Source organism: Lissotriton helveticus, chromosome 1_1, assembly GCF_964261635.1.
Source record: "Lissotriton helveticus chromosome 1_1, aLisHel1.1, whole genome shotgun sequence".
NCBI lineage: Eukaryota > Metazoa > Chordata > Amphibia > Caudata > Salamandridae > Lissotriton > Lissotriton helveticus.
Window position 1 is genome coordinate 123,489,920 of NC_136057.1, and position 72,089 is coordinate 123,562,008.

Consider the following 72,089-nt stretch of genomic DNA (forward strand, 5'->3'; position numbering starts at 1 on the left):
CCTCATCAACACACCGTTGAGAGAGTGCAGCAACCCCTTGTATCACTGTCATACAAGTAGCCCTGGATGCTTGTGGGCGCTCACATATTTGGGAGTCGTGCTGAAGTCTCACTCAAACTCGCCTAATTCTTCCAAACTATAGGGAAGAACTAGAACTTCGCACTTTGCTTAGACGTCTGCCGTGTGCCGAGTAGTACCTGACCATTCTGCACAGAGAAGACTCTCTTACAGCCAGTGATCCTAAAGATTCCTGTACAGAGAGGAGACGCCAAGAAGAGTGACTGACAGTCCCGCCAACATCTGCTAAGACAGACACACTGCAAAAAGACACACTGTAGATGTGCTTCATACACACACACATACACACACAGCCTGCACAGAGAACTCTACCCTGTTCACATGCACACACACATCCAACCTTCAGAGGTACATTAAGAACACAGACATGTATGTTCCACTGCTTGAAAGGACACCTACCTGGCAGACCCAAGGTCAATGCACACACACACAATCCCTGCAACAGACACACAACCTCTGCAGCAGATAATGCTATAAGCCAACCTATGCTGCTGGAAACTGTTGCAATGACTGAGGTTGTACCTAGACTGAGATATGGAAACAGGGACAAAGGGGCACGGGGCAGCAGAGAAAGGTTGATGCTCAACTGCCTGGGGGACATGCTTCTGACACAGGGGTAGAGGTGGGCAAGTCAACAAACTGACAGCGAGAGCCGAGCAAAGAGTGTGCGCAGATTTCTCATAGAGCGCTAAGATGCAGTGCAATGAGAACAGACTCCTCACAGTCCAGTACGATTCAGGGCAGTGGTACAGATTCTTCACAGTGCAGTATGATGCAGTGCAGTGAGCACAGACTCCTCATAGTGCAGTAAGATGCACTGCTGCATGTATAGATTCTTCACAGTGCAGTAAGATGCAGTGCAGTGCACAGATTTCTCATAGTGCAGTAAATGCAGTGTAGTGTGCACAGTTTGCTCACAGTGCAGTAAGAAGCAGTGCATCGTGCACAGATCCTCTCTTTAACACAAATGATGACTACAAACACCTCCAGGGCCAGACGGAAAGTCCCCCACAGGTCCACTGTTAGAAGAGCCCGGCTCCTGGCAGAGATTTACTCCAAGACTATTCAGTCTATTTCAACAAACATAGCCAAAAGTACAGACAAACTCCTACCTGAGCAAAAACGTGTGCAGACATTTACAGGCTCTCTCTTCCTCTTAAGGCTGGGGTGGGGCAGGTACAGATTTGGGGTCTGGGAGAGGCGGTGGGGGGGCTGTGAGGGTCTGAAGATGAAAATAACTGCACAGAGAGCCAGGGCGCCCTTCCTCCTCTGCAGCAGGCTGGGCACAGATTGAGAAGCAGGAAGTAATATCAGGATCCATTGCTGGTGCTGTCTCTGCCACTGCTGACCTGGAACAGGAAACCCTTCTCCCTTTCATACAATGTGCTCAGTGGATTCATCTCAGCAGGGGAGGCCCTTTGCTGGGCTCTTCAAGAACCATCACAGCCTGTCTCCAGGAGTGAATACACACAAACAAACATTTTGTGGCAGGGTCTGGGTTTTTAGATGTCACCCTTGGTTGGTGCTGTAAAAAAGTATTTACAGCTTCACTTCACATGAGCATCTTCAAAACAATGATGCAGAAGACTAAAGAGTATTTACAGAAAGTTGCCAACTTGGAGTGACAGTTTATATTTCATTCAATATATAAGAATGTATGTTAGTGATGAAATTAAACTGGGCAGCTTATTTATTTTTTCATTTTTTTTTTGAAACGCTTTATTTATCGGGCTTTTCAAATGCACATTATGGTACATAGCAAAGTAAATAGCGAAAAATACCATACAGTTTTATTCACCAGATCATATAGTTTGGCATAAGTCATATGTCAAAGCGAAAATATAAAGAACAGATTTTTTCTAATCTTCCTGTGTTTTTGGGCTATTCCTTATATTTAATACAGTTTTATATACTCAAACAACTCTGAATTTAGGCCCACATTAGGCATGGCTGCCAAGGTTTCAGATTACTATGTGTGACATTTTCATATTTTCAGGGTTATTATGAGTGACATTTCAACGAGTAGAAGTGACACTAGCTCCGTCACCACTGACCAGAGTCACCCGACCGTCACCTGCTTGGCCCAAGATACTTCTATCAATCAATAAGGGAAGTTTAAAGCACATGAGTGTCTCAAGGCGCTGGGGGAGATGGGGAGCAGCTCCGGTCAGTCAAAGAGGCAGGTCCTGAGGGTCTTCCTGAAGATGTGCAGGGTGGGGGCACGTCTGATGTTGATCGGCAGCACGTTCTAGATTTTGATTGTGATGTAGGAGAAGGTTCTTCACCCCGTTCTTGCTCTGCGGATGCACGGGGGTTCAGTGAGGGCGAGGTCGGCGGATTGGAGGTTCCTTTTGGGTACGTGGAAGGAGATTCTGTTGTTTAGATATCGGGGTCCAGTTTTGTGGAGGCATTTGTAGGTGTGGGTGAGTATCTTGAAAGTTACTCTTTTCTTGATGGGGAGCCAGTGGAGGTTACGCACGTGCTGGGTGATGTGTTCGTGTCGAGGGATGCCGAGGACGAGTCTGGCTGCGGTGTTCTGTATGGTTTGGAGTTTGAGGAGCGGAGACTTGTTGATTCCGGCGTAGAAGGCGTTTCCTTTGTCCAGTTTGCTGGGTATGAGTACATGGGTGACGATCTTCCTTGATTCGGCGAGGATCCATGTGAAGGTCTTTCAGAGGATGCAGAGGTTATTGAAGCAGGTGGATGCGACGGCGTTGGCCTTTCAGTTCTCGGAGAGGGAGGAGTCGACTATGATGCAGAGGTTTTGGGCGTGGTCTGTGGGGGTAGAGGAGCTGCATGGGACAACGCCAGGTGTTGTTCCATGCAGAGGGGGAGGGGACGAGGACCTCTGTCTTCTCTGAGTTGAGCTTCAGGCAGCTGCTGCTCGTCTAGGATGCAACATCCTTTATTCTTTCCTGGAAGTTGAGTCTGGTGGTGAGTGGGTCCTTGGTGAGGGAGAAGATGAGCTGGGTGTAGTCTGATGAAGGCAGCAAGCGGGGCCAAGTAGATGTTGAAGAGTGTGGGCCTGAGCGACGATTCTTTGGGTACTCCGCAGTTGATTTCCATGGGTTCGGAGAAGAAGGGTGGAAGTCTGATTCTTTGGGTTCTTCCGGTGAGGAAGGATCGGAGCCTGTCGACAGCGGTTCCCTGTATGCCGGCTTCGCGAAGTCTGGTCGTGAGTGTGCGGGGGAGACGGTGTCGAAGGCTGCAGAGAGGTTGAGTACGATCAGGGCTGCGGTGTGTCCTTGGTCGAGGAGGGTGCAGATGTCTTCTGTGGCAGCAAGTAGAGCAGTCTCAGTGCTGTGGTTGCTGCAGAGGGATCTAGGATGGAGTTTTCTTCGATGAATTTCATTAGTTGGAGATTAACGGTCTTCTCTGTGACTTTTGCAGCGAAGGGAAGGAGGTAGATGTGTTGTAGTTCATGAGGTCTGATGGATCTGAGTAGGGGTCTAACGTCGATGCGGTTCCAGTCCTCTGGAAAGATGCCAGTGGTGTTGATTGTGCATCGTAGTTCCATAGCGATGGTGGTGGCGGTTCTGTAGAAAATGTGGTTTGGCAGGGGTCCGTGGGGGCTCCCAAGTGGATGATTTCTTGATCGATGCGATGTCTTCGGTGGTGACTGGGGTCCAGGAGGAAATTCTGGGCTGGCTGGCATTTTTGGAGGGGGGAGTGATTTCGGAGTAGAGTGTCTGGTCGCTGAAGTTGTCGTAGAGGCCCTTGATTTTCTGATGGAAGTAGGAGCCAAGCTTGTTGCAGAGGTCCTGGGAGGGGGTGATATCCGTGGTTTTGTTGGGGGGTTTGGTGAATTCCTGGATGATGGTGAAGAGTTCCTTGGAGCTGCCAGAGTTGGCGAGGATCTTGTTCTGGATGAAGGTCCATTTCGTGGATCTGATGTGTTGGTGGTATTCTGTCATAGTGTTCTTGTAGGTGATGCGGTCCGAGGATTTGCTGTTTCTTCAGTTGTTCTTGAGACATCTGCAGGTGTGTCTGGATTCCTGGAGGTCGCGGAGAACCAGGTGGCTTTTCTGGGGCTCTGTTTGTCGGGGGTACGTAGGGGTGCGAGCTCATCTGCGCAGTTGGTGATCCATCTGTGGAGTTCTTTGGCTGCGAGGTTGTCGTTGGTCGAGGTGGCGTAGGCATTGCTGTTGAGGGTGGAATTCAGCTGCTCCTCAGTAATTTTGCTCCAGTTTCTTCGTAGAGGGTGGGGTGCAGGTTTGGGTGCTGTGGGTTTGTCGACGTGGAAGTGTGTGAAGTGGTGGTCCATACATGGGGGTTGCATGGTGTGGCTGTAGTGGATGTTATTACCTCTTACGAAGATGGGGTCAAGGGTGTGTCCTGCCTTGTGGGTGGTGGTGGTGACAAGTTGTTTCAGTCCGAGGTTGGTGAGGTTGTCCAGGAGGGTGACGGAGTTGGGGTCGCTGAAGTTGTCGAGGTGGAATTTCAGGTCTCCGATGAGTATGTAGTCTGTGGTGGCGATGGCGTGGGTTGTGATGAGGTTGGAGATGGTGGTGGTGAACGCAGTTCGAGGTCCAGGAGGTCTATAGCCAAGGGTGCTTCTTAGGGTCCTCTGGGGCTGGTCTGGAACTTGAAATGGAGGGGTTCGGTGGTGGGCGGGCTGTTGCTAGAACTCAAGGTTGTGAATCGGAGGGAGCTCTTGTGTACCATGGCAAGTCCTCTTCCTGGGCGGTTGGGGCGGTCCTTCTTCTTGATCTTGTATCTGTCAGGGATGGCGGAGGCGATGTTGGGGCGGTCCAGGTTTCTGTAAAGAAGGTGATGTCTGGTGAGAGGGTGTCGATGAATTCCCAGATCTCTATGGCGTGGCTGTGCATGGAGCGCATGTTGAGGAGGATGCACCTCAGGAATTCGGTGGTATTGGCATCCGACGTGGGTGCGGTGGCTGTAGTGGTGTGGATGGAGGTGAAGGTCTGGCAGCAGTAACAGCAGGAGAACTGGCCATGGGACATTGGCATGGGACATGGCATTGACAGCTGGCAGTTGTTCCTTCCGGGGTTGAGTGCAAGGAGGGCAGCTCTGTTGTAGCGTTGTTTGGCGGAAAATCAAGGGTCCCTGGCGCTGGATACGGATGGGTCACGGAAGGGTGCATGTGGGCTTGCCTTTGGCACCCAGCGCCCGCCATTAAATAGGGAAGGGGAGGGAAGCGCAGCTGGGAGGTGAGAGCAGGAAACCGGCAGGGGCCACAGGGGCAGCAGCGGCAGGAAAAAACATGCACGCAGGACACAACAGGACAACAGGAAAGACAGATAAAGAAAAAGAAAAACAGGCAAAGAGGCACAAATTTAAAAAGCATAAGACACCAGGGCACAGTAATAACAGACACAGACAAGGACAAGACAAAACCGGACACAAGCAGAGATGCGGACAGAGGCCTCGAACACCTACTGGCAGAGGTGACGTGGGGTCAGCGGCACAACATCGGAGCTGCTGGGGGAGAGAGCAGGTCCCTGGTCAGGAGGTCAGGGGTTTTGCTCACACTCCCTCACAGTGGTCGCCATTAAATAGGGAAGGGGTATGGAGGCGCAGCTGGGAGGCGAGAGCAGGAACCTGGCAGGAGGGAGGGGCCAGGGGCAGCAGCGGCAGGAAAAAACATGCACAGAGGACACAACAGGAAAGACAGATAAAGAAAAATAAAAAACAGGCAGAGAGGCACAAATCAAAAAAGCACAATACCAAGATACCAAGGCACAGTAATAACAGAATCCTCGGGACTCCGTGTGGACGTTCGGCAGGTTTCCGGCGGCCCGCCATTAGTTGACAAAACGCTCACTAAAAGGCCCCCCCACGGTATCCATGGGGTTCAACTACAATTAGTTTTAAATGTATCTTACTCAGAAGGATGTAAGCACGCTGAACCGTAAGTACACGGTCTGGCATTTAGCTGAGTAATGGATGGGTGTACCTTAGCGTGTGCAGACCTCTCGACTCAACTCACTTGGTCCTGATGAATACCTAACAATTAATGAAAAGGTTGAAACATGTTGACCATACTTTCACTATAACTGTGGTACTTTCTGGTCAAATCACACCAGTAGAAGTAACCCACCTGTTTTTAATTGTGGCACATGACTCTAGAATAAAGACTACAGGGAGTACATGTAGTACACTTTTTAATTCACTTTCACAACTCACAAATTCACCAGCTCTGCTGCAGTTGCAGGTGTCGAAGCACACCTGAGTGGCACTCAGTCACTCGGGTGGACCCCGATGATGAAGCATGTCACCAACTAGGTTGGTGAGTGAGGGGTTTATAAAGAAAGATTCCTTTCTTTACCTGCATTTCTTTCTCTCCACATTTGATCACTAGGACATTGTGTCCTGGGGATACTCCTTTTTTTGTTTTGTAACAGTAATAACAGACACAGACAAGGATCGCACAAAAACAGACACAAGCAAAGAGGCATACAGAGGCCTCGGACACCTACTGGCAGAGGTGCTGTGGGGTCAGCTCTCCCTGTGCCTGTATGTCATTGACAGATGTACATCCTGGATACATATGTTTCTTTCAACCATTTAAAGCCAATTTCCATATTATATTTTTTTACAGACTTGAATTGCAACAGTTTAACCTATTTTTAAATATATCTACTTACACAGCTAACTAGACTTATAAAGCAACATCTTACCCTAACACCCGTACTACCAACCTGCCATGAGAAAACAATGCTGTGCCAGTGCTGGCCACATCAGAGCGCTTTTTTCCTAACTGTACCTATTTGGTTTCGTTTTTGTGAAAACGGTTGATGTTTGCACACTTCCAGGACAACAGTGTTGCATAATAAAAGTGTTTATAAAAAACGTATATATGGTTTCTTTGGCTGCTATACGCAAACTTACGTTTATTTGACAAACTAAATATATTTTCAAAAGCTCACAAAGTATTGCAATGTGTTCTTTTCATTTCATTATCTTAATTGACCTTACTGCTGCAAGGAACCTAAAATATAAGTAAGGGCACTCGTGAGAGGCCCCTGCGGTAAGCAGGCCTGAGACACCTTTATGAAACTGAACAGAACTCAACTAGTTGTGCAGACAGTCCGTGACTGTAGAGTTTGGAGCTGTGTCACTTTCACAATTGCTTTAGTAGTTCCCACCTGTGAAGTTACTTTGTGCAGCTGCCTGCATACAGGGAAGTACAGAGCAGCCTCTCAGTTAAACTAACAGTAACAGGCTGAATGAAGACGTGCGTTTGGCATCCTGTGCTGCAGGAGACAGTATGGGCTACATAGCACGTTGAAGATGTGGTCCCTCCTCCTCCCCCGCAAACAACAGGTCTCATGGGATTTGTAGTCCCTTTACCATGCAGCTGCAGCGGTGTGGCATCCAGCGCCGCATATTATAGTCCAGCGCTATATAGCTTGTAGAAGATGTGGCCCCTCCTCCTCCCTCAGCAGACAAACAGTTGTCGTGGGACTAATAGTCCCTGTAGCAGGCAGTCTGTTGATGGTGTGCATGGCTCTTTGTTGAAAATTAATGCTTGGCACAGTGGGATGCTCTCCAGATCAGACGGAACAGGGTTTTTCGGGTGGTCAGTCATAGCTTTGATCCTGTGCTTTCCTGTATCCTCTGATTTCCTACTCTTGCATGGACACTTTGCTTCAGGGGGCGTTCCCACAAAGGGTCCAAGGGTTCATTTGGTATCAGTCCACTCTCTCAAACTCAGATGTCTTTTTCAGCACCTTTATTACTACAGCTGCCTCCAGGCCTCCTCCCTGTCACGCTGGTTCTCTCTCATTCTACAATGTAGGATACAGAGTTGGTATACATAATACCCTACCAAGTGTCTTTTCAGACAGTGAAAGCCTCAACCTTATCAAAGACAGCATTACTCCTCCACTACTGTGACTTATAGTCATAATGCTGTGTCTGTTTTTCAGAAATAAAGACTAGATAATAATTCTGTTTGTCCGAAGACTGACGACGTTATCCTGACAAGAAATGCGTACATTAAATAAAGGTATACTTATCTACACTAATCGTAGGCTGAGACATAATGAAATAATTAATGATACACAATATAAGTTTGAGACTCTTACATTGATTCAGCACAAGTATCGTCAATTAAATTAATGTATAAGATATTTAGGGTTGGTGCAAAATATAATTTTGTTTAAGGCAATTGCTTTATGGAGAAATATTAAATATGAATGGCTATATATTTAACAGAGACAAATCCTGTGACATAACCTTTAGTGTCATATTTTACTAAGAAAATATTTAAATTAAATGTGCACAGGTATAAAAGAATATCAGTGATAATTGACGTTTTGTTTATAAAATGTTATGTTTGTGTATGTATTATGGTCTTGAAGATATTGTCTTATGTGAAGCAAGGTGAAACATATACCTGTTTGTCTATCTGTCTTTTCTCAGATTGAAGATATTGTTTATGTTTATGATAACCCAATAATCATGTAAACAATATTGTTGTGTTGCATAAACTCATAAACTAGGGCTCTGGCCCAGCTCAATAGGCTTTGGCTTTCCCACCCACGGGTGCGTGGACTAAGTTCAGTGCTCCATCGCATTACCAGAATTCCAAATTAATGTACCCCCCCCCCCCACATACACACACACACACACACACACATCCCCACAGGGCATACGTGCCAGTGTGGTGTCCATGCTTTCTGGGTTACTAACAGTTCTGCAAAGGGGTAAAGAATGCAGCAGTAATTCAAACCCAACTTTGTTCTTTAGCATAGTACTCACATGTACTGTGCTTGGAAAAGGCACTATATATGTTTTAAAGTGTTTATTTCAACCGTCTAATCCTGCTGGTTAGTACTTGGTTAATAGCTACACATAATATATTTAGAACAGCACTCATGTATGTTACTAAAATCAAGAATAATATGAACATTTGTAAGAAGAGTGGAATGTTCATTGGAGCTTAGCAACTGGAAGACTACTTCTATGTGCTACACTATAAGAGTTTGGAGTAGCTAACTTGCCTCTAGAGTTTATTGGGACTCGGCACACTGCATACCTGTTCACATTGGAGAAGCTGGGACTATCAGACTGAAGTCGAGAAAGAGTGTTCCCTTGGAAGGAATACACACATCAGCTGGACTTAGCACTGCTCCTCTCTGATTGTCTCTCAGCATTGGAACGGATGCTGCAGCCGTCTGGCAGGAGCTCTTGCGATAAACTGGGGTGAAGACCTCCCTTATTCAGTGGTCAATTCATGAGGTATATTTAGTGTTAACCCCTGACTTTTGCTCTACAGTTGGGGACTTCCCATTATTCCGAGACATAACTGATATGAACCAGCATGATGAAAATATGTCAAACAAGACTAAATGTATATTTTTCAAACTTACTGTCAGACCTTCAAAGGCAGATATCATGGAGCTGGTAGCAGACGTGTGTCACCTTGTGTGGTAGCAAAGTTATTGTTTGGATAAATTGACACTTTCACGAGTTCTCCGAAAGATAATGACATGCTGCATATAGGCCAAATTAGTAAGTCACAATGGGGTAACCCAGTATCCCTCAGCACCTGGGCAATATTATGAAGTATACAAACAAAGGTTCTGTCTGGTATGTCTTATTGCTTCAAACTATTCTGAATATTCAGCGATTCATTCATGTTCAAACGAGTAAATCAAAACAAACTAAATTGCAAATCCAAACCATCTGGGGTATATCAAAGTATTTTTATAAATTGATTGCATTTATAAATACCCAAATTAAAAAAAAAAAATCTTTTTTTACAATCTTTTTTTCCACGGCTGGAAACATTCCATGTCGGCGCATCATGTGTGAAGAAGGTGATATTTAGTGCTCAGTGATATTCGTGCAAGTGTGAAATACACAATGGTGACTTTGGAAACAGTGGAGGAAAGGGAAGGAAAAATTGGCCAGTAATACAATATTTTACAGTATGTCCTGCGGTCCACATCAGTCGGTTTTGGCACAGAGTACTTTTTAACTGGTCCAAAGGATTACACTGTCGACGTTTCAACCCTAGTGTTGTATCTTATTAATGTTGCGTGTTCCCTTTATATGCTAATGTCTCATAGCCTGCTTACTGGATTCTGGAATGTAGAATCCAGGTGGCAGGCAGATCTTACTTGGTTACAGAAGGAGTTGGTTCTGGATACCTGTGGGGTTGATTTTACTAATAAACCTACTCTTCTTTATACAACGTGTACCTCCAGTCATTTCAGTGGCCATGAGGATGGGATGGAGCGCTAAAGAATCCACATTGAACCAAGCTGGAGCTGAATGAATTTACGGAGAATTATTGAAGGAACATTTTCCAACTTACTGAAAATTTTCAACCCCACAGGCTGACATCTACATATACAAGGTACCTTTGAATATTTAAATGAACTCTTCTATTTTTGATCTTCACTAAACTTCAAACTAACGACCTTCATTTGAATGTCAATCGCCTGCAACCTCTGAGGGATTTTGGCATTGCGCTTTGAACGAGGAGTGACTTTTAAATGAGGAACGTTTTTTTTTCCTTTCGTTTTCCTCTGCTTTTCGCTAGTGATCAAGCTGTAATGTCCGTGTAAATCCATGTTAACAGAGGTTCAGAAACGAAACATTTGCAGAGACGCTGTGTTTACTTACAGTTTGGACGCGTGTTGTTATTCAAGAGCGCTGCGCGCTCATCTCGACATTCTGCTTCACCCGTCGCCTCCTTCCTCATCGCGCGTCATTCTACATCACGTGAAACGCGTCACAACGCATTCCTGACGCACGGCGGCCATCTTTATCACCACAGCAACCATAAACAAACAGCCTGCCACGGAGACATCGTTTTCAGATACTCTGAAAATACTAAAAACGGTACCTTATTTTTAACACTTTAATACACAGAATTAATTTACAAATAAGAGCTAACAACAAAGAATATTGCAGTTATTTTTACAACGAGTGAACTTGATGACAAAAGAAAAATTCTCATGAAGTTTGAGACTTTGCATTGACATTTAACAATCTGAACTATTCGCATCAATCAACAAGCTACCATTATTTTTCTTATTTTATTTTGCACAATTCTACAATGGATGTCAACTCTTCTGTCACTGCTCCTCCCAAATGTCTTCAAAATCCTGGTTCACCTTCCATGAATTGGGAGGATTGGTCGGAATCGTTTGAAACTTATTTAGAAGCTATTGGGGGAGATGTATTTTTACCATCTAGAAAATTAGCCTTACTTAAACACAATTTAGGTGTAGAAGGAAGAAAAGTTCTAAAAACCTTACCTGCAAGTAATCGTGTAGTATCCACTGTTGTTGACACCATAGATGAAAGTAGTGAAACCAGTGAAACTAGCTCCAACGATGCATCCATAGATGTTTATTCTGAGGCTCTAAAAGCATTGGAAGAAAACTACGGGAAAAAAAACAGCATTGTAGTAGAAAGACATACATTTTTCTCCAGGGCTCAATTACAAGGAGAAAATGTCCAACAATATGTAGCTTGTTTAAGGTCTTTAGCTATAACTTGCAAATTCAAAGATTTACACGAAGAAATATTTCGAGACCAATTTAATAATAGAATTAGAAACATAAAAATTCAAGAGCGTTTACTTGAACTTAAAAATCCTTTGTTACAGAAAACCTTAGATACCGCAAGAAAAATGGAAAACACATCTCATTATGTCAAGGAATTAAGTTCCTCACAACAGAAAGACATTGATGGATCCAGTAGTGTTAGTGTTATAAGCAACAGCAAAATAAAAAATGATTTTAGAACTGACCACAAAGATACAAAAATTAATTTCTCAAAAAATAGAGGAAATTTTAACAAGCGGATTTGTTTCAGATGTGGCAGTCAGAAACATACTGCTGACTTCAACAAATGTCCTGCTGTTAAAGTTACTTGTAGCAAATGCAAAAAAATGGGTCATTTTGCAAAATGGTGCTGCACTGGCGATAATAGTAATTGGAAACGTTCAGTCAATTTTATCGAACCGCAAGATGAGAGTGAAGATGATGATAATGTAAATAGTGAAATTGAAGTAATGGTTATACAAGATGATTCTGTTTGTGAAATTTCAGATGACTATCAACCTCCCAAGTGTATTGTGAGGATAAATGATGATGACATGGCTCTGTGGGCAGATTCATGTTCGCCATATACCATTATAGATAAATATATGTGGGAAAATGGCAGTAAACCAGCTCTAATTTACTCAATTGCATCTCCTAAAGGATATTGTGGTATAAAACTACCTATAATGGGGTATTATGATGCTCAGTTGACATTCAAGGGGAGATCCTGTTTAAGTCCTGTATATGTAGTTGAGCAAGGACGTGCCTTATTGGGGTGGAAGGATGCAAAGAAAATGGGTTTGATATTAGACCCCAACCATCCCGATCAGGTGCTATTATCCCAAGATTATGTTGATCAAGTTTTGTTAACTGAGGATAAGCAAATTTCGAAATGGGAATCTGTATTTCCAAAACTGTTCAGCAAAAATCTAGGGTGTTTAGTTAAATTTGAACACAAGATCATCCTTAAGTCTGACAACAAACCCGTTGTTCATAAAGTGAGGAATGTGCCATTTGCTTTGCGAGGCCCATTGAAAGAGGAATTAAATAGACTGTGTGAGGCCAAAGTAATTGAGCCTATCGAAGCATCTGATTGGCTTAGTCCTATAGTTTTAGCTCGAAAATCCAATGGAAAAATTAGGATGTGTGTGGACCTGAGAGATTTGAACAACAATATTTGGGTTGACCGTTATCCTCTTCCGCACATTAATGAAATGATATCTAGTATAAAGGACGCCATGTATTTTTCCTCTATCGATTTGTCAAATGCATATCATCAAATTAAGTTACACGAGGATTCCAAACATTTAACATCGTTCATTACTCCTGAAGGTGCCTTCCAATATCTAAGAATGCCGTTTGGTTTGGCTTCTGCATCTTCAGTGTTCCAGAGGGTTATGTGCAACATCTTGAAAAATGAGAAACATGTAAGAATTTTTCAAGATGACGTGTTAATTTGGGGTAATGATTTGTGTTCTCATGATAGGAATTTACATAGTGTTCTTAGTAAACTGCAAGATGCTGGGCTAACTGTGTGTGGTGAAAAATGTAAATTTGGGGTAAAACAAATCGACTATTTGGGTCACACTATATCTAATGTGGGAGTTAAGCCGAAATTGAAGTTGTTGGATGCCATAGAAAAAGCTCCGCATCCAATCAATAAAGATCAACTACGGTCCTTTTTGGGACTTGCGGAATATTATTCCAAGTTTGTCCCTAATTTTGCTGACAAGGTACATGAATTGAGGTTGCTGATGAAAAAGGGAGTGTCATTTAATTGGTCTACGTTATGTCAACTAGCTTTTGATAACATCAAAAAAGATATTACCAAGGCTGTTGCTTTGAAGCCATATGATCCTTGTCATACTTCAATTATTGTGGTTGATTCAAGTGCATATGGTTTGGGCGCTGTTCTTATGCAAAGAGATAATAAAGGCACTGAGAGAATTATTGCTTTCGCTTCTCGCACCCTTAAAGGAGCTGAACCATCTTACTCAGTAATTGAAAAAGAAGCTCTAGCATGTTGGTGGGGGGTAGATCACTTTAAGACATTTATTTGGGGTACGGCGTTTGAGTTGTGGACTGATCATAGACCCCTAATTGATATTTTTACAACCAAAGGTGCTTCAAAAGCCACACCTAGAATTGCGAAATGGTCTTACAGACTACAAGAATACAATTTCAAGATAAAATATGTACCAGGTCACAAGAACATCAATGCTGACTGTCTTTCACGTCTTCCATTGAATAGTGATGCTGTCAGTGCAGATGATGACAAGGATGAATGGTTAATTGCCAACATTGAGGATTCATGCAACAATGCTGTGAAAGAGCAGGAGTGGATAGAAGCTGTAGCTATGGATGATGTTTTACAGCAGATAATCAAAAAGTTACAGGAAGGTGTAGACCCATCCACGTTAAACAAGACAGATTTAGCTGATTACAAGATGGTATGGGGAGAGTTATCAATAGTTAATGGTATTCTTAGGAGAGGTGACAGATTAGTTGTGCCTTCTTCCCTTAAGGAAAAGATGTTAAATTTAATGCATGAAGGACATAGTGGCATGACCAGCATGAAAAGGAGGGCTAGGAATGATTTTTGGTGGATAGGCATGGACAAAGATATAGAAAGATGTGTTAGAAATTGTGTGGCAGGCATGTGTAGTGATAAATCTCACAAATCACAAGAAACTACTATTTCTGCAACATCTTTTCCTGACAAGCCATGGGACAAGGTTGCCATGGACATCTGTGGTCCTTTTCATGTGAAAGGAATTGAAGGCAAATATGCCATAGTTTTAGTAGATTTCCATTCCAAATGGCCTGAAGTAGCTTTTGTAAAAGACATCAAGGCTTCCAACATTATTAATTTTTGTGAAGAAATTTTTCGGAGAGAAGGGTATCCTAGCATGATTCTGTCTGATAATGGTCCGCAATTTGTAGCAAGAGAATTTGCTGATTATCTCAAAATGGTCGGCATCAAACATAACACTACTTCAGTCTATAACCCAAGAGAAAATGGTTTAGTAGAAAGATTTAACCGTGTTTTGAAAGAATGTATACAGCTTGCTAACAACAATGGTGACAATTGCAAAGATACTGTCAAAAACATGTTATGGTCTTACAGAAATACTCCACACACTGCTACTGGAATATCTCCTTTTGTCCTTTTAAAAGGACATGAGGCAGGTTCCAAGGTCAAACCCAGGTGGATGTTAAAAGAAGTTGACGACTTAGTCAAGAATGACACAAAAATATCAGATAAAGTGCAAAGATACCAAGAAAAGTATGTTTGTGACCATAATATCAAGGTAAAGACATCATTGAAAACTTTTAAATGTGGTGATTGGGTACGTACACAAAATATGGAGAACAGGAAACCTGGTTCCTCCAAATGGTCAAAACCTAAACAAATTATATATACGATTGGAAATTTAGTCAAACTTGATGATGGGAAAAAATGGAATATAAGGAGTATAACAAAATGCAATGATCTGGAGTGCAAACTCCTTTCCGGTCAAAAATGTATCAATGTAGCATCTGAATCTGCAAAATCTTCGAAATCTAATTCAGGTGTGAAGGGGAGATGTGTTCGTCTTAAATCTAAACCAAATTGGATGAAGGATTATGAATGTACATAAACTATAAGTGTACTTATATTCTGATGCAGTTTAGATTTTATGCCCTTCTTTGATGTATATTTCATCAAATGTATACTTAAATTTATATCATTTTATTTCAATTCCATCTGTCTTTCTTTGCTTTCTCAAACTTAGTTTTTACTTATTTAGGATTATCTTTTTTTTGTTCATCTTTTGTTTTTAATCATTTAGGAAGGGAGATATGTTGTATCTTATTAATGTTGCTTGTTCCCTTTATATGCTAATGTCTCATAGCCTGCTTACTGGATTCTGGAATGTAGAATCCAGGTGGCAGGCAGATCTTACTTGGTTACAGAAGGAGTTGGTTCTGGATACCTGTGGGGTTGATTTTACTAATAAACCTACTCTTCTTTATACAACTTGTACCTCCAGTCATTTCACCTAGGATAGCTCCTTTGGCGGGTCAATGCGGGTCTCATCAGGACTGGGAGGAGGGAGGGGGGTGCGGGCAAGCAGTCTGTTGAACTAATTAAAAGTATATCAGGTAAGGATTTGCGTGAGTAAAGACTTGTCAGAGCATTTAAGATGCTACTCAGGTAGTGATGACTCACCTCCGGGGGGGCCCTCGTGGGCGCACCCAGGCTGGGCTTGTGGAGAGTCACCAGTTAATCTGTGGCTGGTAAGGGTTCTGGCTCCCTTGGAAGTTGATTCTGGGGAAAAACGAGCCCAGCACTTATCGACCCATTCCTCACTAGGAGTGATTCCAGGTTTGGCTTTGGACTCACCTGATTTCACAAAAAGGCTCACTCAATCTCGTTACTTCAATTCGGGGAGGTTCCCTTATTTCAAACCCTGCGGTAGGCAAAGGATCAGGCAATGGCAATCGTACGCAGTATAAAGAAGGGGGAAGGAGGACACCCATTAGTGTGATCCGTCCTTTCAAACATTTCAAAAGAGCAGGAGTTGGCAAGACTAAACTAGTGCAATCCGCTCACCGTTTTGATGTTTGTAAGTGAATACAGGGGGCACCCGAGCGCCGTGATTTCTTACCGCTCCGTCCATGCTCACTGTGATTCAAATCGCCGCTGCTGTCTTGGGCTCGTATAAATTGGTTAAACGAGCGCGAGGACGCTCCGTCAGAAAAGACGTGCGGCCCGGTTGCTAGGCAACCACCTTCACGCAACGATTGAAACCAGCCTATCAGTATGCGTGCCGGCAATGTTTCTTGCCTAAATCCGATGTCCCCGACATATGGAGTCGAGTGTGATTAATGAGAATAAACTCGCCTGTGCTTGCATTGAAGGCACAAACGGCCAGTCTGATAAATGACTACGGAAAGCCAAAGCAGTGTATTGCATTACATGGGGGCAGTGCATATCGTGACATCAGCATTCGCGTGAGTACATTACCATACATCCCAAATGTAAATTCCTCATAATATACATATTCAAAAGAACCCGCCAGTATTTCGTAAAAAGTGTACATAATACATGAGTCACAGACGGCAAGTACAGTATCCCACTCAAACCACTGTATTATACAAGAAGGTAAATTCTAAAAAAAGGGCCGTAATTTCACTTTGCTCTGCCTGGTTAAAAATTCTAAATGGTAATGTGTATATGACATACATACTTTTAGTCTTAACATGGCGTGACATAAATATTCTGATAATTACAAACATACTATTAGCCTTCACAAGGCGAGATTAACGTATGCAGACGGTTCCAGGTATACTATAGTTTCTGGTACAATTCTCACACTAGTATTGGTAATGGGTATCTGAAGGAAGTAAAGTCCACATTTGTAAAGCGCACAATCACCCGTAAGGGTCTCTAGGCGCTGGGGGCCGTCGGGAAGATTAAGCGAGCTATTGCCCAGAGTCACATGGTGCTGGGCTAACCTGCCGCCGGAGCCGGGTATCGAACAGTGGTCTCCAGCTTCCAGCGTCAGTCGCCCTGGCCGCGGCGCCACAGGACAGCCTATTAGACCTAGCGTGGCCTGGACGAAGTCTATAATAAACTACTATGACTAGTATCTCCTAGCTTCATGTCAGATATATCGATTTAATATTGCTAGATATACTTTACATTCTGTAGTTAGTGCTTGGTGTCACCCATGTGTTGTCTTGCAATTGTCTATGTCTAATGGCTAGGTAACATTATGTAGCGCAAGACGTTGCCAGACAAATGGGACAGCTATAGTTACAACCAAGTATCACAACCACTTTGGACAGCACCCCTCTTCTTCCTAGGTCCCTGATACCACGGATGTCAGCAAAACACATGCATACTGATAGGCTGGCATCAATCGTTGCGTTAAGGTGGTTGCCTAGCAACCGGGGCGCGCGTCTTTTCTGATGGAGCGTCCTCGCTCTCGTTTAACCAGTTTATACGAGCCCAAGACAGCAGCGGTGATTGGAATCACAGTGAGCACGGACCGAGCGGAAGAGAGATCACGGCGATCGGGTGCCCCCAGTATTCACTTTCAAATGTCAAAAAGGTGAGCGGATTGAACAGGTTTAGTTTTGCCAACTCCTGCACTTTGAAAAGTTTGAAAGGACGGATCACACTAATGGGTGTCCTCCTTCCCCCTTCTTTAGACTGTGTACGATTGGCATTGCCTGATCCTTTGCCTACCGCATGGGATGAAATATGGGAACCTCCCTGAATTGGAGTAACGAGATTGAGTGAGCCTTTTTGTGAAATCAGGTGAGTCCAAAGCCTCACCCTTTCAAAAGCCTGGAATCACACTTAGTGAGGAATGGGTCAATAAGTGCTCCGCTCGTTTTTCCCCAGAATCAAGAGCCAGACCCCTTACCAGCCACAGATTAACTGGTGACTCTCCACAAGCCCAGCCTGGGTGCACCCACGAGGGCCCCCCAGAGGTGAGTCATTACTACCTGAGTAGCATCTTAAACGCTCTGGCAAGTCTTTACTCACGCAAATCCTTACCTGATATAATTTTAATTTGTTCAACAGGCTGTTTGCCCCCCTCCCAGTCCTGAGAAAGACCCGCATTGACCCGCCAAATGGGCTATCCTAGGGTTGAAACGTCGACAGTGTAATCCTTTGGACCAGTTGAAAAGTACTCTGTGCCAAAACCGACTGATGTGGTCCGCAGAACTTACTGTAAAATATTGTATTACTGGCCAATTTTCCCTTCCCTTTCCTCCACCGTTTCCAAAGTCACCATTGTGTATTTCACACTTGCACGAATATCACTGAGCACTAAACATCACCTTCTTCACACATGATGCGCCGACATGGAATGTTTACAGCCGTGTAAAAAATGATTTCAAAAAAAGATTATGAATTTTTTTTAATAATTTGGGTATTTATAAATGCAATCAATTTATAAAAATACTTTGATATACCCTAGATGGTTTGGATTTGCAATTTTGTTTGTTTTGATTAACTCGTTTGAACATGAATGAATCGCTGAATATTCAGAATAGTTTGAAGCAATAAGACATACCCGACAGAACCATTGTTTGCATAGAGCATATAGGCCAAAGACAGACCGGCTAACGTGATGGGAGTTTACAACAGTTCTGTGTCTAGTTATCTATTTGGAAAAATAATATTGTCTGTGATAACCATATAATCTTGTAAACAATGTTTGGGTAATATACGAATTTGGAGTTTTGTAATTGAAAATTCTTCTAATGAAATATATGTGCTTTCAGAACGCTATCTATTACATTTTCTCTGAAAATTGGACCTTACATTGTGAAACATGTAAATAAAAGGTACTCCCCAAAAATACTTTAGAACCTCTTTTAAGGCTCTAACAGTAGACGTAATTCTCTTTGAAACAAGACGGTAGGGTTATCCTGGCTGGATTTGTTGAAGTACATGCAGGTCACTGCCTCTCCCAATCTGTTTCTTTCATTTCCCGAAATAGCCAGTTTTAAGATTTATATGTTAATGACACAATACATTAGAGCAGCGGTTCTTCAACTTTTCACTTCTGAGGCACCCTACTGAATCATTACTGAAATCCAGTCATTATTGGAAGCCGGGGACCCTCGGCCTAAGCAATTTATTTGACTTGGACCTTAAAATAATACTAAAAAATATAAGCGTAAGAATACATGAAACAAATTCTCAAATATTGAAATCTTTTGTTTAATTCACATTCAAATATGTATAAAGGGTTCACAATTTTCAGTTTTTGTTCTTCATTCGAACATAAATTATTACTTTTGATTTACTAATTGAAATAAAATTACATTTTGTAAAACGTTTGCAGACCCCTGTGAAGGCCTTGCACACCCACAGAGGTCCTCGGACCACAGGTTAAGAACCACTGCATCAAAGAGCTAATTGGGGAGGGACAATACATATAAAAGAGCGTTAAACCACTATCCACAAAATTATAGATAGTCAACTAAGTGTATTTAATGAAATTAGGACTTTCTATCATTGAGACTGGTCAAATTTATATTTTCTTGCAAGACTGGAGACTACTATTGTGCCATTTAAAAGCTGCTTAATAGCAGAAGAAGCATGAACAATTGGTTTGCAATGGAAAGTTTTGAAAGTGGAAACTGAAACCAATTAGCAGCAACTGGTTCTATCAATTCCAGATTGTTTCATGGATCACGTTAACCCATCCGGAAAGAGTAGCAGAGGAGACAGGAGAATGACATTTCGTAAAGTGAATAAGGATTTGAGAATACGCAATTTGAGACCAGATGTTCAAGCTTCCTATTCTTTCAGACAGCTAGCTACACAGAGATTTGGTTGCTCTGGAAAGGCAAGATAATCCACTGGTGTTAAAAATGTTTTGTACAGCTGGAAATTGAGAATAGAATTCCAAGAGAACACTGCCTTTTTAAATAGTCGAATTAATGGATGCTCCCATCAATGAAGTATGGTGTCCACAATGGTCGATCTAAGCGTGTTCACCATTCTGTAAGACTTAGATAAAGATGCTAGGTAGCTTAAGATATTTGCCACAATAGAGACAGAGCCACAGCATTTACCCGAGTGTGTCAATTTGACTAATTGTGACTGGGCTTTTTTTGGTTGTTTTTTTCACAGAGTTTTATATAGCGTGAACTTCACCCATATTAACTGTTTGTATTAAATGGATTATACAATTAAATTGGAGAATTTTGGAGGTTGGTAAGAAGAAGCTATCACTATACCCATCTGTTTGAACAGAGGTCAGAACCTCAGGAAACCTCACAACAATGACAGACATATCTGGGGCCGTTGGTGCACATACATCAGACCATCCGCCGTACTTATGGTAGGCATTCTGACCTACTTGTTTCTCTTCAGGAACACTATGAAAAGACTGGCTGTCTCAAACAGAAAAAATCTAGGAAAAATAACCTAGACTCCCTTGTAGAAAGATCTCAGTGTATCAAGTACATTATTTATTGTTTTTGAAAAAAGCAAACTCTCACTTTAGGAGTAAAACAAAAAAGTCTGTTGGGCAACTGTGTGAAAAATGGCAGCAACTCAGCAAACTTTGGTGGTTTTAGAGGACCTCCTGTTGCTCCTGTGAAGACACAGGGATAGCCAGGTTGGTGAAGATCGCTAAATATGGTGGATGGTAGTCCAACGGGGTAGTGGAAGTTGTTATGCCTGCTCCTCTGGCAGACCGTGGACCCCTGTCAAACTATAAATGAGCGGGACAGTCTTCAAATGTAACTCAAAATACAAAAATCACTAAAGAAAGACAGGCTGGATTCAGGTCACTTTATCAAAAATGCAACAAAGCGTTATACCAGCCATACCAAAGGTTCACTCACCAGTCCGGTTTAGAGTTAGATGGATTTTCAGCCTTTCATCGGAAATCCCATTGGGTCTGTCGATGGAAAACTTCTTCCGAAGAAGAACGGGCTCTTGAAGAAAACCCATCAGACATTATTAGATAAAGCAGCGCAAAATAAGAACCTTAAAAAAAAAAACAATATTGTATTTGACAAATTCATGTTTAAATCCCTTGTGTGGCAGACTGCTTTAAAGTACTCGACATTCTGCAGTATTTTTATGGATTATTAACAAGACTAGTGCCAGGATACAGACATATTTTTAGGTTTCCTAAACAAATCGGGTATGAATTGAGTAGAAACGACTGAATTATGTTCCCAAAACAAGAGTGAAGCCCAGATCTCAGTATTACAGGTAGCACTTCTCGCTTCATTAACACAAAAGAGAGGTAGTACCATCTCAAGCAAAAAAAATCCTTTCACCCTGAGAGAAGGCATACTGGTGAGAATAGTCCCCTATGTTTGCACCTGTGCCAGACTCCCTGCTGAAAGCAGTCATGCTATTAAGATTTGACCCCTCTATTGCCAAATAAACTAGGTTCCTTGCTGACATCACAAATGATCTTTGCAGTTTAAGGAATAAATCACATTTAGGTTCCTTGCTGACATCACAAATGATCTTTGTAGTTTAGGGAATAAATAAAAATTAAGATCTCCTATACAATCACCAGTCGAATACCATACATTCAAATAAATGTGTTGTTTTATTACATATCTAAAAACATACATTTCGTATTAACATGTAAAATCTAGTCAATATTGTGTACATTTCATAGCCTCATGATTGTTCTTGCTGTACCATAAGTTTGTTCATGTTAATGTTAAAAGAAATTGAGTTTGATCCTGGTACACACGTCTGTAGTGTGGTTTTTAAAGGCTCTTGGATGTTCATACATATGTGGTGTTTTGATGTTTGGTTATGTATCATTAATACAGATTTCTAAAGTATTGAGTTTCAAATTTCTTATCCCACTAATGGCCGTACAAACCACTTGTTCAGTTTAGAACTTGTTGCTGTTAACGTGAAGGTAAAGTGAGTTTGGCCCTGGGGCAAACCCCTGTAGTGTGTTATGTATAAGGATGGGTGTGCTGAAGAGCAATCTTGTTCCTGACTGGCTGTGTGGTGGTGGTGGTGTGGTGATGTGATGATGATGATGATGGTTGGCAGCAGAAAGAACATCCTAGACTCAACAATTTGTTAAAATGAACTCGGTGGAAAGCATTTGTTTCTACTATCTTTGGCTACTGAAGATGTATACTTTCTTCTGATGTGCATATTACATCGATGAACACCTTTCTCTAGGCAAGGCTGAGCTATAAGAACACTGTTTATTTGACAGCTACAGCAACACAAAAGCACCTTACAGATGATTCAGAATGCTACGATCTATCTTATTTGTGGTCGGAGGACATCCCAACTGCATCGCAAAGTTTCACTGCTTGCTCACGAGGCAGCACATACTTTTTATGTCCATTTATTCGTTGACAGTTTATAAAACAAGAGTTTCTTTTTACTTGTAAAAACAATCCTGAATATCATCTGTGTCAAAAATCTGAATCGTTTGTGTTCCTTTGCTTCTAAATCCAGATTTTTTTCCAGAGACAAAGTTCAAGAAATGTAAAGCAGAAAGTCGATAGTTCTGGACTCTAAGAGCTGAATTCTTTACCGCTCAAGATTCAATCTTTACCTAATCGTCAAACTTTAAGAAACGTATTCAGAACTAAACTTTTCTTCAGCTCTCTCTGCGATCAATACTTTCGTCAACATGCACAGATTCTGTCTTTTCACCAGTTAGGAGTTGGTTGGTTGATTCTCTGTAAATAAGAAAGGTCTAAAATATATTCATATAAAATTAATGTGTCCGTGAATCATTTACCTTCAGTGGTGAGCCGGAAAATTTCTCAAGGGTCCAGCTTGATATTGGATACCTCTGGGGAAGGGCCACTATGGTGGGTGCACTAACAGATGCATGTGATGAGTGAAAGGAGCATCATGTCTCCCAAGTCAGTGCTTCAGAGGTAAATGCTGTGCGCTGCAAGCATTAACTCTCAGAGTTACAGGTCACAATTTCCTACTTTGTCTTCTTGTGCCTTTGGAAGTTGTTCTCTAGCAGCTGTCATTGAACCAGTTATTGCACAAAATGAACAAACACCAAAATCAGCTAGAAATATTCTCCAGTCTGTGCTTGGTAAACTTATTCAATTGTGTTGTGTTGATAGGTTTTATCACTAATCCCTGTAGTTAGCTGAAAATCCTTCCCACAACACTTCCAAATCCACTACAAAAGTATGGTTTCTCCCCTGTTTGTGTTTGTTAGTGCACTTGAATGGCTTTTCCCCTAAGTGGGTTCGCTGGAGATTTCTTAATGTTGAAGGGGCACTAAAAATACTTACACATTCACTACAGTGTTAGGGGTTTATCACCTGTGTGTGTTCGTTGATGTCTTTGTATTTCTGATAATTGACTAAAGCACTTAACACACTCCCTGCATTTGCAAGTTTTTTCCACTGTGTGTGATCGCTAATTATTCCTTAACTTTGAGGAATGACTAAAACTATTTCCACATTCATTGCAATCAGATGTTTTTCCCCTGTGTGTGTTCGCTGATGTCTCTGCAGAATTGATAACAGACCAATGCTCTTCATACGTTCACGGCACTGTAATGGCTTTTCCCCTGTGTGTGTTCGCTGATGACTCCTGAGATTTGAGGAATCACTAAAACTACTTCCACAATCATTGCAATAGAGTGTTTTTTCCCCAGTGTGTGTTCGTTTATGTTTGTGTAGGTCCAATAACCGACTGAAGCTCTTCACACATTCACTGCAATGCTATGGTTTTTCTCCTGTGTGTGTTCGTTGATGTCTTCGAAGATTTGATAACATACTGAATCTCTTCACACATTTATTGCAATGGTATGGTTTTTCCCCAGTGTGTGTTCGCTGATGTGTTTGGAGTTGTGATAACAGACTGAAGCTCTTCACACATTCACCGCACTGGAATGGCTTTTCCCCTGTGTGTGTTCGCTGATGAATCCTGAGATTTGATGAATTACTAAAACTACTTCCACATTCACTGCAATGGTATGGTTTTTCCCCAGTATGTGTTCGCTGATGAATCCTGAGATTTGATGAATCACTAAAACTACTTCCACATTCACTGCAATGGTATGGTTTTTCCCCAGTATGTGTTCGCTGATGAATCCTGAGATTTGATGAATCACTAAAACTACTTCCACATTCATTGCAATGGTATGGTTTTTCCCCTGTGTGTGTTCGCTGATGAATCCTAAGACTTGATGAATCACTAAAACTACTTCCACATTCACTGCAATGGTATGGTTTTTCCCCAGTATGTGTTCGCTGATGTCTTTGTAGGGTTGAAAACCGACAGAAGCTCTTCACACATTCAGTGCAATGGTATGGTTTTTCTCCTGTGTGTGTTCGCTGATGACTTTGAAGAATTGATAACCGACTGAAGCTCTTCACACATTCAGTGCAATGGTACGGTTTTTCCCCAGTATGTGTTCGCTGATGTCTTTGTAGGTGTGATAACCGACTGAAGCTCTTCACACATTCACTGCAATGGTATGGTTTTTCACATGTGTGTGTTTGCTGATGTCTTTTAAGATGTGATAACTGACTGAATGCCTTCACACATTCATTGCAATGGTATGGTCTTTCCCCTGTGTGTGTTCGCTGGTGAACTTGGAGTTGTGATAACTGACTGAAGCTCTTCACACATTCAGTGCAATGGTACGGGTTTTCCCCCATGTGTGTTTGCTGATGGTCTAGGAGTGCTAACTGACTAAAATTCTTCACACATTCATTTCAATTGCACGTTGCTTTTCCTGTGTGTGTTTGCTGATGGCTCTTTAGTAGTGATGACAAACTAAAGCTCTTGCTGCTTGTGTATGATTTTTCTTTCTTGGTTAGTGTCTCTGTGTCGGATTAATATTTATCTGCATCCCATGACTGCGTTTCCTGAGGAGCTAACATGGTTGATAAAGCACTGGTGTTATTCTCACATTCCCTGTATGTGTATGGTATTTTGGATGGTTGAGTTCAGATTTCACAATGAAATACAAGACTCACCAACTACATATATTATAATTGTGGCAAGCAAAGCTACTTTGTAGGTGGTTATGTCTTTAGATTGCGGAATGGTTTTGCAAGCTTATGAGTGAAAATCAGTCTTCCTTCTGGTTGAAGCAAATTGAGACAGTCTGTTGTAGATCAGAGACCCTCTCTTTCCTTTACCCTTCAGTTGTCTGGCTCCACTCCCTTGTGCTTTTCTGTTGTTCCTGTGGTTTGGCCAGAAAGAGTTTACAATACACCTAGCGTGCTGAATGGTGGTGTGCCATCATTACAGGAAGTAGAGCAATGCTGTATCTACCTCATACCGAACACATGATCAAAGCTGGTGGTGGAGACCTGTTTATACAGGAAATGATTTGTCAGTGTTGTTGCATTTTCTAGAGGTCGTTTCTTAGTCCTGTTGCGTGGAGGTGTTCAGCTCAGACTCTTACATCCACTGAATTGCTCTGGACTGCCTCTTCCAGGATCTTTCAGTTTATGTTCAGGTTCCTCAGTCTGCAGATCTTTTCCTAAATATTGGACCTCATTTTTTCCAACCACTATTTTCAGATTTGCACGATTACTGTCAATATTCACAATCATTTGTGCGTTCAAGGCTGGTTTCCTATTGGATGTAAAGAGATTTAAAATCACTAAATGGAAATGTAAGAGAATGTGAATACACAATATTTAACTAGTTGTAAAAGACATCTGGTCATTACCATTTATGAAAGATAGAGATATTTCACCATACACAGATATTTAACTAAATGTTCTATAGTACATGTCACATTGTACTTAATTCAGAAAAGGAGGTGATTTTCCGGTGTTCACACAGTAACTTAGTACAGAAAGAGCACACATGGAGTGGAGTGCCCACTTGCTAGAGGTACAGCTTTACAAAGACGCACATGGCCAAGATTTCATTTAAACAAGAAGAGATTGTGTAAGAAGAGATGGATCAGGATGTGTTGCTGTCACTTCAGTTTCTGGAATTGTATAACGGGAGTAACCCTTTGAAGACCACATAACAAAGAAAACTCTTCATGAGTGTATCATAATGGTAACGCTCCAGGAAGTATATAATAAAGGTAACGCTCCAGGAAGTATATAATAAAGGTAACGCTCCAGGAAGTATATAATAAAGGTAATGCTCCAGGAAGTATATAATAAAGGTAACGCTTCAGGAAGTATATAATAAAAGGTAACGCTCCAGGAAGTATATAATAAAGGTAACGCTCCAGGAAGAATATAACAAATGTAGCTCCATTCACACTCTTCTTGACAATACTTTCCTGTTCACTCTGGAGCAGCTGAAGTTCCAACTCCTGTCTTTACTTTTCTGTTTGTTGAGTTATCTTTGCCACATTCCTAGGGATGGTTCAAGCATTTGTTGGAAGATTGCAGCATTTATTATAGATATTCCATCACAACCAGTAATATACCTGTGATATCTCAGCTGCAAATACATGTCTACTTTTGTCTTTTTCTACCTTATCAGGGTATCTGACTCAATGTCTTCCGTTTGGTGCCAGCATGCTTCTCGGTCAGGGGATGGAGCATTAGCAGAGTGGGACAAGATGTCCATTGCTTTCAGGTGAGTACAGCATTTACACCATTGGGAATTTCTTAAAATCACATTTACCTTACTCCCTGTTCATCACCTTCCATACTCCCTTATGTCTGCGTACTCGTTCAGCAGGGTTCATTGACAGCTAAAGCAAAGGAGTGACTCGATGCACACAGCAGACATCAGGTAATGATCTGATAGACAAACGCCATAGTTGGCAGTAGAAGAATCAAAAGCGTCTTTAGTGAAGCTCGCCCGGGACATAAAAAGGAAGTGCACAGGTAGCTACTTATGAGGTATAAACAGAGGAGGCAAACATGTAGGTTCATGCTCCATTTTGGGTCTGTTTCAGGTTTTTACTGGCCTGGGAATTGGTGTGCAATGTATCTTAATCCTGCGGCTGATAAGGGCACTTGCTGCAAGGGTGTTACCTCTTTGACCCTTTACAAGAGGGGGGGGGGGGTAACAGAGCCTTAGAAATCACAACACCTGGCTCTGCTGTGACGTGGGATGTGGGCCAGGTTCAGATTGGTGGAGCGTAGTCTTCTGGAGAGCATGTAAAATCGCATCCAGGCAGCTAGGCTGGGTACTCCTTGGATCTCTATTTTTTTTTTTTGTTAAGTCTTTAAACAGTTGTCGTGCATCCATTTGGGCAACGTTGATACGCAGTTTTTAGATTTGACAAAAAAGCCAGTCAACTCTGCCGAAAGGGAAATATTTAGCTGAGTGTCATCAGCATGCGACACTAGTGAGATATTCCAAAATGTTGCACTACCTTTGCCAGAGGCCTGCTGTGAATATTAAAAAGGGTAGGACTGAGCTCCAAACCCCGAGGGACACCAGGAGCCAGTCCTCTTTGTGATGAGGCGAAAGGGGGGTATAACTTTAAAAGACCACTCCTTTAAAAAGAAGGAAAACCAGGCTAGACCTTTGCCCTGTACCCCCAGGTCAGTGAGGCAAGTTAATATCATTGCATGTGAGACAGTGTCGAAGGCCGAACTTAAATCTAGGAGTATCAGAGCCTGCGATTTGCCAGCCTCTGCAGTACTGCAAAGGGATTCAGTAACTGTTAATAGAGCAATTTCTGTGTTGTATGATCTAAATCCATTTTGGGAATAATCTAATATTTTATATTGAAATTTTAAAATATAATCAGGTTTAAATGGGTCATCCGGAGATCCAGATTTCACTTGACGCATAAAGGTGGAAATAGAATCTGTGTCAAGTAGAGCCAATTGGTCCAAGGTAGCCCATTGTGTGTGTTAGGTTCCTGTGTCAAGAGAGACAGGTTTGACTGTTTTCTCACCCCTGTTAAAGTAAAGATAAAGATCACTAACCAAGCTTGGTGCAGTGGCTGTTAGACGCTTCCGCTAATCCAGGAGTGGAGGTGGGTTTAATCAGGTTGTTCACAATAGAGAAGATTTCCTTTGAAAGCTTGCTGCTGTTTTTGATTTGTCTGCAAATAATTCGACACAGGCAGTTTTAATCAGTTTCTTGTAGCATTTAATCGCTCTCAAGTATTGCATTCATACTGCAGCATCATAGGATGTGTGCCAAGCACAATCAAGTTCTTTGAATTGCTTTTTTTATGAGCAATGCTTCATTGAACAAAGCAGCTGGGGGGCTGCTTCCTACTTTTATAGAGCGTGGCAGAAATAAAATGATCCAAGGCAGAATTGAGCCATGCTTTGGTGGAAGTCTCCGCCCATTCTATATTGGAGTATATTAAAGGGCACACTACTAGCTAATTGGAAAGTGGCCAGGTCATTAGTAAAGTCCTGGATTTCTTTATTGTTGATTAGATCAAGATGAATATTCAAGTCTCCAAATATGCTCAAGTTGGACAATTGAAGGGAGTGCAAGGTAGAACATTCTGTTAGAGATTCCCTGGGGACGCATCGGAGAAGAGCTAGGGCAATGGCTACAGTCCCCAGGCTCCAACACACTCTTCATTACTCTTCCTGCACCCGGAGGCTCTTAAAGGCAGCAGCGAGGTCCCACTGTGGGGGACGCATCGGAGCAGAGCCGGGGGACTGACTACAGCCCCCAGGCTCCACCACACGCCACATCACTCTTACTGCACCCAGAGGTGCTTAAAGGCCACAGCGAGGTCCCGCTGTGGGGGACGCATCGGAGCAGAGCCAGGGCACGGACTACAGCCCCCAGGCTCCACTGCACAAAGCATCACTCTTCTGGCACCCGGAGATGCTTAAAGGCAGTAGCGTGGTACCTCTGCACGAGATTAGCCCGGGCTAAGGGCGGGCTCAACCACGCCCGTCGGGGCCCGTTGGAGGCTGGGGCCCCCCTCTAACTTCTTCACTTCCCCGTTGCATGCCCACCATGGGTAACAGAGGAGGTAACTGTTACCTCTTTAGATACCTTTCTGGCCAAGGCAACATCGGCATTAGAAAAATAAATCGCACTTACAGAAAAAAGTCTTAGGTTGCGGTTAGGGGCAGGAAAGTCATCTAATCTAGTTGTTTCTCCAACTAAGGGGGTGTAATGACACTATATGGGTTTCTCTTCCAGAATTGCCGGCAGTGTCTGCACCAACCCCCGAACATTCACAGCCAGCCTCTACATTTAGCTGGAAACCAACTGACGCTATTTTCGTAAATGGTAAATGAAAAAGAGGTTATGAGATACTGCCCTCCAAGTGTCCTGCCAAGAAGATCAGAAAGGCCGCTATGCCAGCGATTCCACATGTATGAATGGCCAGCAACATTCAGAGACTACATTTCGCTCATATTGGTGTGATCTTCTTGATAACTTTAAACAACTTTTGAAACCGATCTATGCCCATTTAGATTCTATAGATCGCACAAAAGGTCATCCTCTCTGATGTCTGTAAAACTCTTAAAAACTATAATTGTGGAAGTCATAATTTGTGTTTTAATTGTGAAAACATGATCCTTGGTCATGAGTTAGTCAAATCGACCTCTACTTCTATTGGTCATCCTTGTGCTGAAAACAGGGATCCTATTGGTCCAGACCATGTAGATTTGGTCCCTAGGTGTTGCCCACCGCAGGTGACCATGCAAGATTGTATGGGTAAGGGGCAATCACATGACTTATCAAGACCACGGATTAAGGTAAATCCCCAGTCTACTCGGGCCCATAGCAGACCAAATCAGCAATACATGAACTTCCCTCCTGCAGCGTGTCACTATGTTCAAATTTTAGTCAACGTGCCTTTACTACGGCCCAATCTTAGAAAATCTTCACTTCAGCTGATGGCCAAGGCTCGACACTGGATGACTCAAAACATTAATCAAGGTCATCTCATCCAAAATCATGTGATAATGGCCAGAAGAACGCAGTGAATTGGGTTTGGTGTAAAAACAACCAATAATGACTGGTTATTTTAAGCTCTGATCATGAATGGCTAGTGAGAGACATATTAGTGAGTTTACTGGTTGCCCCTTCACTATATTCTCAGATTTATGCAGTCTCGTTGTTTTTTTTTTTTATAGGTCTGCACCAGTGCCTAGTTCCACCGTATTCACTCAGGGCCTTTCTTTAGTGAGAACTGGTCATAAGCCTGCCCAGGTGGCTTTTAATGCCCTGCACTATCAAACAGGTACTCATTGTTGGAAGATATGGAGGCATTTGATTGACCGATCGCTCTACTAAATCATTTGCCTCCTCAGTCTGTTTTTATAACGATTATAAAACGGTTTCTGGTTTGGTACCCGTGGAGAGGTTTGGTCATTTTAGGTTCATTAAGCAGTATTACATCCTTACCAATTGACCCTACATCATCCTTCTCACCAGTACAGACAGAGATTCGGTCGCAGGAGTCGCTAAGTGATATAAAGTTCTCTCTAGGACTATAGCGGGTTATGAAAACAAAAAGGATAATCAAAATTGGCATAAAGAGTTTACGAATTCTGATATCTGCTTTCAGGAAAATTGGGCAGAGCAGTCAGTCTATGTAAATGGCTACAGCTCCTTTGTTACACCAGCAATTCCATCAGCAACAGGTAGATCTAAGGGTGGCTACTCAAAATTATAGCAAACACGATCACCCTAGTTAAGGTGACCTTTGTCAATAACTTGCCTCATTTTCATGTTATCTTGGCTGAAGGTTCTATGAAAATTGATTTGTTACAGATTAATTACTATAATAATAATTTTAAGAATCCTACACAGGTGACTGCTGAGTTGGCTGGAATATTGGAATCTCTGTTAACATTCCACACACGTTCAATTTGTTTTATTTGAGCTGGGGATTTTCATGTGTACTGTAGCCCCAATTCAGACCAATGTATTTGTGGGGTAATTGACAGAAATGATTCGTTCCTAGTCCATTTTATGCATCATAACTACGGAAACATTTCAAACAGTTTTTCATTAACTTGGGACCTAGTTATAAAAACCTGTGTCAACCCATGACTGGTCAACCCCTCCCCAGCTTTCAAATTACTGGAGTTACCTCGACATCTGATTTTACAATTATTCAGACTATTTAAAGAGATGTATTAAGTCCTCCATAGTCGAGTTGACAGAGTTCAGTGATCATGCTTTCCTTCTTTTTTTGTTTTGTTTGGCCTCTTTCTGCTAAGTCAAGCTCTATATTTGCCCCAAAACCGATTCTGGGTAGGAAAAATGGATCGACTCTTAAATGGGAGAAAATGAACCCTATTTCCTTCCTCCCCAAGGTCGCAAAGGAGGTGTTACCTGACATTGAATCCTGCTTAGACACCAACACTGATAGTCATCAAGTAGTAATAGCAATTAGTAAAATTTTAAGATCTATACATTTTAATCTTTTACATCCAGCTACAAGAAACACTCCATCGACAATAAGGGGGTTTGAGACAAATTGCTCAAAGGCCTCCAAAGAACTTCACACTGCTCTTAAAACAAGTCACAGAAACAAAGATTTGATAAGGAAGCTACGAGCTGACTATAAGACAGGTAGGACGGTGAGAAAAAAGGATTTATGGGATGAAGCATGGGTACATTTGTGTGAATGCAAGGCATTTTGGAGGGTGGTAAATGCCCCTTTTCTGCAGTCTCAGGGCGGCCCCTCTCTTGATATTCATGTAGATCAATCCACCTGGGTGTCTCACTTCCAGAGCATTTTTAATGTAGAGATGGATAGCGCTACAAAAAACTTTAGGACTTAATGACTGCCCATCTGGGGATGGAATTCTCATTAGAGGAAATTGAGCTTGCACTCTCTCAATCGCCTGCCCTAAAGGCAGCAGGGTCAGATGGGCTTCCTCTGGATATTTTCTTTGTACATCAAAATTTATGGGCTCCACTCTTGACCCAAGTTTTAAATACTGTTTCCAAAGTGGGACCCCCTGGTATCTTGGAAACAATCCATGATTATCCCCATATATGAGAAGGGAATCCCTTGAATCTGGCAAATTACCGCCCAATCGCCCTGCTGGATAGCGCTGCCAAACTAATGGGGAGATTGTTCCTAAATAGACTGGAGGAGTGGGCATTTGTTAATAATGTTTTAGCTGAGACACAATACGGGTTTGGAAAGAGGAGGGGTTCGATTGACCACGGACAAAATTCACCCTTACTTGCAGCAAAATATGTTTGTGCAAAAAAGGGCCAGTTTTATATGGCTTTTGTGGACTTGTCCACGGCCTTCGACTGCGTAAACAACTCAGAATTGTGGGTTCTTTTGGAGTTGATGGGTGTGGACAACTCCATAATTCTTTTATTAGGGAGACATATAGAGAGGCCGGGGCAGTAGTCAGGTTTGGTAAATGGGGGAATGTTCGGAAATATTTAGAATTGAAAAGGGGGTGCGACAGGGGTGTGTCCTTGCCCTCTTTCTGTTTTCCTTGTACACCCATAACTGTAATGAAGTTTCGACCGTGCAGTGCAGAGATGTTCCATCAGCAGGTGGCTTAATGCTGCCTGCTCTCTTCAATGCAGATGATGCAGGTTTGATGGCCAGGACACTGCTGGCCCTACAGCGCTTGATTGGCTCTTGTTTAATTTTCAAGGCTGAACTGGGTCTGCTTGTTAACAAATCATACACCTTTGTTATGACAGTGGGACTGGGAAGGAAAAAGTATTTCTCTGGAATGGGTAGCGTCCTTTATTAGGTCTGGCCTGAGCCAGCGTGCAGTTGCTGCTCGGCGGAGATCTGTGGTATTTCTGTACGGTTCGGAGAGAAGCTTCGCTCACTCTCCCGCCCTTATTTTTGATTGGCTTGTGTCTATGTCCTTGGTAAATGCTGGTGTCTGATTCATTATGAGGCTTATTAGTCCCTCCTCCCTCCTTAAGTCGGGCATGTAGCCATTTGTATCCTCCCATGGCTACTAGCACCTTTACTTGTTTTTAAAAACAATTTTAAAGACCTTTATTGATGTCGAAAGTTGTTGGTCCAGCATGATGGCTACATCCCTTGGCGGGCCGGCAGTGCGATGTAGACTTCTGTAAACCATTATAGGTGGGTAGGGTGTACACAGCAAGCCTCCTACAACCACTTCGGGCAGGCCGCGTTAGGTGGGACGGGTTCAATTAGGAGGGTTAAAACAGCATAAACATTTTCTTTTTCTCTAGAACATGAAGAAAAACTACATTGCCACTTTATGCACGTTTGAGAGGATAAGGTGCCCATTTACGCCGACTCCTGCTGAACATACAATCTAGTACATGATGTTATCCTGCACCCTGGAGCCAAATTGGCCGCTATACTCTGGCCTAAGCAGATCCCACATGTATTGATTCACACCTCTACCTGTCGTCGTGGGTACAAGGCTCAATAGCCTTGTCTGTGGTGGTGGTATGATCCAGGATGTAGGTCTGAAGGGGTGCCCATATATCGCATGAGCAGGAGGAAGATGGTAGGAGTTCGGAGTAGACGTGTAATTGCTCTTGACAACAGATAAGATCGTGGAGCCAATCTTTGAAATTGGGGCCTCCCCCCCTTCCCTACCTGCAGGCAATCCGTCGTTTGGCCACGCGGAGCGCCAGGGAAGTATAACGCTGCATCTTAGCGGCGACCGGCTCAGTGTACCCTAGTAGTGTGGTCAGCAGGAATATGTAGACCAGTCAGTTGGTCCAGTGCCAGCAAGACCTCTGTCCAATAACTTTGTATGGGTGGGAAATCCCAGGCAAGGTGTCTCAAGTTCGCTCCCCGGGCAGCCGCAATGATCACATTGATCGTTATCTCGAAGGTGCAGACGGTGTAAGCGCGCCGGTGTGTAATAAAGGCAGTGAATTTATTTGTAGTGAATGATGCACAATCTGCTGCTGGCGGAGATAGTTCCAGTTTGGTGGCAGCAGAAGGACCATTGTTCTTCAGTGAGGGGTGACCCCAATTCCTCCTCCCAGTGACCCTTGGCTGGGGGTAGGCCGTAGTCACGGTTGCTTTGGATGGTGCGGTATAGGATTGACACCACGAGTGTGGGGGTAGTTTGTTGCAAAAGGGCGTGGAGGGGGACATAATGGGAGGTTCCTGCGGAAAACATGGGGTTAGGGATCTCACATCCTGTCGCCGTTTGACATAGAAGAACAGCTCAAGTGGGGTGGGGGGTGAAGTGCCCAAAAATTCTTTGCTGGTGAAAAACCTGCCATTGGCGTAGATCCACCCCCCGGGTCTGGATGGATAGTTTGCGGAGGAGTCGAGGGCAACCCCCTTCCTTTGTGACCGGTAGGTTGTGTCTGTCGCGGAGGGGGAAGAGGGGGGAGTAGAGTAAAGTGCAGTGTAGCCGTCTAGCTAGGTCGTGCCAAGCGCTGGTAGCACAGTGTTGGGGCCATGTAACCGTCTTCTATCGCCAGGAGGGGCATGTAGAGGGAGGGTTAATCCAGTAGGACGTGAAATGGGCCTGCGCGCAGCTAAAGTATAACTCCAGGTCTGGTACCTCAAAGCCTCCAGAGCTGAAGGGTCGCTTGAGGGTGTCCCAGCAGAGTCTGGCTTGCTTCCCACTCCAAACAAGTATACAACACAAATCTGCCCGACCACCTCGTTTCTTGATAGTATAATCTTTATGAACGAGACCAGATAACTATTAATCAAACCTAGTCAGGTACTTTTATTTATACCCATCAATCATGAAATTAATTTTTTAGAAAGTGCATGTTTTTAGGCAAAAAGAAGATATGTACAGTTCCAACATTACAATACATTACCAATACCAAACTAACAAATTTTAAACAAAAACATTTAGTAAAAATACATCCATATAAACAAATGACATTCACAAAAACTAATCACATTTCAAATAAACAGACAACAAAGCAGAATTGAATCACTAGAGTGAAAAAATATAAATTTTCTATTTTACAATATCAATGGATGGAAGCGTGACTCTTGTTAAAGTGCCGACGCGTTTCGGGTTTGAGTAGGAAGTTGTCGAACCCTCATCAGGGCTTTGTTACTCTCTGTATAGGATGTAAACAAACAATAAAGTTTTATTGACAACCTGTTGGCCTCATCATTTCTACTGTCTCACACTTATTGTGTTTGTTAGAACCAAAGGGACTACCTTTATCATACAGGGTGGGCAGCCTTTTCGTTTAAGTCTGATGGCTACTGTTCTTCTCACAAGAAAATATCTGAAAATAAATCAGACGAAGACTAAATAAACATTATATTTGGCCTGCTTTTAGTTGGTGGTCAAAGCTAGAGCTTAATTTTACATACCTCCACGTGCACCGTCCGGCGCCTCTTGGAGAGAGGAGATCGTAGAATTATTGGAGTCAATCCTATTAAAGAGAAAGTTTCATAGGCTTAATCCATAGCGTTTTTGGGGGAAGTGCCGCTACTGTAATTCAGGCAGGAGTGTTATCATACCTTAATAATGTGTCATGCTGCGCATGGGGCGCGTGAAAATGAATCCAGCGCTTTGGACAACCTGTCGAGAACGGGACACTCAGACACCGTTCTCTTGATAAATATATATATACAACTGACCTCATTAATCTAATTGCCAAAAGGGGATAGCGTGGCCCGCGTACCTGTAACTCTGTTAGGTGCGCTGTCTCTCTCTGTCTGTTTACTTCAAAAGGTCAGCTCAGCTGGATCCCGCAACTCGGTTCGTGAACTGTTTAGTACTGCGAGGCAAAAATAGGGGGCTAGCATTAGTGGGACATGTCGTGCACGCCATATTTAATCGGCGGGTCGCGGTATGTTAACTGACGTGATAGCGCGTTCTCCTACCTTGATGTACACATCCCTAGGCTCCAGGCTCTGAATGACTGTTCTTACGCCGGGCGGCGGCCATCTATGCCTGATTTATCAAAGAGCCTCGCTCTAGATTACATTCAAAGGAATTGTGGGACATGTAGTTTCCCCCATTAATGTGGAAAATCGTGTCCTGGACACGGGGTTCAAATTTTGCTCATGAGTGATTAACGATGTAATTCAAATTAGGTCAGAGGCAGGTTTAGGTTGCTGAATTTGCATTAATCGGCACATAGACTTCCCAACATATTGTGGCCAATTATTTGTATTTTCTGGGTTAAGTGATTGTCGAATGTCGCCATGCCAATAGCTCCAGCGTTTACAGTCTGGACAATTCAGTCATGCTATTCAGGCCTGTCAGGGTACTGTTAAATTTGAGGATAAGATAAGCCTCTTTTTTCAACAACAACTTGTCGACATCTGCAGGACGCTGTGAAGTCCCCATCGTGAAAAGGACTGACCACTCAAAGTCATTTTCCGAATAAGACATTCCTACAAAGTGCTCCACCATCGGGGCAGTGAGCACTTTATTTTTGATCCGTGACCTGTGTTGGCTGATGCGTAGATTCACTTGTTGACTCGTTTTCCCAATGTAGATCTTTTTACATAGGCAAATGATTACATAAACTACGTTCTTCGTCCTGCAATTCGAGTAGCCAGAGTGCTTCCACTTAATGCCTTGATGGTCGAATTCATTTCCCTCGATAGTGTTTGGACATGCGACACAATTGCCGCATCTGTGGTGTCCATCAATCGGCTTCATATTCCATATTGCAAGGAGGTCATGCTTAGGTTTTGACTGAGGTAAATTTGCCCTCACTATTTGCTGTCCGATGCTTTTGTTTTTCTTATATGCAAACATGGGTTGCGGGAAAGGGCATTCTAGCCCCTCTAGGAGATGCCAGTTTTTAAGTATGGTTTGTCTCATCCTGTGTGTGTCAGGACCGAAGGTAGTAACACACACAGGGCGGTCAAGTTCCCTCTTCTTCTTTGTCTGCAGTAGACATTCTCGTGGCGTAAAGCGTGCTCTTTTATAGGAGTGCTTAAGCAGTTTTTTGGGGTAACCCCTGTGGATCATCTCCTTGCAAAACGACTGGGCATGATAATCATAATCACTCACCTCCGTGCAGTTTCTGCGAATACGCAGTAGTTGTCCGTAGGGTAAATTTGCTTTTAAGTTCCTAGGGTGATGGCTTCTGTGATGCAGGATAGTATTTTTGTCCATGGACTTTTTGTAAAGTGAAGTTTTGATACAGTCATTGTGACAGGTCAATTCAACATCCAAAAAGGTCATTTTGGTGGTACTTGATTCCATGGAAAACTTGATGTCCATATGTCTCTCATTTACCCACTGGTGGAAAGCCAACAGACGAGCCTTGGTCCCCTGCCACAGGAGCCAGACATCATCTATATAGCGCCACCAGTGTACGATGTTCTCAGTGTATGGGTTGTTATTTTCAATATATCTAATTTCATACTGGGCCATGTATAGCACCGCCATTTCCGGGGCATAAGGACACCCCATGGCCGTGCCCTTTATTTGCATATAGAACCGTTCATTGAATGCAAAGTAATTCTTTTTGAGAGCTATTTCTGCCAACCTTAGAATGAAGCTCGTTGGAACCTGGTGTGGTCGCTCACGCATCTCCAGGTACAATTCAATTACTTCTAGGGCTTCCTCTTGTGGGATCTGCGTATATAAGGATGTCACATCCATGGTGACCATTATTTGTGTCAGGGGATCAAATGGAATGCCCTCCACCTTGGTGAGAAAATCGGAGGTGTCCCTCAAATAAGATTTAACATTTCTAAGAAATGGCTTCAAAAAGAAATCCACGTACTTTGCAATTGGCTCCAGGCAAGATTCCACACCAGACACAATCGGCCTCCCCGGTGGCTCGGCTAGGCTCTTGTGTATCTTGGGGAGAAGATATAGGATGGGAGTTCGTGGAAATTTCTTGTTCATAAAGTCAAACTCTTTCTGACCCAAGAAGCCATTATCTCTGCCCTCTACCAATACTTCCATAATCAGGCCCTGAATCTGTTTTGTTGGATCTTCAGATAGGGCACGGTACCAGGTCTGGTTGTTGACCTGTTTAAGACCTTCGGTTATATATTTATCACGTGCCCACAGTACCACTGCTCCCCCTTTATCCGCCTGCTTGATGACGAGAGAGGGGTCATTTTTCAGGCTCTGTATTGCTTCCCACTGCTCTTTGCCTATATTGTGTGGGACATATTTATTGATACTCTCCATTTTATTAATGGATGAAAGGACAATCTGTTCGAATGCCTGGATCTGTTTAGGGATATTTTGGTAGGGGACGAATTGGGATTTATTTCTAAGTCCCGTTACTTCGTTGTCAATGGGTGCTGGTTGATTGAAGAAAAATGCTTTGAGCCTTAATTTCCTACAAAACTCCAACATCTCGATTTTGAGTTTGGTGAAATCGGTTTTCCTTGTTGGGACGAATTTGAGTCCAAGATTTAGCACGGATTCCTCATGTTGAGTAAGTACCCGCTCTGTCAAGTTCACAACCACACTAGGTCTTTTTATGATTTGTAAAACCTGTTCCTCGTCCGCATTTCCCATGCTGGCTTGTACCTGGATTTGGGTTGCCGGCCCCCCTCTAAAAAAGAGACCTGTTTTCTGGAATTGTTTCCCCTTGTGTCTGAATCAGAAGACCCTGATGAAGAGGTCTCTGAAAAGGTAGTGAATCGATTACGCGATCTACCCTGGTAATTGTACAGCGCCCTACGAGAGTCCGCCAAGGTGTAGTAGTCCTCTTTAAGAAAGGGGTACACCTGTTCAATTTTGAATGCTTTGGTGTCTCGATCGTACTTAATGGTTTTGTTATTGATGGTGATATCTTTAAAGACCAATATGTCTTTTTCGATCTTTTCTAAAAGAGCTTTGGCATCTGTAACTGCTGGGTTACTGGCAATGGCTTTTGTCAATTCCTCGATCTCCTCGATCTCTTTGAGACACAGGCGCTGCGCTGTTTCTATGGTATGGACCATAAGATCGCGGCTGCACTTAGTGTTAATAAAGCTGAAGCCTTTTTTATATTCTTCGTCTTCAATAAAAATGACCGGAGTGTTCTTAACTTGAAGTCCCCAAGGAATTGTTCCCCCTTTCAAATGTCGGAGGAGGAAGTGCCCATGGAGTTCAGTTCTCACATGTTTCTTACACAGTCGTATTAACTTCTCTTACTCATTTTGTTGTTTAGCAGTAGTGCTTAAGGTGATTGAAGCAAAAGGTGATGAGGCAATAAGAGATTGAATGTGATCTTCACTAAAAGAAAGCGTATCTTTTTCTGCCATACTATTTGAAGGACTACGGTCCTTCGTCATACACAGATGACAACTTTCTGTCCCTAATGACTCTCGCGGGTGGGTACCCGCTCAAAACGTGACAAACAAACGGAGTTAGGTCCAAAAGTGGGACTGAGGGGGGGCTGGGCCATTCTATATCAGTATACAACACAAATCTGCCCGACCACCTCGTTTCTTGATAGTATAATCTTTATGAACAAGACCAGATAACTATTAATCAAACCTAGTCAGGTACTTTTATTTATACCCATCAATCATGAAATTAATTTTTTAGAAAGTGCATGTTTTTAGGCAAAAAGAAGATATGTACAGTTCCAACATTACAATACATTACCAATACCAAACTAACAAATTTTAAACAAAAACATTTAGTAAAAATACATCCATATAAACAAATGACATTCACAAAAACTAATCACATTTCAAATAAACAGACAACAAAGCAGAATTGAATCACTAGAGTGAAAAAATATAAATTTTCTATTTTACAATATCAATGGATGGAAGCGTGACTCTTGTTAAAGTGCCGACGCGTTTCGGGTTCGAGTAGGAAGTTGTCGAACCCTCATCAGGGCTTTGTTACTCTCTGTATAGGATGTAAACAAACAATAAAGTTTTATTGACAACCTGTTGGCCTCATCATTTCTACTGTCTCACACTTATTGTGTTTGTTAGAACCAAAGGGACTACCTTTATCATACAGGGTGGGCAGCCTTTTCGTTTAAGTCTGATGGCTACTGTTCTTCTCACAAGAAAATATCTGAAAATAAATCAGACGAAGACTAAATAAACATTATATTTGGCCTGCTTTTAGTTGGTGGTCAAAGCTAGAGCTTAATTTTACATACCTCCACGTGCACCGTCCGGCGCCTCTTGGAGAGAGGAGATCGTAGAATTATTGGAGTCAATCCTATTAAAGAGTAAGTTTCATAGGCTTAATCCATAGCGTTTTTGGGGGAAGTGCCGCTACTCTAATTCAGGCAGGAGTGTTATCATACCTTAATAATGTGTCATGCTGCGCATGGGGCGCGTGAAAATGAATCCAGCGCTTTGGACAAGCTGTCGAGAACTGGACACTCATTAGACACCGTTCTCTTGATAAATATATATATACAACTGACCTCATTAATCTAATTGCCAAAAGGGGATAGCGTGGCCCGCGTACCTGTAACTCTGTTAGGTGTGCTGTCTCTCTCTCTCTGTTTACTTCAAAAGGTCAGCTCAGCTGGATCCCGCAACTCGGTTCGTGAACTGTTTAGTACTGCGAGGCAAAAATAGGGGGCTAGCATTAGTGGGACATGTCGTGCACGCCATATTTAATCGGCGGGTCGCGGTATGTTAACCGACGTGATAGCGCGTTCTCCTACCTTGATGTACACATCCCTCGGCTCCAGGCTCTGAATGACTGTTCTCACGCCGGGCGGCGGCCATCTATGCCTGATTTATCAAAGAGCCTCGCTCTAGATTACATTCAAAGGAATTGTGGGACATGTAGTTTCCCCCATTAATGTGGAAAATCGTGTCCTGGACACTGGGTTCAAATTTTGCTCATGAGTGATTAACGATGTAATTCAAATTAGGTCAGAGGCAGGTTTAGGTTGCTGAATTTGCATTAATCGGCACATAGACTTCCCAACATATTGTGGCCAATTATTTGTATTTTCTGGGTTAAGTGATTGTCGAATGTCGCCATGCCAATAGCTCCAGCGTTTACAGTCTGGACAATTCAGTAATGCTATTCAGGCCTGTCAGGGTACTGTTAAATTTGAGGATAAGATAAGCCTCTTTTTTCAACAACAACTTGTCGACATCTGCAGGACGCTGTGAAGTCCCCATCGTGAAAAGGACTGACCACTCAAAGTCATTTTCCGAATGAGACATTCCTACAAAGTGCTCCACCATCGGGGCAGTGAGCACTTTATTTTTGATCCGTGACCTGTGTTGGCTGATGCGTAGATTCACTTGTTGACTCGTTTTCCCAATGTAGATCTTTTTACATGGGCAAATGATTACATAAACTACGTTCTTCGTCCTGCAATTCGAGTAGCCAGAGTGCTTCCACTTAATGCCTTGATGGTCGAATTCATTTCCCTCGATAGTGTTTGGACATGCGACACAATTGCCGCATCTGTGGTGTCCATCAATCGGCTTCATATTCCATATTGCAAGGAGGTCATGCTTAGGTTTTGACTGAGGTAAATTTGCCCTCACTATTTGCTGTCCGATGCTTTTGTTTTTCTTATATGCAAACATGGGTTGCGGGAAAGAGCATTCTAGCCCCTCTAGGAGATGCCAGTTTTTAAGTATGGTTTGTCTCATCCTGTGTGTGTCAGGACCGAAGGTAGTAACACACACAGGGCGGTCAAGTTCCCTCTTCTTCTTTGTCTGCAGTAGACATTCTCGTGGCGTAAAGCGTGCTCTTTTATAGGAGTGCTTAAGCAGTTTTTTGGGGTAACCCCTGTGGATCATCTCCTTGCAAAACGACTGGGCATGATAATCATAATCACTCACCTCCGTGCAGTTTCTGCGAATACGCAGTAGTTGTCCGTAGGGTAAATTTGCTTTTAAGTTCCTAGGGTGATGGCTTCTGTGATGCAGGATAGTATTTTTGTCCATGGACTTTTTGTAAAGTGAAGTTTTGATACAGTCATTGTGACAGGTCAATTCAACATCCAAAAAGGTCATTTTGGTGGTACTTGATTCCATGGAAAACTTGATGTCCATATGTCTCTCATTTACCCACTGGTGGAAAGCCAACAGACGAGCCTTGGTCCCCTGCCACAGGAGCCAGACATCATCTATATAGCGCCACCAGTGTACGATGTTCTCAGTGTATGGGTTGTTATTTTCAATATATCTAATTTCATACTGGGCCATGTATAGCACCGCCATTTCCGGGGCATAAGGACACCCCATGGCCGTGCCCTTTATTTGCATATAGAACCGTTCATTGAATGCAAAGTAATTCTTTTTGAGAGCTATTTCTGCCAACCTTAGAATGAAGCTCGTTGGAACCTGGTGTGGTCGCTCACGCATCTCCAGGTACAATTCAATTACTTCTAGGGCTTCCTCTTGTGGGATCTGCGTATATAAGGATGTCACATCCATGGTGACCATTATTTGTGTCAGGGGATCAAATGGAATGCCCTCCACCTTGGTGAGAAAATCGGAGGTGTCCCTCAAATAAGATTTAACATTTCTAAGAAATGGCTTCAAAAAGAAATCCACGTACTTTGCAATTGGCTCCAGGCAAGATTCCACACCAGACACAATCGGCCTCCCCGGTGGCTCGGCTAGGCTCTTGTGTATCTTGGGGAGAAGATATAGGATGGGAGTTCGTGGAAATTTCTTGTTCATAAAGTCAAACTCTTTCTGACCCAAGAAGCCATTATCTCTGCCCTCTACCAATACTTCCATAATCAGGCCCTGAATCTGTTTTGTTGGATCTTCAGATAGGGCACGGTACCAGGTCTGGTTGTTGACCTGTTTAAGACCTTCGGTTATATATTTATCACGTGCCCACAGTACCACTGCTCCCCCTTTATCCGCCTGCTTGATGACGAGAGAGGGGTCATTTTTCAGGCTCTGTATTGCTTCCCACTGCTCTTTGCCTATATTGTGTGGGACATATTTATTGATACTCTCCATTTTATTAATGGATGAAAGGACAATCTGTTCGAATGCCTGGATCTGTTTAGGGATATTTTGGTAGGGGACGAATTGGGATTTATTTCTAAGTCCCGTTACTTCGTTGTCAATGGGTGCTGGTTGATTGAAGAAAAATGCTTTGAGCCTTAATTTCCTACAAAACTCCAACATCTCGATTTTGAGTTTGGTGAAATCGGTTTTCCTTGTTGGGACGAATTTGAGTCCAAGATTTAGCACGGATTCCTCATGTTGAGTAAGTACCCGCTCTGTCAAGTTCACAACCACACTAGGTCTTTTTATGATTTGTAAAACCTGTTCCTCGTCCGCATTTCCCATGCTGGCTTGTACCTGGATTTGGGTTGCCGGCCCCCCTCTAAAAAAGAGACCTGTTTTCTGGAATTGTTTCCCCTTGTGTCTGAATCAGAAGACCCTGATGAAGAGGTCTCTGAAAAGGTAGTGAATCGATTACGCGATCTACCCTGGTAATTGTACAGCGCCCTACGAGAGTCCGCCAAGGTGTAGTAGTCCTCTTTAAGAAAGGGGTACACCTGTTCAATTTTGAATGCTTTGGTGTCTCGATCGTACTTAATGGTTTTGTTATTGATGGTGATATCTTTAAAGACCAATATGTCTTTTTCGATCTTTTCTAAAAGAGCTTTGGCATCTGTAACTGCTGGGTTACTGGCAATGGCTTTTGTCAATTCCTCGATCTCCTCGATCTCTTTGAGACACAGGCGCTGCGCTGTTTCTATGGTATGGACCATAAGATCGCGGCTGCACTTAGTGTTAATAAAGCTGAAGCCTTTTTTATATTCTTCGTCTTCAATAAAAATGACCGGAGTGTTCTTAACTTGAAGTCCCCAAGGAATTGTTCCCCCTTTCAAATGTCGGAGGAGGAAGTGCCCATGGAGTTCAGTTCTCACATGTTTCTTACACAGTCGTATTAACTTCTCTTACTCATTTTGTTGTTTAGCAGTAGTGCTTAAGGTGATTGAAGCAAAAGGTGATGAGGCAATAAGAGATTGAATGTGATCTTCACTAAAAGAAAGCGTATCTTTTTCTGCCATACTATTTGAAGGACTACGGTCCTTCGTCATACACAGATGACAACTTTCTGTCCCTAATGACTCTCGCGGGTGGGTACCCGCTCAAAACGTGACAAACAAACGGAGTTAGGTCCAAAAGTGGGACTGAGGGGGGGCTGGGCCATTCTATATCAGTATACAACACAAATCTGCCCGACCACCTCGTTTCTTGATAGTATAATCTTTATGAACAAGACCAGATAACTATTAATCAAACCTAGTCAGGTACTTTTATTTATACCCATCAATCATGAAATTAATTTTTTAGAAAGTGCATGTTTTTAGGCAAAAAGAAGATATGTACAGTTCCAACATTACAATACATTACCAATACCAAACTAACAAATTTTAAACAAAAACATTTAGTAAAAATACATCCATATAAACAAATGACATTCACAAAAACTAATCACATTTCAAATAAACAGACAACAAAGCAGAATTGAATCACTAGAGTGAAAAAATATAAATTTTCTATTTTACAATATCAATGGATGGAAGCGTGACTCTTGTTAAAGTGCCGACGCGTTTCGGGTTCGAGTAGGAAGTTGTCGAACCCTCATCAGGGCTTTGTTACTCTCTGTATAGGATGTAAACAAACAATAAAGTTTTATTGACAACCTGTTGGCCTCATCATTTCTACTGTCTCACACTTATTGTGTTTGTTAGAACCAAAGGGACTACCTTTATCATACAGGGTGGGCAGCCTTTTCGTTTAAGTCTGATGGCTACTGTTCTTCTCACAAGAAAATATCTGAAAATAAATCAGACGAAGACTAAATAAACATTATATTTGGCCTGCTTTTAGTTGGTGGTCAAAGCTAGAGCTTAATTTTACATACCTCCACGTGCACCGTCCGGCGCCTCTTGGAGAGAGGAGATCGTAGAATTATTGGAGTCAATCCTATTAAAGAGAAAGTTTCATAGGCTTAATCCATAGCGTTTTTGGGGGAAGTGCCGCTACTCTAATTCAGGCAGGAGTGTTATCATACCTTAATAATGTGTCATGCTGCGCATGGGGCGCGTGAAAATGAATCCAGCGCTTTGGACAAGCTGTCGAGAACTGGACACTCATTAGACACCGTTCTCTTGATAAATATATATATACAACTGACCTCATTAATCTAATTGCCAAAAGGGGATAGCGTGGCCCGCGTACCTGTAACTCTGTTAGGTGTGCTGTCTCTCTCTCTCTGTTTACTTCAAAAGGTCAGCTCAGCTGGATCCCGCAACTCGGTTCGTGAACTGTTTAGTACTGCGAGGCAAAAATAGGGGGCTAGCATTAGTGGGACATGTCGTGCACGCCATATTTAATCGGCGGGTCGCGGTATGTTAACCGACGTGATAGCGCGTTCTCCTACCTTGATGTACACATCCCTCGGCTCCAGGCTCTGAATGACTGTTCTCACGCCGGGCGGCGGCCATCTATGCCTGATTTATCAAAGAGCCTCGCTCTAGATTACATTCAAAGGAATTGTGGGACATGTAGTTTCCCCCATTAATGTGGAAAATCGTGTCCTGGACACTGGGTTCAAATTTTGCTCATGAGTGATTAACGATGTAATTCAAATTAGGTCAGAGGCAGGTTTAGGTTGCTGAATTTGCATTAATCGGCACATAGACTTCCCAACATATTGTGGCCAATTATTTGTATTTTCTGGGTTAAGTGATTGTCGAATGTCGCCATGCCAATAGCTCCAGCGTTTACAGTCTGGACAATTCAGTCATGCTATTCAGGCCTGTCAGGGTACTGTTAAATTTGAGGATAAGATAAGCCTCTTTTTTCAACAACAACTTGTCGACATCTGCAGGACGCTGTGAAGTCCCCATCGTGAAAAGGACTGACCACTCAAAGTCATTTTCCGAATGAGACATTCCTACAAAGTGCTCCACCATCGGGGCAGTGAGCACTTTATTTTTGATCCGTGACCTGTGTTGGCTGATGCGTAGATTCACTTGTTGACTCGTTTTCCCAATGTAGATCTTTTTACATGGGCAAATGATTACATAAACTACGTTCTTCGTCCTGCAATTCGAGTAGCCAGAGTGCTTCCACTTAATGCCTTGATGGTCGAATTCATTTCCCTCGATAGTGTTTGGACATGCGACACAATTGCCGCATCTGTGGTGTCCATCAATCGGCTTCATATTCCATATTGCAAGGAGGTCATGCTTAGGTTTTGACTGAGGTAAATTTGCCCTCACTATTTGCTGTCCGATGCTTTTGTTTTTCTTATATGCAAACATGGGTTGCGGGAAAGAGCATTCTAGCCCCTCTAGGAGATGCCAGTTTTTAAGTATGGTTTGTCTCATCCTGTGTGTGTCAGGACCGAAGGTAGTAACACACACAGGGCGGTCAAGTTCCCTCTTCTTCTTTGTCTGCAGTAGACATTCTCGTGGCGTAAAGCGTGCTCTTTTATAGGAGTGCTTAAGCAGTTTTTTGGGGTAACCCCTGTGGATCATCTCCTTGCAAAACGACTGGGCATGATAATCATAATCACTCACCTCCGTGCAGTTTCTGCGAATACGCAGTAGTTGTCCGTAGGGTAAATTTGCTTTTAAGTTCCTAGGGTGATGGCTTCTGTGATGCAGGATAGTATTTTTGTCCATGGACTTTTTGTAAAGTGAAGTTTTGATACAGTCATTGTGACAGGTCAATTCAACATCCAAAAAGGTCATTTTGGTGGTACTTGATTCCATGGAAAACTTGATGTCCATATGTCTCTCATTTACCCACTGGTGGAAAGCCAACAGACGAGCCTTGGTCCCCTGCCACAGGAGCCAGACATCATCTATATAGCGCCACCAGTGTACGATGTTCTCAGTGTATGGGTTGTTATTTTCAATATATCTAATTTCATACTGGGCCATGTATAGCACCGCCATTTCCGGGGCATAAGGACACCCCATGGCCGTGCCCTTTATTTGCATATAGAACCGTTCATTGAATGCAAAGTAATTCTTTTTGAGAGCTATTTCTGCCAACCTTAGAATGAAGCTCGTTGGAACCTGGTGTGGTCGCTCACGCATCTCCAGGTACAATTCAATTACTTCTAGGGCTTCCTCTTGTGGGATCTGCGTATATAAGGATGTCACATCCATGGTGACCATTATTTGTGTCAGGGGATCAAATGGAATGCCCTCCACCTTGGTGAGAAAATCGGAGGTGTCCCTCAAATAAGATTTAACATTTCTAAGAAATGGCTTCAAAAAGAAATCCACGTACTTTGCAATTGGCTCCAGGCAAGATTCCACACCAGACACAATCGGCCTCCCCGGTGGCTCGGCTAGGCTCTTGTGTATCTTGGGGAGAAGATATAGGATGGGAGTTCGTGGAAATTTCTTGTTCATAAAGTCAAACTCTTTCTGACCCAAGAAGCCATTATCTCTGCCCTCTACCAATACTTCCATAATCAGGCCCTGAATCTGTTTTGTTGGATCTTCAGATAGGGCACGGTACCAGGTCTGGTTGTTGACCTGTTTAAGACCTTCGGTTATATATTTATCACGTGCCCACAGTACCACTGCTCCCCCTTTATCCGCCTGCTTGATGACGAGAGAGGGGTCATTTTTCAGGCTCTGTATTGCTTCCCACTGCTCTTTGCCTATATTGTGTGGGACATATTTATTGATACTCTCCATTTTATTAATGGATGAAAGGACAATCTGTTCGAATGCCTGGATCTGTTTAGGGATATTTTGGTAGGGGACGAATTGGGATTTATTTCTAAGTCCCGTTACTTCGTTGTCAATGGGTGCTGGTTGATTGAAGAAAAATGCTTTGAGCCTTAATTTCCTACAAAACTCCAACATCTCGATTTTGAGTTTGGTGAAATCGGTTTTCCTTGTTGGGACGAATTTGAGTCCAAGATTTAGCACGGATTCCTCATGTTGAGTAAGTACCCGCTCTGTCAAGTTCACAACCACACTAGGTCTTTTTATGATTTGTAAAACCTGTTCCTCGTCCGCATTTCCCATGCTGGCTTGTACCTGGATTTGGGTTGCCGGCCCCCCTCTAAAAAAGAGACCTGTTTTCTGGAATTGTTTCCCCTTGTGTCTGAATCAGAAGACCCTGATGAAGAGGTCTCTGAAAAGGTAGTGAATCGATTACGCGATCTACCCTGGTAATTGTACAGCGCCCTACGAGAGTCCGCCAAGGTGTAGTAGTCCTCTTTAAGAAAGGGGTACACCTGTTCAATTTTGAATGCTTTGGTGTCTCGATCGTACTTAATGGTTTTGTTATTGATGGTGATATCTTTAAAGACCAATATGTCTTTTTCGATCTTTTCTAAAAGAGCTTTGGCATCTGTAACTGCTGGGTTACTGGCAATGGCTTTTGTCAATTCCTCGATCTCCTCGATCTCTTTGAGACACAGGCGCTGCGCTGTTTCTATGGTATGGACCATAAGATCGCGGCTGCACTTAGTGTTAATAAAGCTGAAGCCTTTTTTATATTCTTCGTCTTCAATAAAAATGACCGGAGTGTTCTTAACTTGAAGTCCCCAAGGAATTGTTCCCCCTTTCAAATGTCGGAGGAGGAAGTGCCCATGGAGTTCAGTTCTCACATGTTTCTTACACAGTCGTATTAACTTCTCTTACTCATTTTGTTGTTTAGCAGTAGTGCTTAAGGTGATTGAAGCAAAAGGTGATGAGGCAATAAGAGATTGAATGTGATCTTCACTAAAAGAAAGCGTATCTTTTTCTGCCATACTATTTGAAGGACTACGGTCCTTCGTCATACACAGATGACAACTTTCTGTCCCTAATGACTCTCGCGGGTGGGTACCCGCTCAAAACGTGACAAACAAACGGAGTTAGGTCCAAAAGTGGGACTGAGGGGGGGCTGGGCCATTCTATATCAGTATACAACACAAATCTGCCCGACCACCTCGTTTCTTGATAGTATAATCTTTATGAACAAGACCAGATAACTATTAATCAAACCTAGTCAGGTACTTTTATTTATACCCATCAATCATGAAATTAATTTTTTAGAAAGTGCATGTTTTTAGGCAAAAAGAAGATATGTACAGTTCCAACATTACAATACATTACCAATACCAAACTAACAAATTTTAAACAAAAACATTTAGTAAAAATACATCCATATAAACAAATGACATTCACAAAAACTAATCACATTTCAAATAAACAGACAACAAAGCAGAATTGAATCACTAGAGTGAAAAAATATAAATTTTCTATTTTACAATATCAATGGATGGAAGCGTGACTCTTGTTAAAGTGCCGACGCGTTTCGGGTTCGAGTAGGAAGTTGTCGAACCCTCATCAGGGCTTTGTTACTCTCTGTATAGGATGTAAACAAACAATAAAGTTTTATTGACAACCTGTTGGCCTCATCATTTCTACTGTCTCACACTTATTGTGTTTGTTAGAACCAAAGGGACTACCTTTATCATACAGGGTGGGCAGCCTTTTCGTTTAAGTCTGATGGCTACTGTTCTTCTCACAAGAAAATATCTGAAAATAAATCAGACGAAGACTAAATAAACATTATATTTGGCCTGCTTTTAGTTGGTGGTCAAAGCTAGAGCTTAATTTTACATACCTCCACGTGCACCGTCCGGCGCCTCTTGGAGAGAGGAGATCGTAGAATTATTGGAGTCAATCCTATTAAAGAGAAAGTTTCATAGGCTTAATCCATAGCGTTTTTGGGGGAAGTGCCGCTACTCTAATTCAGGCAGGAGTGTTATCATACCTTAATAATGTGTCATGCTGCGCATGGGGCGCGTGAAAATGAATCCAGCGCTTTGGACAACCTGTCGAGAACTGGACACTCATTAGACACCGTTCTCTTGATAAATATATATATACAACTGACCTCATTAATCTAATTGCCAAAAGGGGATAGCGTGGCCCGCGTACCTGTAACTCTGTTAGGTGTGCTGTCTCTCTCTCTCTGTTTACTTCAAAAGGTCAGCTCAGCTGGATCCCGCAACTCGGTTCGTGAACTGTTTAGTACTGCGAGGCAAAAATAGGGGGCTAGCATTAGTGGGACATGTCGTGCACGCCATATTTAATCGGCGGGTCGCGGTATGTTAACCGACGTGATAGCGCGTTCTCCTACCTTGATGTACACATCCCTCGGCTCCAGGCTCTGAATGACTGTTCTCACGCCGGGCGGCGGCCATCTATGCCTGATTTATCAAAGAGCCTCGCTCTAGATTACATTCAAAGGAATTGTGGGACATGTAGTTTCCCCCATTAATGTGGAAAATCGTGTCCTGGACACGGGGTTCAAATTTTGCTCATGAGTGATTAACGATGTAATTCAAATTAGGTCAGAGGCAGGTTTAGGTTGCTGAATTTGCATTAATCGGCACATAGACTTCCCAACATATTGTGGCCAATTATTTGTATTTTCTGGGTTAAGTGATTGTCGAATGTCGCCATGCCAATAGCTCCAGCGTTTACAGTCTGGACAATTCAGTCATGCTATTCAGGCCTGTCAGGGTACTGTTAAATTTGAGGATAAGATAAGCCTCTTTTTTCAACAACAACTTGTCGACATCTGCAGGACGCTGTGAAGTCCCCATCGTGAAAAGGACTGACCACTCAAAGTCATTTTCCGAATGAGACATTCCTACAAAGTGCTCCACCATCGGGGCAGTGAGCACTTTATTTTTGATCCGTGACCTGTGTTGGCTGATGCGTAGATTTACTTGTTGACTCGTTTTCCCAATGTAGATCTTTTTACATGGGCAAATGATTACATAAACTACGTTCTTCGTCCTGCAATTCGAGAAGCCAGAGTGCTTCCACTTAATGCCTTGATGGTCGAATTCATTTCCCTCGATAGTGTTTGGACATGCGACACAATTGCCGCATCTGTGGTGTCCATCAATCGGCTTCAGATTCCATATTGCAAGGAGGTCATGCTTAGGTTTTGACTGAGGTAAATTTGCCCTCACTATTTGCTGTCCGATGCTTTTGTTTTTCTTATATGCAAACATGGGTTGCGGGAAAGGGCATTCTAGCCCCTCTAGGAGATGCCAGTTTTTAAGTATGGTTTGTCTCATCCTGTGTGTGTCAGGACTGAAGGTAGTAACACACACAGGGCGGTCAAGTTCCCTCTTCTCCTTTGTCTGCAGTAGACATTCTCGTGGCGTAAAGCGTGCTCTTTTATAGGAGTGCTTAAGCAGTTTTTTGGGGTAACCCCTGTGGATCATCTCCTTGCAAAACGACTGGGCATGATAATCATAATCACTCACCTCCGTGCAGTTTCTGCGAATACGCAGTAGTTGTCCGTAGGGTAAATTTGCTTTTAAGTTCCTAGGGTGATGGCTTCTGTGATGCAGGATAGTATTTTTGTCTGTGGACTTTTTGTAAACAAACAAGGCAACAGACTCTCCCAGCCATAGACAGGGGTAAAGCTAACCACCTGGTGATTTTCCCAGTTAGTATATCAAGCGCCCGTCCGTAGTTGGGCTTCATCAGGTCACTCCGGATTCAGGAGATAACAATACCGAGATAGGTGAGGGTGTCGTCACACCATGTGAGGGGAAAATCAGGCATGAAGCGCATGGTGGCGGCGGTGAAAAGGTAAATCTGGGATTTCCTCCAATTAATGTTAACCCCAGAAAGGTGCCCAAAGAGAACCAGTAGGCAAAGAATGGGATTGAGACTTTCGCCTGGATTGTGGAGGTATAGGGTGAGGTCGTCGGCGTATAAGATTAGTATTTGTCTCTCTGGATAGATGAGAGCATGGTCACGATAGTGCTATCGGATTTTGGCAGCCAAGGGCTCAACAGCCAGGGCAAAAAGTAGGGGCGAGAGGGGGCACCCTTGACGGGTGCCCCTGGCTATTGTGAAGGGAAAGGATCAAACGCCATTGACCATGATGCTAGCCCGTAGGCCAGTATATAGCAGGCTAATCCAGGCTACTAAAGGAGCGGGGAACCCCATACGTTGCAGGACAAAGGTTAGATAATCCCATTCTAGGGAATCAAATGCCTTAGTGGCGTCAAGGAAGACGGCTGCGGCATTCATGTCAGGGTCGATTTCTTGGAGGATAGCAAACAGGGTGCGCAGGTTGTGAGACGTGCCTCTGCTTGGTACAAATCCAGATTGGTCAGGGAGGACCAGGACGGTCATGAGGGGGTTGATGCGATTGGAGATCAACTTCGCTAAGATCTTAGAGTCAACGTTGATGAGGGAGAGGGGTCTCTATGAGTCGCACTGCGAGGTCCGCTTGCGCGGTTTCGGCTGGGAGACTATGAACCCTTCTCGCATTTTCTGAGGCAGTATGCCTGTTTCTCGTGCCTCTTCTAAAACATGTCGCAGAATAGGGATGAGTAAATGCCGACTCTTTTATAGAACTCAGCCGGGAGGCCATCTGGCCCCAGGGCTTTGCCTGATTGTAGATGCATTATAGCGGATATGATCTCCTTGTCCTCGTGGTGCGCAAGGAGGAATTCTCTTTGGTTATCTCCCAGTCAGGCTATTGTGGTGTCCTCGAAAAAAGGGGTGAAGTCTACGGGCTGTGTTCTGTGTGTCGCGTATAGGGCTTTATACCTACTGCAGGCATAACGACGTGCCCACCTGGGACAATGGCGCCGCCGATTACCAAATGCCGCAATTTAATTTTATTTGCAGCTTCAAAGCAGCATCTGCTCCCACTCCAGCCCCTCCCATGTCTTCATCAACGGCAAAGGTTGTTACACTTATGTCGTCTACACTGCGTGTATATGTTAGTCCTCCGAAATGCATAGTACTGCTGAAAGTGTTACTATGGAACAGAGGATTAGGACATAAGATTTTTTCTTTACTAAAACGCTTCCAAGTTGGACATAAAAGCCTAATTAGAAAGCTACTGTTTTCAATAAAGGTTGTTGAAAACAATGGGCAAGAGGTCTCCTGCAACCAACCTTTTTACCCCCCCCCCCACCTATGAAGCTATTTTGGCCAATCAGAAAGGAGATTGTTGTCCTGCAACCAGTAATAATGATGCTCATTCCACATGTGCAGGTCATGCTGGGAACGCGAAGGTAATGGCTGCCTCCTACTGCTCCAATACATAACTGCAACATCTCGTGGATTCCAGAGAACCGGTTGCGCTGCAATCTGGCCTCCCTCTCTCCCGTGCTGTTCCAAAGAGCAGTCACCATGATCGACAGCTGCAAAAAACAACAGAAGCACCAGCAGCAGGACTTCCAGGACATCTTACCTGCTGAGGATTTTGAAGCAGTCATGAAAGACAAGTAATGCCTTGATCTGAACAGCCAGAAAAGTCTGCAGGTCAGTGAGCCTGTGGATGGAAGGGGGTGCGAGAGCAAGCCATGCAGACAGGCCTTCAGCCTGGGCTGAAAATCCTCTGCATTAGACGGAGTCTGTCTGCCACCGCTGCACATTCCTGCCCGCAGTGCACATACCCTACCCCTGCCCAAACCTATGCAGCTACACCCGGATCCAATGTCAGAAGCCAAGGGGGCCCGTAAATGTTTTCTGTAAAACCACGCAAAAAACATGCCCTTCTCAAAACATTTAACAATATAGTTGCTTTTCTGCGTGCGCGCGCACACACGCACACACACCCACACACGCACACACACCCACACGATCAATACACAAACCCTAGGGCTGTCCAAAAAACTTTTGCTTTGTGAGGTAAAATCGATCCATACTATGAATTAAATGACTCTAGTCACCATCTGTTGTAAATGAAGTAGGCACCATATGACTGCACATGCACTATAAATTGGGTGGTCGCTTTATTCTTTCAGAAACTTGTTGTGTTTTGTCATATAATGCTGAAGTGGCATAATTTGTCTGCCGGTTTCCACCACGTCTAATTAAATGGCTCCTTCATCTGAAGTGATTATCGTTTTGTGATTCTGTACTAGCAGCTGTGCTTAAAAGTCTGTCCGAACCAAGCTCAGTCTAATGTGCGCAAGTCAATAAATCAGTATTATATTCTGCTTTCTCCTGGTGAATATTTTTTTTGCTAATTTGTAATATCGGTTACTTGGTTTTTGCAGGAAGTGTTATGCTGTATCCCGGTGCCGCCTTGCAGCACTCTAGTTTCTGTCGGCTCTCTGCTGACGAAGAGCTTGCAAACACACAAAAAGCTGTGACGTGTGGCTAAGCATTAAATTGCCCATTGGGTGAATTACGTTACACTGGATATCCACACCCAAACTGATTTCATCGAACAAAGAAACATTCTGGAAGGCCTATTGATAAAGATGCAGAATTGGGCAAAGTGAACCTTTTTTATCTGTACGCTGGATGGCCTCTTTAAATACATTACGAGTGAAGGCTCAAAGCTGGGTTCGAGTCTCAGCAGGGATGCTCAACATCCTGTGATTCTGGGCAAATCACTTAATCTCCCCATGCATAACAAAACAATGTATGCGTCTGGAAGCAACTGGTGCTCATGTCAGGGCTCTAATACCTTCAAGTCTAGTTCAAGCTATATTAAACTCCCCCAAAAAAGTAACCAGGCATATTTTTGAGAGCCCGCAACTCAGATAAATTGGATATTTTAGGTGGGCTACAGACTTGAAATATTAGCATTTAGGAAGCAAACACTCTTAATCCTTTTCAATCTTGGCGGTGTGTTATATAAAACTGAAAATAATATAATTACAAGTTCGTACACCCCACTCTGGACTCTATGTCTGAATATCGTAATCAGAAATTATATCTGACAAACAATTTGTCCTAAATATAGTTTACAAAAATATTGTCCCATTGGGGTAGATTTCATGTTATTACTCCAGTGTAGCAATGGTTTTGAATCAACAGGCCACAATGTTTACGTCCAACAATATAAGGACCACAGTTGTCTGGCACCATTCCCACTCTGGAAGGATAAAGGAATTCACAAATAGGGTTTTTTGTTAATTTAATTTTTTGAGAGTTTGTTAGCCTTCCTGCACCTTGCATTTCTGCTGGATTCTGTTTTCTGTTTCCTCAAAATGCCCATACTATTTAAGAATAACTGTCTGTATCAAAATGCTTTGCAAATACCCATGGCTTGTCTTGTGGAATAGGCTGATTTAATTTCCTGTTGATGTGTAAGTGGTTGTTACCCAATGACCCTGCATTGAATGACTGAATATGTTTGGAGTTTGAATCTGCTTTTTGCTTTAGAAAAATGTTGAAAACAAGTAAGTAATTCAAAAAACAACAGTTATGTGTGGATGAAGACAATGAAAAATTAGTAAAGTGCAAATAAAGTGTCAGTGTACCTACTTTTGCTTATTGCTCGCGATATGCTGACATCCTTATTAATGTGTTTGTGTCTAGTTGTTGAACCCTGTGCCAAGAGACACAAATATTTCTAAAAAACTGTATTTCTGAACACCACTGCCTTCCTGGTTACCGAGCTTTGTTCAATGCTCGCCAGAACATTGAGATTTTAAACTTGTCACTCGCTTTGTTTTAATTATTAATCAGACATTGGGGCTATTGTATATTTTTAAAACGGACCTGATTTTGCACGCTGCACTTTGTTCCGCTCCTAGTATCACTTTGTTCCAAGAGGGAACCGAGGGTTGGAGAGTTGTATAATTACTGTGGGGTTAGTGGGCTAGTGTTTCGGCCGCCACCTACAAAAGGCACGCTGACGCGACCGCGCAGCGCGGCCTTTCTGGTTACCAAGTTGTGTTCAAGGCTCGCTAGGACATTGTGATTTTAAACTTGTCACTCGCTTTGTTTTAATTATTACTCAGACATTGGGGCTAATTGTATTTTTTTAAAACTGACCTGACTAATTTTGCACGCTACACTTTGTTCCGCTGCTAGTAATCACTTTGTTCCAAGAGGGAACCAGGGATTGGAGAGTTGGATAATTACTGTGGGGTTAGCGGGCTAGTGTTCCGGCCACCACCTACAAAAGGCATGCTGACGCGACCATGCAACGCTGCCTTCCTGGTTACCAAGTTGTGTTCAATGCTCGCTAGGACATTGTGATTTTAAACTTGTCACTCGCTTTGCTTTAATTATTACTCAGACATTGGGGCTAATTGTATTTTTTAAAACTGACCTGTCTAATTGCGCACTCTACACTTTGTTCCGCTGCTAGTAATCACTTTATTCCAAGAGGGAACCAGGGGTTGGAGAGTTGGATAATTTCTGTGGGGTTAGCGGGCTAGTGTTCCGGCCGGCACCTAAAAAAGGCACGCTGATGCGACCGCGCAATGGACGGTGCAGCGCGCGCCAAAGGCACGTCTAAGGCAGGCCAGTCTGCACCCGACCGCGATCAGAACGGGCTCAGGGCCTGTCCCCCTAGTTCACTGGGGTCAGATTTCATCACCTATTCTAAAGACTTCCTCATTAGATTAAATCCTTGTCATAGGAAAGCTCATTGCCCTGGGCTCTCTCCAGATGCTATGGCCACAGACCAAGCCGGGACGTGCCCCATGTGTAGTCAGACCGATTCCATCATCGTAAATTGGTCATTGGGCGGCCATGCTATAAAGGAGGTAGCGTCTAAAAAGACGAGACACTCTTCCCCCTCAAATGTCTACTTTTAAATGCAAGGTCACTGGTCAAACACAGCTCGGACTGAGGCGGAGGAGCGGACAGATGGCGTCCGCGAGTCCGGACATGTAGGCTGACCGCTCCCGATGCCAGAGCTTGCAAAATGCTAGTCTTGGGGAAAAAGGAGACAAACGTGCTACAGGAGAATCAACAGTGTGGTGGACACTGTGGAGGACCATGTGGAGGAATACAGCGGACGGAAAAAAAAGAAAGGGAAAGAACGCCGGAAAATCATTGACTTGGTGCAACACCCGAAAATCACCGACCTGGTGCTCACTTGCGGTATGGGATGCTGATTGTTTCTGCGGGGCTCGCGGCAAGGCTGGGCAGACTCCGCCGGAGCCATTGGGCGGGTATATTGTCCAGACGTCGCTGTTGGGCTGCTGACTCCACCTGGAGGCGATTCAGAGGCTTAGGAGGAAAGTGTCAACTAAAACTATTCCTGAACTTTTTTCAGCTGGTAAAGATAAAATAAAGAGTAAAAAGATGGGCCATATACAAACTGAGGGAATGGATGGAATGGGGGAACAATATGGTATGGAAAAAATATGGAACGTAATGACGATACAAGGTTTGGGGAAAACAGTCTTTATGCCTTCAGTTAGTCCCTCATTAACCCCTCCCTTATTGAAGATATACCTGAAAATCAGAAGGATAAGGATCAGCACTCTATACGAGACGACTTGGGCTCTCATATTCCTACCAGTACCCCAGGTGTGACGCTGATGGTGGATACTCCTGAGTGTAATGTTATCTCCAAGCCTAGAATGGCAAGTACTATTAGGGATCTAAACATTGGGGTAACTGTATATGAAAATGGCGATATCCAAACAGATTTTTTCTCTTTATCTGATCAGTTCACTTCATCATGTGAGGACTTGACAGCATTTTTTTCCACATGGTGAATGGGGTCGGTGGCAGCGACCACAGCAGTGTGTATTTGGAAGACTCTGTCGAATTCCTGGAAAGTAGCCCACATACTGTTCGTAAGAGAGTGGAGCATAAAACTGTTAAGTCTGAGTTTGAAAACGAACAGCTGGGTGGTCTACAAACAGACACAACTCAACCTCCAGAAGACATATCTTTGACACTAATTTACCAATCAATTATGTCCCACCAGGAGGAAATAAGATTGTAAAGTCAGAGGGTACAGAATCTGTCCTGGAAACTGCAAAACTGTTAGGATTTCACCTCAAGAGTCAATGAAGTGGAGGCACACATTTCAAGTTTAGAAGACAAACTTGTGGCTCAAAAGACTCTGGCTGAATCTCTGCGCACTATCAAAGAGGACACACAGTGGAAGTTGGCCGACTTAGAAAATCGTGCTCGATGAACAAATCTCAGTGTGACAGATTCTGAAGGGGTGGGAAGGACAGGACTCTTGTGAATGTATAGTTGAGTTGTTCACAGATGCTTTTCCCGAGCTTACTAGATGACATTGGAATAGAGAGATTACATAAGTACATTGCTTGCCATTTAATATTCGCACGAAAGTAGGTCAAACGCCTGATAGACTGAGAGCTTTTTTAGTCTCTTTCAATAGCTTTTTAGCTAGGGAAGATATCTTTCAGTTAGCCTGGCCAGACAAAAAAAGAGCAGGGAAGGATTTTGAGTTTTTTGTAAGGCCAGATTTTTGTCATTTTACTGTAGAGAATCGCTGGCAGCTATGCCAGCTTATCCCGCTGTTTCAAGATAAAGGGGCACAAGTATTCTTGATGAACCCAGCTAAACTTAAAGTGATCTTTCAGGATCGCACTCGTTTTTCTTTCACTGAGGTCTCTCTCTGCTAAAGAGTATTTAAAGTCCATGTAGGATTTTTTTTGAGTTGTGGGATAGCTGGCGGGATGGGACAATGCCATCTAATTGGAGGATAATGCATTTGATTTGTTGGATTATATGTTTTTGGTAGTCTTGGGCAGAATTTTTTTTAGCTGAACAGGCATATCCCACCCCCTATGTAACGCTGCTCTATTGGTTTTCCTTTTTTGTCTTTTTTCCCCACTTCTCTTTATTATGTTTCATGTTTATTTGTTCTCCGCCCAGCCATGAGAGGGAAGATTCTCTCCCTCTTCACATGACTGGAATGGGGTTTGAGAGCAACGGCATTGGGTGACACGAAGCTTGCAGGGCCGGACTGGGAACCAAAACCGGCCTGGCAAAGTGCTTGGCCGGCCCCCCCAGAGTGTTGTGGGGTGCCGCCGAGCTCTTTGCCAGGGCCGGTTTTCGGCTGATTTTGTTACAGGGCCGATTTTGCAGCTATGCTGCAAAAATGGCCCTGTAACAAAAATGGCTTCCTGGGGCCCAAAACCGGCCCCCACCTGTGCGGCCCACCGGGAATTGCCCGGTGCCCGCTACGGCCAGTCCGGCCCTGGAAGCTTGTCATCTACAGAACCATTGGTCCTAAAGCCTTGTTAAAGGGGGGAGTGGGTTTTCAGGAATGGGCTGGGGGTGTGTAGGGGGTTGGGTAGGCATGGGTGATGGGTGGGAGGGGATATGGGCGTTTTGGTGGGTTAAAAGTAAAAATAAATTCCACAGTATCAATTTGAAAAAAATGTTTGGATACCGAAGATATGGTACATTTTGTAAAACTGCAGTAATGATTGGCCTGCATTCTGTTTCTCTCTTTTTATTTGTTTTCAATAGCTAGCAGGGGGGTCAAAATATGTTCCTTAAATGTATGTGGCCTCAATAATTATAATAAGAGAAAAAGGGTTGCTACAGATCTCCACACGACCCAACCAGATTTATTATGCATTCAAGAGACACATATTTCTTGCGGGAAACGTAACATGCTGACAGACTTAGGGCTTTCACATCTTGTCTCCTCACAACAATCGTCAGTGACGCGTGGTGTTGCAATACTTGCTAAACCTGCTATACAGACTACAGGTCATTTTTCAGCGGATAAACTGGGGCGGTGGGCTATTGTGGAATGTGTCTTGGGTAGTATTAAATTTACACTTTGCACTATTTACGGTTCTAATCTTGATTAATCAGTAGTTCTGAAAGAATTAAATATAGAACTTGCATCTTGGCTGTTTGTGGAGACTTTAATATTAATTTGTTAAAAAAAGAATTACAAATTAAGTTACAAGGATACACGGGTCGGAAACCTAGAGTATTTAAAGCTTCATATAATCTGATAAATGATCATGGTCTATTAGATGCATGGGATAATTTCCAACCAACAGCGCCTGGTTATACTTTTTATTGTTTTCCTCACTGGAAATTGGTACGTCTTGAATACTTTTTTATATCTGCTGCATATCTTACGGGGCGCTGAAGCATATATTTCCTAGGATCACCTCTGACCATGCTCCCATAGTCTTAGAAATACCTACACTTTCTGTTAGTTACATTCCAAGAGCTTTCTCATTTGATAGGAAACTATGCCTTGATAATAACTTTAAAGAACATATGCATAGATGGATTAAGGACTTTTTTGATTATAATCGACAATCAGCTCATGTAGCGGCTGGGTGGGGCACTTTTAAAGCCTGTTTTAGAGGTGAAGTACTGAGCTTTGGCATACACTATCGAAAGAAAGCTAAATTGGAGTTACAATAATTATATTCTAAACTGAGATTGGCTGAGGGAAAATTGACACAGGGAATTACAAAAAGAAAAGATGTAGCAGATCTTGAAACCAAGGCTGCAAGACGCTGCACAAATATCAATACTCTTTGGAACAAACAAAATACTAGGAAATATCTGATTTATAAAAGACAATGTCATGAGTATGGTGAGGCGGTAGGTCGCTGCTTAGCGTTACGATTACGGATGAAGGAAGATTCCCAGAGAATTTTGGGTCTTAGAGAGGGTAATTATGCATGACCCTCAAGGGATACTTGCAATTTTTCATCAGTTCTACACAGATTCATACACTCAGCAGAAACCACAGGATGTAGTAAATAACTTCTCTATTGTAGGGGATATATTACAGGTAGATCCAGAGGAGTCAGAGGTATTAGATAGTCCAATTACAATGGAGGAGTTAGAGATGGCTATCAACAATCTGGCGATTGGGAAAGCTGCTGGGCTGGACAAACTCCCAGGGGAGGTTTACAGGGTCTTTTTTCATGATATTAAGAATGAGATGTTAGCTACTATTCGAGCCGCACAAAATGGGCATGCACCTAAATCGTGGGATGAGGCCACAATAGTGGTTTTTTAGAAGAAGGGGAAACCATCAGAAATGCCTGGATCTTACAGACCGATTTCCTTGGTTAATTGTGATGGAAAAATTTACGCTAAAATATTGACCAATCGGCTGGCCAAGGTTATTCTCCCGTTATTCTCCCTGAATCAGCATGGGTTCATACCTGTTCGAGGGACGGTGGCTTATGTTAATGAGGTTGTGACTTTATTTGATATTGCTCAGGCCGAAGGGCGGGACTTGGGGTTAATACGGTTAGACACTGAAAAAGCATTTGATCGCGTTGTTTGGGACTATTTATGGAACATCATGAATCGGGCAGGATTTGGACACAGGTTTATGCAGGCCTTACAGATATTGTACTAGTCCCCGTTTGCCAGAATTTTTGCAATGGGTGTGGTATCGGAAGCAGTTAAAATAACTAGAGGAACTTGACAAGGATGCCCCTGCTCCCCCCTGCTGTTCGTTCTGTATATCAACCCTTTTGTAGACATGCTGGGAAAAAATTCCCTAGTTAAACCCTTTATAGTTCGGGAGATTTCACATTCTGTGTTTGCTTATGCGGACGATATAGCCATTACTACTGTAGATCCGGTCACAGCTATTACAGAGGTGAAATGCTTAGCACAAAGCATTTGGGCAGATATCAGGTTATAAGCTCAATATAACAAAAACACAAATATTATGTACAAATAATATTATGTCAGCTGATTTAAGAATGGTTAAAGAAGTAACGTATTTAGGGATTAAAGTTCGAGTATCTATGAAAGAACTGGTAGAACTCAACTGGTTAGATATAATGATTAGGATTAAAGAATCCTTAGAAAGATGGGGGCGGCTACATCTTACATTGGTGGGCAGAGGTAACATCTTAAAAATTAACATATTGCCTAGGGTTTTATATTTTTTTAGATCTATCCCTTTAGAAGATACGCGGGCTCAACTTCAACAACTGCAATCTCTGTGTGTTAAATTCCTTTGGGCCCCGGGTAAACCTAGACGAGCTATAAGGTTTATGACTCTTGCAACAGAAAGGGGGAACTGGTCGATACCCAACTTTACATTTTATTATATGGTCCGGGATGGCCGCCACCCCTTCCACCATCAATCCCAATGGTAGGAGACAGACACAGTTTTGAACTTTTGGAAGGCAGGGGGGCCTCGCGACCCCCCCGGCCGTATTTATTAAAATATGAAACAAATTTAAAACTTTAAATAAAAACGTTTCATTTATCATGTACAAAATTCAACTTCCATTACACTTGATGAAGACAGGTATTGAGGCTAACCTTAACAAATCTCTAATACAAAGATTTTCCTAGCCGAGTCTAACATCATGGCATCGTGCATTGTATACGAATTTTGTACATCCTATCGTTAAGGGCCAACGGCAAGGTCTTAACCGGTGTCAGATCCCTATCACCAAATCCGCCCTCTCGTAGTGGCGCATGCGCAGAGGGCTCTACCCTCGTAGCCAACCGTAACTTCCCTTGTCATGGGGGCCCCTTTTCCACTCTGCGCCATCTTAAGGTCGTCCGAGTTCCCGTGCGGCGTAACCGTAAGAAGGACAGCATAGACTCCCCCCCTTTCCCCACACTCTCTTCCGCCGCAGCGGATATCTGGCCCCCGGGAAATTCGTGGGAGGGGCATATAGCCGTCTCCCCCTGGGAGGGGCCTATGGCCGTCTCCCCCTGGGCGATCCCATCCGTACTGGGTGCCGCCCCCCCATGGGAGGGGCCAATGGCCACCTCCCCCCAGGCGCTCCCATCCATACTGGGTGGCGCCCCCACTAGGGACCTTGAAAACTGCTCACCGATCATGACCTTACCGCCCGACCGAAGACTAATAAATACGACAGTTTAAGAAACTACTAAATGGAGAAAAAGACAACCTATGCAAAATTTCTATCGCAGCTGGGTGTATTTCTCACCGTTACTCCCGCCCTTGTGGAGCGGGAATCCCCAATCCTATACATATTGCTACGAAGGAGAAAAGGTCATATGATACCGTTTATACAACTCTACAAAGGAAAAAGAGGCCTATCAACAGGTAGTCAGTTGCGTAAACAATCTCGACTCAGTCTGGACACGACGTTCTCTGTGCCCTAATCAAATGCTGATTACTATCTTGCTTCATCCCGAACTCTGCATCAGGGGCTGGTGGGTGGGTCAAAAAACTGCTGCTTGTTCCCTTGTTGGCTCACGAGCGACGAGTGGTGCAACCTTCAGAGCGCGGGAACAAGAGGACGCCTGCTTGGGCCCCGCGCCTTTTAAACTTCCACGGGTAGGCGGGGCGGCATCCCCCTCCCGCCCACAAGTGCACGGACTTCCGGGCGGGGGTTTAGGACACCCCTCATATGCGGCGGGGGCGTGCTCCGGCCACGCCACTTCGGGCATACCAGCCGGGGCGACGCCCCTCGCCTGCACAAGGTTTCCCGGGCGGGCGGGGCACCCAGCCATACGTTCGGGATGACCGAGAGGTTCCCCCTTTCCATATGGTCCGGGATGCCCGCCACCCCTTCCACCATCAATCCCAATGGTAGGAGACAGACACAGTTTTGAACTTTTGGAAGGCAGGGGGGCCTCGCGACCCCCCCGGCCGTATTTATTAAATTATGAAACAAATTTAAAACTTTAAATAAAAACGTTTCATTTATCATGTACAAAATTCATTACACTTGATGAAGACAGGTATTGAGGCTAACCTTAACAAATCTCTAATACAAAGATTTTCCTAGCCGAGTCTAACATCATGGCATCGTGCATTGTATACGAATTTTGTACATCCTATCGTTAAGGGCCAACGGCAAGGTCTTAACCGGTGTCAGATCCCTATCACTAAATCCGCCCTCTCGTAGTGGCGCATGCGCAGAGGGCTCTACCCTCGTAGCCAACCGTAACTTCCCATGTCATGGGGGCCCCTTTTCCACTCTGCGCCATCTTAAGGTCGTCTGAGTTTCCGTGCGGGGTAACCGTAAGAAGGACAGCGTAAACTCCCCCCCTTTCCCCGCACTCTCTTCCGCCTGTGGAAAAGTAAATTTTGCCATGTTCTGTGTCCCTACGCCTCATCCATCATATGTTATGTATGCATGACCAATATGCATATGTTATTCCCCATTTCTGATTAAAGACGCAATTACAGTTGTGTCCACCTCTGGTATGCTATTTTCCAGTCCTCGTGAATACTACGAATATCAGGCCTATGTAAGTAATGTTGCCACGTTTCTCAGTGTGCACGTTATTCAATTATAAAGTCCCCGTTTCTAGGCCTCAAAAGGGCCCGGACCACAGATTCAGCTCCTGTCTCCTGAAAGCCTCGCTGAGGAGCGATACAGCCCCCACCTGTATCCTCGACCCTTCACTTACTTCCTGCCTAGCAGTGCCCGGTGCAGCCCGGCTCTGCCTCTGAGTCTGCCAAAAGTATGTTATAGTTCCTGCTATCAGTTCAGTCCTCCTCTTCTGCATTCCTAAGCTACTGAACTGCATCAATAGTTTCCGTCATTGTCTAGCCTTCTCGGCTCCACGTTAGAGAAATACTGTATTTAATGGTCATTTAATATTCTTCACGCACTACATGTAGAATAATGCATGGTCCAGTCTTAGAATCAGGTTAGCTTTTCCCCTCATGACTTCTAGTTTATATCAACATGTTCCCTAAACATTAGATACCAGATAGGGTTTAGGTACATGTCGCTCCGACCCTCCAGACTCTAGTCTCTGCTCCTAGCACAGAGTTCGTAGCCCCAACTTCTCCTAGTAACACGTCATTGCCAGTTTTCGCGCACCATTAGGTTAGAGGTCCCGGCTCCTTAGGTAGCCCCCTCCTATGTTTCCGCCCATTCATGACATATTCTGTTACGTTTGCATCACATGTCTATGTAAACTCCCAGTTACACCCACTTTTACTGTTATCTCTCGCGACTGTTACACGTCACGCCTTCTATTCCACCCACTGTTACGCCTACTGCAATGTAATGCTATGTGTTTGCGCTATGTATATATATATCAATGTTATGTTATTGAATGTTAGCGCGCTCATCCCAGACCAAGCCCCAGCAGCTGCTGGGCATCTTTTTCCCCTACTGGGTCCCAGTTGTCCTGCTGGGCCCTGTCGTTCTGCTCATCCTATGCAGGTTGTCCTGATCCTGTCCTTATGCTGTAATAAACCTGCAAAACTCCTACTACCTCGAATCTTGACTCTTATTTATTGAGCTATCTGTTATTTATTCATTCATGCACTCAAAAATAGGGTATTATTTATTTATTTACCACATAATGGCGCCCGAATAGGGACTTGCCCTTTCCCCACGCGTCGGTGAAGCCACGCCGACCCCCTGACCCTCTGCAGTCGTGACGGAACCATACTGGCCAAGTGCAGATATTTCTGCTTCAAGTATCCCTCAGGCCCACGGAGGAGACGGAGGAGGCGGTCCAGCATCCGAACGAGACGGTGGAGGAACGCGGCGAGTCCCGACCAGAGCCCAAGCCGAGAGTCCAAGGTCCGAGGTATCCGGAGGCCCACCCGTAACTAAAGTCCGAAGTCCGAAGTTCGTCGTCGTCGTCCAGTCCAGTCCGAGGCCTTCCGTTCCGTGCTGCCCGGTGAGTACCATTGCTGGGGTAGTGTCTAGACAGGGTCAGTCTAAATTGACTCCTGGTCCGTGGGTTGGTGGTACCCAAGCCCACAAACGAAGTGTTCACCTAGGTGGATACGGGTCTTGATGCGTTCCTTTATGGGACCGGTATGTTCCGTACTGTTACAGCAGTGCATCCAGTAACTCTAGTCTGTTCCGTTCTCGAGAATTCTGTTCTGTTTCTGTTTTCAGTATTTTCAGGTAGTATTCTGTTCGAACTGTTATGTTATGATATTGTTTAATGTATTTCCAATGTCGTGGTATGCCTGAATTGTTTTCCCAATTGTTATTGTTTTTCGTGTATTGTATTGTGTTCCGATTCAAGTTTAGAATGCCGCTCTTTTCCAAGTTACGTCAGTTAAAAACTAGAAAGGGTCTGCTGGAAGCAGCAGTTCCTGTTCCGCCTAGGGACAGTCCAGGTCACTTTATGTATCAGAAACATGGCATAAGCGCCATATTGTATCTAGATTTATGGGTAGAGTATACCAAACAGTTAGAAGAAAAGTATAGATGGCCCGTATCGGGTACATGGGATGCCGAATGTATCATGCGAGTAGAAGAAGCATTATGGAAAAAGAAAGCCAGACAGTCACAGAAAGATGCCATCGAGTTATGGCGTAAGGAAGCGCATAGAAGAACGGAAAAGGAAGTCAGAAAGTCAGAGTTAAGTAGAGAATCCCAAGAACGAGCCCAAGAAAGAGAATTAATCGAGATAGGTGAACAAGTCAAAGTCGAACAGTCAGACAGACAGAGGCATGCCCTTATTAAGGGTATGTATCCTCTCCTTGCCGAAGGCTTGCCAAAAGCGACCCCAGAGGCACCCAGTAATTTCCCGCCACCATTGGTTCCGACCAAGCTACGTCACAAACCGACCGCAGCTGATATTTTCATTTCGTCCTATTTGGATGACACAGTCCCAGAATATGCAAATCCAGTTCGCGCTCCACCTGTCCCTGTAAATCAGGCACTTCCCGCTCTTCCAGGCACCGGAGTACCTGTTACGGTACCCCCGGGTCAGCCCGCCCTACAAGTTCAGCCCACGTTACAATTACCGACCCTGCAAGCACGAAGAATGTCAGTTGACGATTCTAGTCTAGGGGCCGCAGGAGGAGGTCCTCCTCAAACCCCGCCGCCACACAAGCGTTTATCAGCACTCGAATTACATGCTCAAGCATCACAGCGTACTCCCAAGAGTAATAAGTCTGTCGCAGAAATCAGGCAAGCCCTTAACGAATGTAGTTATGATCCAGTTCCAGGCGAAAATACTATGGTTTTATATTCCTTGCGTGTAAGAAGAGTGACCGAGTATCTAGTCACCTTGCCGAATATGAAAGAAGATCTAGACAGAATATATCGTTTCATCCGTACAGGGGATGATCCAGAAAGTATTGGCGAGATTATGTCCCAAAGGAAAGCCGAGATTCAGCTCATGATATTAAAGTTCCTGATCAATTGTCTAATAAGAGAACAAGATTACCCGACTAAAGATCCCGCCGACATGAGAATCCTAACAAGGTGGAGTGATAATATAGCCGAGGGTAAGCACAAGACCATTAGTGCCATGGAAAGTATGTACAAGAAAATTCGTAAAGAAATAATAAAGTTACACGAACAGCGTAAAGCAGCACAAGTAAGCGAGAAAGAAAGTATCTCTGATCCTGAAGAGGAAGACGAGAATCCCGCCAGAATAGCGTATGTAGGAAAATCCAGATTTCCAGATCGCCATTTACGTCCAGAGCCTAAGTCTATTTTTCATCATCCAGCACGAGAGCCGCGCTCTCTAGAACAAGTATTTCAAGCTACCGATCACATTCTGAAATCACGAGTCGGTTATAGCGAACTAAGTACTATGCACGAACAAGAACTAGCCCGATCAGCAGTCCGATGGATTACTGATTCTACCACTTTTCCAGACGAAATAGTGGCACAAATGTTTCTGAAACTGCCCCCAGCCGAGCAACGACTGGTGGGTATGTGTATGATCCAGCACCTCATTACCCTGTATGAGGGTCAACATTCTGATCCAGGTCCGTTACATGATATCCTGAACGAGTTACTCCAGTATAGATGGAGAGGTCTAGGTACCGATTTAATTAGTGTCATTCTAGAACAGCGCCACAAGTATAGAACGTTCCTGAACCCGCATTTTGTTCATGTCTCACCCCCAGAAAGTAAACCGTTTTACATAGACAGACAGAATCCGTTACGAGAAGTCCACCCAGTCCAAGGGGCGGGTGGCGACATGCAACGAGTGTTTGTATACACTCCGATATCAAAGATGGAACTCCTCGAGATGAAGAAATTAATTCCCTGTCATGACAAAGATCCAGCAGGGTTCCATCGAGAATTAAAAGACATGCTCCGTATGGGAGAATACACCTACCCAGATATCATTAAAATGTTAAAGGTTCTGCTACCCGCAGGGGTGTATGAAAAGTTAAAGGAAAAAGAATGGGAGGTGGGAGAGAAAAAGATCGATTGGACAGCTCTAGAAGCTGAAGACAAGGCACGAGTACCAGGTACCGGTCTTGGAGATAAATGTAAAGAATTACCAGAATTATTGATTCAAGTTTTACCCAGATTATTGACAACTAGAAAAGAAGACTGGGATGCCATCTCAGCCTGTAAACAGAAACAAGATGAAGACATTAGTGATTTTTATTCTAGATTTGAGAAATGTTTCAGTATTAACAGTGGTCTCAAGACAAGTAGTGAGTCATACCCTCATCTTTTCGTTACCAAATTGGTCGAGAATTCAAGTCCACAGATTAAAAACCGAGTTTTGAAAGTCGAAAGCACCTGGCAAGCAAATAGTCCGTCCCAGATGCTCCAGATGCTCCAGTACCACCAGAATAGAATTAGAGAAGAGCAAGAACACGAAAGAAAACGTATGAAAGACACGAAAATGAAAGTGCTAGTTGCACAATCTATTCCTCAAGACAGTCAGAAGAGGGGTCCGATTCAAGCCAGTCATCCTGCGGCTCCCGTTAAAGGGAACTGCAATTATTGTAAACAGCCAGGTCATTTTATAAACGAGTGTGCAGTTCTGAAACATAACATAGCTACTGGTAAGACTAAAGAAAGACCACGTCCGCCTAGACAAGAACAAGTTTCACAGATTCCTCAGTCACAGAATGCACCACAGACAGTTACAGTACCGCAGCCTATTGCTGCAACACAGCACGTTACATCGCAGATGTACCAGTATGCACAGTCCGAGTATCCAGAATACCAGTCATATTCATGAAACAGCCTAGAGAGGGAGGTAGGCTTGCCTCTCATCGAGATACCTGTAGACCAAGAAGGTCCCTATGTTCATAGTCAAGTATTAGGGAAAGACAGAAAGTTTTTGATCGATACAGGGGCAAGTAGGACCACAATTAGTCACGCCGAAGTTCCAGGGGCTCCGCTCTCAGGCTCAAGAAATGTTTCCCTTGGATTTTCAGGAAAACCCATAGTTAATGAAATATCTAAGCCAGTTACTCTAGAAGTAGGTCCATTGTCCCGTACTACTGATCTGTTACTTACTAAGTCATGTCCAGAAAATCTATTAGGTATTAAGACACTGAAAGAACTAGGTGCAGTTATTTGCTGTTCCCCAGAGGGAATACGTCTGTTCCTACGTGACTTTAAGGGTCACTATGTATTACGAGATTTTGATTCAAGATTGTCTAATGTTCCACAGTATTTATGGGCGCAAGGTCCAACTGATGTAGGTTACATGCAAATCACACCCTATCGTGTGACTCTCAAACCGGGTGTAGTGTTACCGCGAATCAGGCAGTACAGATTGCCACCTGAGGCTGTAGCAGCCTTATCCAAAATTATTGACGAGCTCATGGCTCAAGGAGTAGTTGTAGAAACTGACTCCAATGTATGCAATTCTCCGATCATTCCAGTCATGAAACGTACTGATCCGAATGCACCCCCAGTATACCGATTAGTGATTGATTTACGAGAGCTTAATAAATGTATTATTCCTCAGTACCCAGTTGTTCCAGACATTTCTTCCCTGTTAACAGCCATTGATTCCGAAGCCATGTTTTTCACTGTTATTGACCTCAAGAATGCATTTTTTAGTGTTCCAATTCATCCAGACAGCCAGTTTCTTTTCGGATTTTGTTTAAATGGAAGGAGCTATATGTTTACACGCGCTCCTCAAGGTTTCACAGAAAGCCCTAGTATTTACAGTCAAGCACTCAAGAGACAACTAGACAACATTCACATGCCAACTGACACTGCCCTGCTCCAGTATGTCGATGATCTACTGATCACAGCCCGTTCTGAACGTGCTTGCGAGCGAGCATCACTTACGGTTCTGTATTTTCTAGCCGAGATGGGGCACAAGGTGTCACCTTCGAAGCTTCAATTCTGTGTCCAGCAAGTGGTATACTTAGGACACTTGCTGTCCAAGAGGGGTAGGCAGTTGACACCCGACCGTATCCAGTTAATAGCGAGTCTTCCCCAGCCCAGAACCCAGAAGGAGGTACGTGCTTTTATCGGCCTTACTTCTTATTGTAGACAATGGATTCCCCAGTATGCATTTCTAGCCAAGCCACTGATACAGTTAACGACACAGGAGACAGCCGTATCGACTGTCCTCCCTTGGACATCTGACCATACACTTAGTTTCAACGAGTTAAAGAAAGCCCTATGTCAAGCTCCAGTTCTAGCTACACCGAACTACAGTAAGCCTTTTACACTTTTCGTTACTGAACGCGAAGGTACAGCATTATCTGTCCTCACACAAGATCAAGCAGGTCAATACAAGCCCTGTGCTTATTTTTCGAGCACATTAGATCCAGTCGCCCAGGCGTTGCCTGCGTGCCTCAAGTCAGTTGCAGCCACAGCACTAGCTATCAGACAAAGTGATTCTATAGTTTTAGGACATTCCCTGACAGTACAGGTCCCACATTCAGTAGAAGTTCTTTTAAACCGAACACAAACTCAGCACTTGACAATTGCACGTTTAACAGGTTATGAATTGACACTGTTCCAGCCACACATAGAAATTAGACGCTGCAACGTCCTGAATCCTGCTACACTGTTACCATCAGTTAGTTCAAATTCAGACACACATGATTGTGTGGAAGTAGTTAACATTACGACAAAGCCAAGACAAGACCTGACAGATATTCCGTTACCAGATCCTGACCTGACACTTTATGTGGATGGTTCATGTATGAGAACTAGTACAGGAGAACTAGTCGCCGCGTATGCAGTGACTACTGACACTGAAGTTATTGAAACACACCGTATTGATACCCTGTCCGCTCAAGCAGCAGAGCTAGTTGCTCTGACACAAGCCTGTATACACGCCAAGAACCTGAAGGTTAATGTTTACACAGATTCACGTTACGCATTCGGAGTTGTACACGACTTCGGAGTGCTCTGGCAGGAGAGAGGTTTTATGACTTCTCATGGAACCAAGATTCAGCATGGTCTCCTTATTCAAGCTCTGTTAGATGCCATACATTTACCGACATCTATTGCTATCATGAAGTGCAAAGCACATACGAAAGTTACTGACATTATTTCCCAAGGTAATGATCTAGCAGACCGCACAGCCAAGCTTACAGCACAGACACCAGACATTCCAGTAAACATGACACATACTCCAGATCTGATTACATGCATGACAGTTAAGGACCCTACACAAGATGTCATAGATATTCAGTCACATGCTACTCCCGATGAAATCAAGAAATGGTCTGTACAAGGAGGGGTCCAGACAGATCAAGGATGGTTAACGAAGGGTAGAGCCACATGGTTTCTCCCCGATTCTATGGTTCAAGTCATTATCAATACCGCACATAGTCCAGCACATTTAGGAGAAAAAGCTATGTTAGACAGTATCCAGAACATTTGGTTCAACAAGCATTTACGAGCTGCAGCCAAGCAGAAAGTCCGTACCTGTATGATATGTTGTCAGTTTAATCCAGGTAAAAGTGTCCCGGTGGAACAAGGTGGTTTCCAGCCCCCTGACCACCCTTTTGAGGTCCTCCAGATGGATTATATTCAAATGGAGCGATGTCGAGGTTTCAAGTATGTCCTTGTAGTTGTATGCGCTTTGTCCAGATGGACAGAAGCATATCCAGTCCCAGATTACACAGCCGCGACCACTGCCAAGCAGTTGGTTCGTGAATTCTTCCCTAGATATGGACTCCCTAGAGTCGTATATTCTGATAACGGTCAGCCATTCTCATCTGAACTCATGAAACACGTTTCCCTGTTGTTAGGGTACCAGTGGAAGTTCCATTGTGTACGCCATCCAGAAGCAGCTGGACTAGTAGAAAGACATAATCAGACTCTGAAAATCCGTATTGCAAAAATCTGTAAAGACAAGGGTGTGGACTGGTTAGTTGCTTTGCCAGTCGCTCTGTTTTACATGCGTATGGTCGCACATTCCAGATCAGGTCTGTCCCCGTATGAGGTCGTATTCGGCCGCCCCCCTAACATGTGGGGTACTCCTAGACCCCGATGTATTACCGATGTTTCATGTAATATGCTGACAGATTACCTAGCTTCCTTGATGTCTGCCCTCAACTCATGTCGTTCACAGGTTGCCGCCGCATTTCCAGACAATACCGAGGTGGCACCGCACGAGATCGTTCCAGGGTCGTTGGTGATGATCCGCAACTTTGACAGATCAAGTCCGCTGGAACCACGTTGGAAAGAGCCACGTCAAGTCCTCTTGACCACCCGAACTGCCGTCAAGTTAGAAGGCAGGAAGGGGTGGGTCCACCTTTCTCATGTAAAACTTTTTAAAGGACCAAAGCCAGTCGTCAAAGACATTGCCAAGAACATTTCCCAGGATTCGAAGGATTGCCAGAACATTGTTTTAAAGGACTGTCCCGCACCAGACTTTGTTACAACCCCTCCCTTGTTAGAGAAAACTCCGCAACAGGAGTATAAGTTAAAGCTCAG

General features: G+C 43.5%; 4 long non-coding RNA genes and 1 pseudogene across 4 annotated transcripts; all 5 read right to left on the reverse strand.

The window, feature by feature from the left end:
- Positions 1–21,840: 21,840 nt before the first annotated feature.
- On the reverse strand, positions 21,841–25,394 carry LOC144768170 (uncharacterized; annotated as a pseudogene).
- Positions 25,395–35,044: 9,650 nt separating this feature from the next.
- Positions 35,045–35,672, reverse strand: LOC144768179 (uncharacterized). Its single transcript, XR_013598491.1, has 4 exons — positions 35,575–35,672; positions 35,411–35,471; positions 35,261–35,322; positions 35,045–35,172 (listed from the first exon to the last, which is right to left on the reverse strand). It is a non-coding gene; the product is annotated as an uncharacterized LOC144768179 (long non-coding RNA).
- A 3,920-nt stretch (positions 35,673–39,592) lies between these two features.
- On the reverse strand, positions 39,593–40,199 carry LOC144768185 (uncharacterized). Its single transcript, XR_013598493.1, has 4 exons — positions 40,135–40,199; positions 39,985–40,046; positions 39,827–39,896; positions 39,593–39,722 (listed from the first exon to the last, which is right to left on the reverse strand). It is a non-coding gene; the product is annotated as an uncharacterized LOC144768185 (long non-coding RNA).
- A 4,120-nt stretch (positions 40,200–44,319) lies between these two features.
- Positions 44,320–44,926, reverse strand: LOC144768188 (uncharacterized). Its single transcript, XR_013598495.1, has 4 exons — positions 44,862–44,926; positions 44,712–44,773; positions 44,554–44,623; positions 44,320–44,449 (listed from the first exon to the last, which is right to left on the reverse strand). It is a non-coding gene; the product is annotated as an uncharacterized LOC144768188 (long non-coding RNA).
- A 4,120-nt stretch (positions 44,927–49,046) lies between these two features.
- On the reverse strand, positions 49,047–49,853 carry LOC144768195 (uncharacterized). The gene is made up of 5 exons (XR_013598497.1): positions 49,756–49,853; positions 49,589–49,649; positions 49,439–49,500; positions 49,281–49,350; positions 49,047–49,176 (listed from the first exon to the last, which is right to left on the reverse strand). It is a non-coding gene; the product is annotated as an uncharacterized LOC144768195 (long non-coding RNA).
- Between the last annotated feature and the right edge of the window lie 22,236 nt (positions 49,854–72,089).